This window comes from Glycine soja, chromosome 10 (assembly GCF_004193775.1).
Source record: "Glycine soja cultivar W05 chromosome 10, ASM419377v2, whole genome shotgun sequence".
NCBI classification, from domain to species: Eukaryota; Viridiplantae; Streptophyta; class Magnoliopsida; order Fabales; family Fabaceae; genus Glycine; species Glycine soja.
Genome location: NC_041011.1, coordinates 4,161,870 through 4,233,025, shown reverse-complemented (window position 1 = coordinate 4,233,025; position 71,156 = coordinate 4,161,870). Strand labels below are relative to the sequence as shown.

The following is a 71,156-nucleotide window of genomic DNA, read 5'->3' as shown; positions in this document are numbered from 1 at the left end:
GAATAAAATCGTTGACAATGTCATATATTCGTAAGTCGTAATTAATCATGCATGCGTAGAATGCTACAGGTGATGAACGTGGTTTTGGTTTTTGCATTTTGTTTTTGTGCTAGGGCGCAGATCTAATACTTGAATGGGTTGAATCATATACAGGGGTAATTAATTTGTTTTATTTCATCTCACATCTTTTTTCATCATATAATAATAATTCTTATTTTCTGTCGATCTCTCTCTCTCTCTTTTTGTCTGCATTTCCATATATACAGTTGAATCGTGAATAGATGTATCTAAACATTCTCTTAGATGTGAAATAATTATTTTCCTTTTCAAATAGGGTTTTCTCATGTATACCAGTTATCAAACTAATCTTTGCCCAACATATATAATAATTAACATGAGTTATATTACGTTTGTACGCACTTTTAATTATAACAATTTTTATATCTCATTTTTTTTTTTTTATCATCATGTTACTTAATAATCTTATCTCAGGTACATTTACAGACTTTACCCCTTACAACAAAATCTAGTTGGGACTAAATAATTTCCCAGTGATATGGGGGGTGGAACTATATAGTATTATTAGTATATGTAGCTTGAAAATACTACAGTGATTCCATTTAAGTATTGAACTGATCTAAAAGGAGGAGGAAAAAATGGAAACTCAACTAACTACTGGTCTTATAGCTACTGGTCTTATAGCTAGCTAGTCCCACTATTACAAATAAAGCTTTTTAAGTGGGTTCTGCATGTGATTTTATGACGGTTTTTAATGTCCAAAACAAGTCTTACAATTAATTTTATTTATTTTTCCTTCAAAACTAACTGGAAACATATAATACTGAATCTATCAATATCCATGTGAACACTGAACAGGTCGTGAAGATCCTCTTCTGATTGGTGCTAAAGACTAACACAAATTAATAACTTTATTCTTTTCGCCGCCATTCATATCCAACACGGATTTGGTTGTTCAGCTCTGATTATTCGGTTATTCCTGTCCATGTTACGTTTTGTTGTTATTTATTATTAAAAAAAATACTTGCATTGACATTTCTAGTATATTTTGTTTTGTCTGAAATGATATTGGTATAAATAGTACTTCTTGTAAAAAATAATTATTAATTTTGATCGGAACGGTGAATCCATACAAAATAAATATTTTTCTTATAACACACTTTATTTCATATCAAATCAGAATTTAAATTCTAAACCATTTAATTAAAAAACACAAATTATTATTATTTGTGTTAATTATTATTGATATTATTTACGAAAAATAAACACATTTATCCTCTACTTTGACATTTAAGGGAGTAAACATTCATTTTAATTTCTAAATTTATATAACATTGTTATCATAGTCTCAACATTTAAATAATAAGCAAATAAATTTCTAATTTTTTTGGGTAACAAAAATTAATAAGTTCCCACATTTTGTCCCCTATATTATAATTAATCATTTTGATTTTAAAAATTGAGTGATAAAATGCAGAAATTATTAAAGTGTGATGGCAAAATATGCAATAAAAGAAGTTGGGCGACAAAATGCAAACAATTTCAAAAGTTGAACGAAAAAATGTGCAAATTATTAGTTTCATAACTTACAAAAAAAATAGAATATTTTATAGGAATGAAATTGTTATTTAAGACTACAAAATTTATACATGACTTTTTCATGATAAATTTGAAAATGAAATATCTGTTAAATCAATGCCTTTTTTCTTATCTAGTGGTATTTTAAAGTGTCTTAATTTGTTATATCAATTTGGTCTTTCCATTGATTTTTGCACTAACTATATTAATTTTGCCTAACTGACAAACATCCATCTGACATAATATTTTTTACAGTTTATCATATGTGATCAAGTTAACCAAGTTAATGTGATAAACTAACGGAATAATTAATTTGGATCAATAAAGATATTTCAAGAGATTAAAAATAAAACTTTCAAGAGATTAAAAATAAAACTTTTAAATTTAAGAGACTAAAAAAGGTAAATAAGTAACAAATACTTTAGTTTAGCCTAATTGTCATAAGAATGGAAATGAAAAGTTTTGAATATCTAGGGTGTAGAACAAGATACCCAAAAAAGCTGAATAAAATGTTTTATTGTTTTTTTTTCATTTTAAAATTAAAAAGCTCAAAATTAAGAATATATTTTCATTTAATTATAAAAATCTATATATGGATGATATACAAAGGAAGAAGATGTTAGGTGCATGAATTAATTAATAAGGAGTTATTCTAGCTTGATCGGCGATATTGAATTTAAATGCTTGATGAAATCTAAAGTTTTGTAACTCATAATGCTTCTAATTTGCTCGAGAAAAATTGAATCAGTTTTAAAAAATAAATAATTAAATTAAATCTAAAAAATTAGAGAATCAAATTGAACCTTAAATTAAAGGATAAAAATCTAATTTAACCTTAAAAAAATATGAAGGAAGAAGTTTTGGTTTACGCTTGACTTTAAAGTTTAAACAAATGGATACTCAAGAGTTTAGATCGTAGACAAACTACATTAGTCGAACATGAATACTCTATTAATTATCTTAATTATTTACAACTTTAGCATTTATGGATTAATTTGACTTTGGATAATGGAAATTAGACATGCAAAACGTACGGTTGCATATATGTGTATTTTCTAGTTATTAAAATAGCGTGTTATGTAATTGTGCTTATTCAATAAAAACATTTTTTTTGGTTGCAGTGGCTGGGTAGTTATATAGGGGCTGTTACATGTGGCAGATTATACTAAGTTGGGTGGGAAGAGGATAGCTTATGTTCATTGGCAGGTTAGTTTTTTTGCTGAGATAGGTACTCCAGGAACGTTATATTATATCCTCTATTTGTACCCTTCTTTCTCATTATCAATACAATTAGCTGTTTAAAAAATAAAAACATTTTTTAATTTTCAGATATTTGATGGCTTTGACTGAAACTGGAATTCTAAATTTATCATATTACTTGATTAAAAAAAATGAAGCCCATTAAGTTTAAAGACCATTTAATATAGACGCCAAATAGTTATGCAAATTGCAAGCGATGGCGAGTGTAAATTAAAGGTCAATGGCAGAAGTATTACGCGCTTGTAATATAGTTGACAATGATAGTTAAATCTGAGAATTTCACTGTCCATGCATGCACTTATCCACGCAAGTCTTAATTTGATGATTACTCATTTTTTGTCTAGCCCTCGTATCATAAAACGGGCGTGTTTTAAAATTAATGAAACTTTTGGGTCATATAATAGTTGATCTTCATCTAGTATCGTCAAGCCTCCTTCCTGGAAATCACTTGATGTAACTTGTTTGAACAACTAACAAAAAAACATTAAAATTAAGAACTTGTTCTTGATAGGAACAATGACAATGAATCATTCTTAGGCGCCCCAAATATAAATGTTTATGCACCATTTATTGAGCTATAGCTAGTACTGTATTGTTAAACAATGTATAGCAAATTTTCGATTTTAAATTGCTAATTTGTATGACTACAAAAGAAATTAAAACTTTTACTTGTTAAAATTATCTTATTTGTTTAAGAGAAATCAAAGTATTAATAATATTATGAATATATATATATATCAATACCATGATGTATTATACTAATATTTGATGTATTATTAGTATAGTTCAATATTCTATATTAATAAAATTATTTGTTAGCATAATCTATGTGTAGACCTACAATATCTATACTAGTTACAATTTAATTTGTTAGGCAAACTGCGTATAATCTATGTGTAACTGATATTTTTTTTAGTACAAGTCAAAGTTTCTCAAATTGTGATTCTTCATATATATCCACACAAATATTATAAACCCTCCTTCACCCCACAATTTGGATAACTATATGAAACAGGTAATCACTTAATAGCAGTAGAAAATAAATGATAAAAAGGTATGAAAATGATTGATCACCAATATACGTCATGAGAAATAAGCATAAGATTTTTGGCATATGGGATCACAAGGTTTTTTTTATTTTATTTTTTATAATAAGCAATCCCATCCGTATCCAAAATTTTACAGATGCCGTATCAAAAAAATAGTAGACAATGCTATTTGGATAAAATATATTAATAACATGGTAACACGAGATTCAAATATGAAAATTAGGTATATAAGTAATATGAGAGATCACATTAACGATACCCTGATTACCATGTCTATGACTATGAAATTCCATTCATGCATTTTTCTTTACTGAATTTGAATTTTCCGTACGTGTGTTTTTACAGATTTCATATAAAATTAAATGCAAAAGTCAATAAAATTTGGGGAAAATGCAGAAGTCAAATTCTTTTTTTGTTTTGAATATAATCGTTCAATTGCCTTTTAAAAAAAATCAATTATTCCATATCAGATAGTAAAAATGAAGATGATCCAAGTGGTATAGAGAAGTTAATTACCATTACGAGGAATTAATGCATCTGCCTCATGTTTTTATTATATCTTTATTCTTTTTTTGGTAATTTAAGGGGAAAAATGTTTCTCACAAATATCTTCTTGCCATGATTTTTTTTAATCATAATATTAGTATGAAGTATACACTTATCTACCTTCTCTTAATAATAATTAATTATATTCAAGAAACAATTGCATTAGCCTTTAATTATTTAAATATTAAACATTTTATTATTATTTTAATGTAATAGTATTTTTTAAACACCTTTTATTTTATTTTATAATATGAAATAAAAATAAAAAATTAATAAAATTAAAATATAGTATTTCATCAACTTATTTTATAATAATTCCTACTATAATGCTAAATAAGAACTTGAATATTAAAAAGGTTTAGTTCAATTAATTAAGTAAAGTGTGTGTTTAAATATTCTAATATTATGTTCAATTTCCACATATTAAAAAACAACTTTAATATCTCAACCTTCGTTATACCTATAAATTTAAATTAATGGTAGTGCGTACTCAACTTGTAAAAGTAGATGCTTCCCCAGCTACACGGACAACTTGTTATTCGGCAAAGGTTTTGAAGTTGAAAATCAGATCATTTATTAAGTTATAGAAATTAAAACGAGAATTTAATTTATATCGTTTTATCAATAAATCTAAATTAATGATGTTGTGAACACCACTTGTACAAGTTGATGCTGCATGTTGCAGTTTACTCCCGACAATTTACCATCTTTTTATATTTCTAAATAAATAAATAATTTTTTAACATAAAGTTTCTTAAAATAATAAATATTTTTATGTTACGAAAACAATAGTGGAGTAGAAAAACAGTTTCAAGTTAATAACAAAATATTTTTCATATAATTTTCTTCACTCTCTTTCTCATCCATCCAAACAAGTGAATTTTTTTTCATTTTTTTCTTATTTTATCCATTCAAATAACACATTTTATTTATTATGTTTCTGTTTTAATTCTCATTTTTTTCACTCTTAGAACATCTGCAACCCAACAACTCATTAGTTACTTAAATGAGTTCACCTTGTATAGACAATTCCATTTTATTCTCTTCAATCTAATCACTTTATAAACACTCAATCTCTCTTAACTAATAAAATGGTATAATTTAGTTGATTAAACAAAAAACATGAGTTATTGTAATCCTTTGATATTGTCTTTGACTTCCATGGATAAAAAAAATGTCTCTAACTCAACACTTTTCTTTTGATTTGTTTGATTTAGAGAATAAAAATAAAGATGATAAAAATAAAAGTTTTATTTTAAATCAAAGTATAAAAGATGCGAGTCTCATTAAAAAGTATAAAATTTCTCTTTAATATTATTTTCATTTTCACTTTCAAACGTACTCTTGTGAGTGCTTAAATGGACTCTACCAAAAAGCTTGATCCTTACATTTATAAATAAAATGTTTTTATTTTAAAAAAGATTTTTTATAAGGAATAAGCGTCGTTGCTTAAATAAACAACTAATGCTTTTTCAGTTTTCAGCCATACGTGACTGCATTGGGGTGGGGAGTGTTCGATAAGCACCAAAACTTTGTTAAGCATTGTGCCAATTTAGGAACGCGATGCAGTAGCTCTTAGTGTCTGTTTTGGAAAAACATCAATTAAGATTTTTTTTTCAGGGAGTTTTTATTATATGAGTTTATGTTATAAGTGATAAAAATTCAATAACCTATTTGAGTTTGCATATATATGTTGATAAACGTTTGCACAATTTTGAAGTGTTTGGATGCATTGTTATATAAGTACTTATAAAATGTGGTCTCATTTTTAAAATAAAAAATAACAATCAAATCATGATTAACATAAATTAAAACTTTATAAAATAACGAATATATATATATATATATATATATATATATATATATATATATATATATATATATATATATTAAAAACAAAAATTACTAGTCACCATTTATCTATAAATAATGCAAACATGAAATAAACAAAGATACACATAGGTAAGCGTTGAATTATATGTATGTAAACTTTGAAAATTCGTCATAAAAATGTTTGAGACAGGAGATAAGTTAAAAACTTTTTTGTTTTGTAATATGAAAAACTGAAAGCTAAACGAAATAAAAAATGAATGAGATTTAATTCAATTGATTGAATAAGATGAGTAAGTCATTGTAAATTTTTAACATTATTTTTATTCTTATGGATAAAAAAAAAATACTATGAGTTTTATAATAAATGAAAACATTTTTTGAAAAAACTTTGGCTTCATTTAATAGTTGGAAGTGCTTGTGAAATGGCACATGGCGCTTCCCCCTTTGTACACTCCGTCAACTTGAAATGGCAGTGGCCTCCACATTCGAGAAAACAAAACGTCATCTTCTCCTTTACATCCATGCAACCAGATATCTTTTTCTCTCGAAACCATCTCCTAATTAATATTTTATTTTTCCAATCCCATTTCCATTCTCTCCATTTTAGGAGTTGTCCAGTGCTACTTGAGAGAAAGGAACTACTGTGAGCAAGAAAACCAAATTCGAGTCTAATTTAAGAACGGGGAGGAAATTTTAAGCTTATTTAGAGTGGTAATATCTAGTGGTGTGTTTGTGCTAATGTTGCTTCCAAATGGGGTTCCCAACTGATTTCCAAATACAAACTAACTTGAATGTTCCAAGCTTAAAATAGTCGATTAAATTGGGTTGCTTGACATTTCCTCTCTTGATTAACATTATATTGTGGTGCTCTGTTTTCTTGTTTGCTTTGTTGGCATTGTACCAAGAATTTGCCATTCATTGATTAATAATTGAGTGAATTTGTAATTGTGAAAATGTGCATGCGACTATGTTCCCTATTTGGGTTCATTTTGCACAACCTATGGGTCCATGTAACTGTAGTCTTTCTTGACTGTTTTTATTTGATTTGGATGATGCATGGTTGGAAATTGTACTGGGTTGTGATTAATGTTATGATTCTTATGAATGAAGCACCTGTTGAATACGTACAACGTCGTCTGTGACGTGTCTCTGTTGGGCTTATTGGGTCGTGCCTTAGTGCATAAATCACAACTCAAAAAGGATACGGCCATTTGATCATTCAATAGGTGATACGCTATAAAGCAAAAAAGCCGACAGCAACCATAATTTCTCGAAACAACTCTGGTTTTAACATATAGATAGACCTTGGAAACTGAATGCAGGTATGGAAACAACTCTGGTACTAAAAATTGGAATGCTGCCACAGTGGCTGCCATCAAAACCTTAAAATTTCAATACAAGTAACTGCCCTAAAAAATGCAACTTGAAACCAATTCTAACCTAAACTTTGATCGCATACTTTCTTAGTGGAAAGTACAGCTCCTTCTTTTTCTCACGTTCCGTCTTCAAAGACGCCTGCACAAACCAAGAGGGTGGTGGTAAGATATAGCACAATTGAAGAACACCAAACCAGGGATCCATGATCAACCAAATCCAAAACTATTCAAACTAAGACACTTATGCTGTGCTGTAGAACGTAGGTTCCTCTTAACAAGTGCCAAATCAATAAATACCACTTCTTTCATTAAAAATCATCAATGTTATCAATGGCGGATGGTGAAACATGGTGGAAGGCCAAAATTCCACCATATAAACATGTCATTGCGTCTTATGGCACCGCCATGGCGGGCCTCCCATCACAAATTGCCTTTGCGAATGACATAAAAATCCACCAAGCCATTCCGCTATTTAACAACACTGAAAATCATGGTTTAAATTTTTTATAAGAGATAAAGAACTATTAGAAAGATAATAATTCTGCTCGAGTTGGATAGTTCTACAGGAGAAAGACAATAATGCTTAAGTGGAATAGTAACCCTAGGAGCGAGTAAGGTGACAGACAATGTAGTTCATGTGGAATAGTGCCACCATGGGCAGAAGACAATTCTGCTCGAGTGAGATAGTGCCATTGTGGGCGAAAGACAATTCTACTCAAATGAGATAGTACCACTACGAGCGAAAGGCAATTCTGCATGAGTGGGATAGTACCACTTTGGGTGGTAAAAAATCCCGCTAAAAATATTTAAAACAACGCCATATATATAGTTAAACTGAAACAACTCGTGTTAGTTGATTCCCACGCTAGATAACAGTAATCACAATTTCATTTAGTTATAAACTTAAAATTGACAAAAAATTTAAATTACACCTCAAATTAATTAACAAAAAAAAAAAGAAGAAGCACAAAACAGAGTTCAAACCTGGTGTTTGGTAAGGCGTCTCCGAATGGCGCGGGTCTTTTTGGGACGTAGGTCAAGGGGCAAATACTTCTTCTTCTTGTAAGCCTCTCTCAGCGCCGCTTTCTGCTTTTGGGAAATAACCGTCAAAACCTGCGCTATCGAAAGCCTCACCACCTTGCTGCAAAAAAAATAAAAAAATACATACATACATACATATATATATATATATATATATATATATATATATATTCAAACGCCATTTCGTTTACAAAACGCGATTCCCGCATAACAATAATCACTACAATACATTTTGGAGAGCTTGTTGGGGGCGCCGCCGGTGACCTTGGCGACGCGGAGCAGGGCAAGCTCCGCCTTGAGATCCTTCAGCTGGTTCAGCAGCTCCGCCTTCGTCTTGTTCCTAAGCTCGTAAACCTTTATCCTCGCTTCAGTGTCGTCAAAATTTTAATTTCATTCAGATCACATGTAAAAAAAAAATGGAACAATTTTGAGTCTTCGTTAAAATGAATGTCTTTGTCTTAGTCTTACCCATTTTCTAGATCGACGCGCAGCTCTGCAACGACTCCGAAACCCTAAAATCGGAGACACAATATTAAGGACGATCCCTTATATATGATGATTAAGAAGTTCCTTATTTTTTTGTTTTGTTTTCAAATTGGGTTGGTTTTTTGTTTTGTGTATATGCAGGACTAGTGGCCCAGCATGAGTTGGGCCAGAAGTATCTTCTTTGGGCTTGACTTATGTATTGATTACTTACATTTTGAAGATGTTAACGTAAAAAGGAAAAAAAGCGATTTTGAAAGATTGATTTATCTTTTTTTTTTAAAAAAGATTGATTTAAAAGATAATTTTGTCCATATGAAAAATTAAATTATTTTGGAAATCTAAATACATTTTGTGATTTTGTGCTTCAAATGATATTGTTTAACAAGTAAGTTAATTTTTTTTCAAAATTAATTTCATTCACTCTTGTTAAAGTAAGGATGCTGAGTACTGTGCAAATCAAATCTCCTTAACACAAAAGTTGGGAGTAGGAGCAGGTAGAACACGTTCTTCTTATGCCTTGAATAGCTATAAGTTATATTCTTTCGGTTTTGCATTATATTCTCTTTAACCATATTTCTACAAGAATCCAATCATGCACTTTATTATTTATCTTTATTTTTTTTCTTAAATATATGAATATTATAATACTAATAATTCAATTTTCATATATAACTAATGAAAAAAAAATTACATCATTAATTAATTGAAATTCACTTTTTTATAGTATTATTGTAATTATTTTCTATATATTATTAGTGTAAAAAAGTTATACATAGAGTATTTTTTTTATCCATGATATTGATGTAAAATAATTTTACTGATAATTAATCTTAATTGAAAAATATAATTAATTATTTTTAGTGAAATTTTATTTTCAATCACATTTTTTTCATCTACAAAATTTAAATTCAAAATATTATTTATTACAACGGAATCAGTATCACTCGTACTAGAAATTTATTATATTGATAATAGAATATAGTTTTTAAAGATAATTATTATAATTTGATAAGAAAATAATTATTATAAAATTCACAACTTATCTTAAGATGATTAGAAGTTAGATGATACACAAAATCTTTACACCGTGAGCAAATCAAATTATATTTATTTTTAATAAAATTTTAAATTTTAGGAGGAAGTTAATTACTAATAACAGATTATAAATTCAAAAGTCACCACTCACCAATCATTCGGCTTAATTTAAAATAAAAAAAAAATTATGGTGAGAGAGTCATTCACGTAAGAAAGCAAAGATCGAGTGATATAGAAAAAGTAGGTTGAATTCCACGCTTTGTGTTTCCTTTCCCTTCCCCTATAACAATCAAAGTGCCCCGCGCGCGGTATCCAATTACCGACAATAACAACATTGGGTGGTAACAAAAACAAAATCCGCGGTTGTGCGTTTTTAACCTTAATTAATAACAACAGGATCATGAAACAGCTCCACAAGCAAACGAGTCTGAATCACCGGAGGGAGGAAGAGATGTTGGGGAGCAGCGAGAGCTCACCCTACTCCCCCAAATCCATCAAGCACACCAGATCTCTCCCCAGATCCATCAACTACCTCCTCCGCGAGCAGCGCCTCTTGTTCATCCTCGTCGGCATCCTCATCGGCTCCACCTTCTTCATCATCCAGCCCACTCTCTCCCGCATGGGCCCACCCGAGCCGGCCCACACATTCCTCCCTCGAACCGGGCTTGCCCGCTTCAGCGGCACAAGGCCTCGCACGGGCCGCGTTCCGGTCGGGATCGGCGGCAGGAGGCAGCGAATCGTCGTCACCGGCGGCGCGGGCTTCGTCGGGAGCCACCTCGTCGACAAACTCATCGCTCGCGGTGACGACGTCATCGTGATCGACAATTTCTTCACGGGAAGAAAAGAGAACCTGGTGCATCTGTTCGGGAACCCTAGGTTCGAGCTCATTCGCCACGACGTCGTTGAGCCGATTCTGTTGGAGGTTGATCAGATCTACCACCTCGCGTGTCCCGCGTCGCCGGTGCACTACAAATACAACCCCGTCAAGACCATCATATCCTTCCTCTCTATGTTCTAACTCTGACTCGCCGTGTTTTTAAGTTCCAGCTCTCTTTTTTCGTAATTTTTTATGTTTTGTGTTGAATTCTGTGATCCTTAATTGTTGGCTTACAAGACGAATGTGATGGGCACGCTTAACATGCTTGGCCTTGCGAAGAGAATTGGGGCTAGGTTTCTGCTTACTAGTACTAGTGAGGTTTACGGTGATCCGTTGGAGCATCCTCAGAAAGAGACTTACTGGGGAAATGTGAATCCAATTGGTGAGTGAGTGAATGAATGGACCATGCTTTTATGTTTTAACATAAATAACTTGTCTTTTCGTTGTTGGTTTGGTTTGTTGAGATTTTGGTTTGGTGATTTCAGGTGAGAGGAGCTGTTACGATGAAGGGAAAAGGACTGCGGAGACGTTGGCCATGGATTATCATCGGGGTGCTGGTGTTGAGGTAGGTTATGTGTTTGTTGAATTGAGCAGAGCTAGTTTGGATTTTTTGTCCTGATGTATTCTATGTTGTTGGATGATAAGTTTAGGGTAATGTTATGATAAATTTGATCGTTTCAATACTTGGTGATTTTATGCATGGTTCTTTGTCTTGTGTGATCTGTTGTTTAACTTGAGAACAGGATTACATGTCATTTTACAGATATCATTTTTATTTCCCTTCCTTATTTTTAATTGATTTTACTTGTCAAGTTGTTAAATTATCGTTAGATTTTTTTACATTTTCTTCTCCCTGGAAATTGAAGCATAATGTAGTTTTTGAGCTAGTCGATTTGGTCTGCTGCCCTTGGATTTACTGAACATATTAAGCTTTCACCTGTGTATCTGTTATGGTCAGTTGTCCATTTTTAATCTGAAGTGTAAAACACGGCCACATGCATGAGTGGCTGAATGCTGAAGATTCAGTATCCATCTATCTCTTATCAGTGAGAAGTTTTGACTGACTGAATGTTTGCAAAGATTCAGATCAGACATTTATAATTTTATATCTTGCTGCAAATAGCAACTTCCATGAGAGGAAAAAAAGTTCTTCCTATAGGATATGAGTTGGTTAATACATATTTCACTTCGCTAATGTTGGATTCTGTTTAAGTAAAGATCTGACTTTGATATTTACTACTTCATTTTTTTAACAGAATACCTATATGTTTTGGGTCATGTGTACTTTGATTAACCAGCTATTGTTTTTAATTTGTGTTGCTCCCCGACTTACCTATTTAGTTTATAACATTGAAAGCTGGTGCAATTAATTTTGAGGTTGCAGTGGTGTATCCTGAATGTTCTTTCAACTAGAGTGCCAATTTTAATTTTGGGTATAAGTATAATTAAGTCAGAGCAGTTAGGCAAGTTTGACAGGAAGATATGATGTTAGTTATGGCATCATTTTTACAATTTATAATAAACCAGGACAAAGCATAGTTATCAGTAGTGGCAAATAGGCAACACTACAGTGCCTTAGCTGAGTGAAGTTCCTGCTGCCTGCTGCAGGAAATTCATAGTTTAGCATTTTTGCAATGTACAAATAGTGGCCAAAATTGCGGCTGAATAGCAACCAAATTGTGTAGGATAACACCACTATTCCTAGTCCGCATCTAAACCTTTCACTTTTCTGCCCCCCACCCACCCATTTTTGCCCACCCCTTTTCTGGCCAAACTCACCTGTAACGGTGACATAAAAGTGATGTCTTTGTTTTTTCATGTAGTGTTTTTTTCACACTTCATAGTTCCTCACATTCCACCTGTCACAACCCACTTTTTTTCTATAAATTACATCATCTTCCTATTTCATTCGTGAGTGCTTATTTCTCTCATTGTTAATTATAGCTCAAGTTAATTGTAAATGTGTGTTAGACTACGATTTTTTTTAATTAATGTTATTCCTATGCTTTTTATTTCTCTCTCCACTACTTCACTTCTCTTGTCCCACACTTCTCTCTCTTCCCTTCCTATCTCTCTCCTATGTGCATAAATTGTTCTAAAACTTTGTCATACAAAGCCTTACTCTTTATTGTACAACGTGTGTATGGTATAGCTATAGCTAATAAGTTATGTATCTTGTAATTATAATTATAATCTTCAATATAGCAGTCATACCACCTTTTGCTGTCCTGCTATAGTGGTTTTGGGATCGGCTGATTTGTGCTGCTATTTGGAATTGATAACTATAGCACAAACATGTATTTGTTGTTAGCTTTTTAATTGTTTAGTTGTTACTTCTCTACAGTACTTTCCCAAGAATAGCTATGTAAGCAAGGAAAAGTTTAAACCAAAATAGACTCTGCTTTTTTTTTTTTTTTTGTGTGTGTGTGTGTGAATGCATACTAAAACAGACCTTTTTCATTTTTAGCCTATTGGTTGCCAGCATTGCATATTCCTTAATGAGATCTTTAAGATTGATCACTTGTTGTATATGTTGGATTTGAAAGACTTTTAATTCAATGTATGATTATATTATATGCATAACTAATTATTCATACAGAGAAAAACAAATAGTTAATCATAGATAAGTGGAATTTAAACTACTTATGGAAAATTCTGCAAATTACATGTTATTGAGACCGATTTGGTTTGATGGTTTATAGGTTCGTATTGCTCGAATTTTCAACACATATGGACCCCGCATGTGTTTGGATGATGGGCGTGTTGTTAGCAATTTTGTTGCACAGGTTTGACTTTCTTGTCCTTATTTAATTTGTCATTATTGTGGAGAGCAATTTGTGTTCTTATACTATTTATTTACATATGTTTCCAGGCTATTCGTAAACAACCATTGACTGTATATGGTGATGGGAAGCAAACAAGAAGTTTCCAATATGTCTCTGATTTGGTGTGTAGCTAATGTGTCTTATTATTATTATTACTATTATTATTGTTTTGAAACTGTATATTTCACTGAATCCTTCCTCTTGTTCTATAAACAAGTTTTAAATAATGATAGATATATTGAGTTTTTTTAATTTTATTTTGGGAGGGAGTTGGGGGGAATGGGTTATGAAAATTGTATCTTTAAAAAGTAACTCAAGGTTTTCTAAAACACTCGACTAGCTTGTCCAACCTAATTTTCATGAGATTTTTTTCTTGGATGAAATCCAATATCATTCAAATGAAAATGGACTTTTAGAGAGTTACTAAGAGTATATTTAAAGCTATAAGAGAACACAGCTGCTTTCGAAGGTTAAATGAAATTATTTGATCATTACTTGTAAGTCCACTGACCTATTGTGTGAAAGTATTTTTTGCTATTGATTTAGAATGGAAAGATTTTTTAATTGAACAAGTTCAAATTTAAGAATGAAGGATTTGTTATGTCTACAATTTGATATGAATCAGTGCAGAATTGTTAGAATGCAATATTGAACTATATTTCTTTTCCAATTCACAGGTTAATGTATTTCTTTTCCAATTCACAGGTTAATGGGCTGGTGGCTTTGATGGAAAGCGAACATGTGGGACCTTTCAACCTGGGTAACCCAGGGGAGTTTACCATGTTAGAGCTTGCTCAGGTATCTTACTCTTCTTCTCTACTCTCACTTTCATTTGTTCATTGTTTCTGTTTACAATTATGCCTTTTCCTTATTTCTGTCAGAATATGCTATGACATGTGTATTTTATTTTTATTCATTCCTTAATCAATAGCCTAACAGTAACATATAGCAAAGTAGTTGTGCCTTTTACAGTAAGGGCACACTTTTGGCGAGTGGAGTGAGATTGAAGTTACTTTCATTATGGATATCCTATCATTGTCATCTTTTCATAAACACACAGGTTGTCAAAGAAACAATTGATTCAAGTGCTACAATAGAATACAAACCAAATACTGCTGATGATCCACACATGAGGAAGCCAGATATTAGCAAAGCCAAGGAACTGCTGAACTGGGAGCCAAAAATCCCTCTGAGAGAAGGGTTGCCTCTCATGGTTAATGATTTCCGAAATCGAATTCTGAATGAAAACGAAGGAAAAGGGATGAAATAAGCATAATAGCAAACCCTGTATGTATATGGAGATGAGCTTGTCTCCTTCATTTTTTTGTTCTTATTTGCGGTCAGCATCAACAGAAAAATTCTGGCAACACGTCACTTTTGTAAGAAGATATACCTACTGCTGGCCTTTTTACATTTAATCATTTATGCTTGCTTAGCACACAATTGATGTATTTGTTAAATTTTGAAAGAATTATTTCAGTAGTTTTTCTTGTCCATTGTATCGATAAAAAGTTGTAGTATTTGATATTTTGGATTCTGGTATCTTGAGAATATATATTTTTTAGAATATTGTGAATCTCCTTATTTATTTATTTTGCTATTAATATTGCTTCATCTTGTAAAAACTGACTGACCAATTTATGTTTAGATGTTTAGAAACAATACTAAAAACTTATGCTAACAGTTTAATTTTTTTTAATCACAAGGGTTCATATTTCTGCTAGGACATATAACACGTGCCATGATGGAACGAATTGATTTTGAGTGTTTTCTTAACACGCACTGAGACCACTAAATTGGCAGTTTAAACTTACCTACTATTATTGTTTTAGATTGATAAACAAATAAATAGTTAACGAGTTACAAAAATTAGCATGATAAGTTCCGTGGTATGAAAAATCTTCTACATATGGAAATTATGAATATATGCAATAAATAGATTGTGAAGACCGAAAATTTAATATTTAATTATTAAAGATTGAAATTAGGTGGGAAAAGAATTATAATATATCAAATATAAAAGTCGTTCTAATATTTCTTACATAAGATATTCATTAATTGTTAAAAGCAACTTCAACCGGGGTACAGTTGCTTGTTTCTCTTGCATATACTGATCTCATATTTTTGCTTTAAGAACATTGTTTCCACAAGCAAATTGTTCTCTCTTGTCTTGTATGTCATTGTAAAATTAGATAAGCAATACGGTCACTCTCATCGTACCTAATAGGTTAGAGATGTTTATGAAACTGCATGTTCCTCTATATTTCATAGACGCAACTTAAATGAGATTTATATTCACACACACCTTTTGGATTTTAAGGTCTCTTTCTTTTAAGTCATAAATAGTTACAGGCTTACAACTATCAAATTTTCCGGTAAAACTTACACCTCATTCTAATTTTTTTTCATACTTCAAACCATTCATACAAGTTCTGTCCAAAAAGAGTTGACCTTTTTTTAATCCCATAGCTTAACAAGTTGCAAGAACCTACAAGTAAATTGTTACATCATACTGAGCATTCCACGCTAGTAGAATTTGAAAAGGAAGAAAAAAAATGTGGTGATTTCTACATTCATTTCCGATGGCTAATCGAGACCTGACCATAGGTTTGGGCACTTGAGTCACTTTGTTCTCCGGGACCATATTTGAAAATGAAATCCCACCCCATCGATCTTGGGAACAACATTCTCCACATAGCACTATCAGTGATATATACATACCACTGCTACTCTCGGGGTTCTACAAATTATCTCAGTATGATTATTCGCGTGTCAGAAAGCATATTGACTTTCCCATTTGCCATCAAAGCCATAATTTTATTGTTACATATAATTCAATGTATATAGAGTTGGAACTTAGTAATAGTACATTACATAATAAATTTCTATATTGGTGGAGTGAAATTATATATAAATCCCATTTTCCTACCCAAGGTCTTCCAAAAAGAATTCAAAGTTTCAGAATAATTTGTTATGAGTTAGAACTTACGGGGAAAAATTGCATATGTTAGCTTCTAAAATTGAGGCTTAGCCTTTTGGAACAGAGAATAAACACTGAACAGCTTCATCACAGGATAGAGGGAGAGGGAACCCTCTGCCTCTTGTACTTAATTAAAGGCTTAATTATGGGACTGAAACTGAAGAGAAAATGGTACAAGAAGGGGAAGGAGGAGAGAGTTTTCAGTAGTAGTGTAATAAATTGTGTAACTAACTGTAATCAATCAAGGAATTGCTCAAAAATAATAGATGGGGTAGGTGATGGAAGTAAGGAGGAAGAAAGCCATAAGAACCATATGATTCCATGCATTTTTGGAGGTAATGTTTTTTAGAGTTAAAAATGGATGAGAGAAAGAAAGAGGCTTTGCGTTGCCTCCATCCCCGGGAAAGCAAAACTTCAAATGGTTTTCGAATTGGCAGAATTTTTTTTCCCATTAGATAGAGTCTTAACGATACTTTACATACTGATATTATTGTCATTTGATGAGAATCATGAAACTGGCCAAATACAGGCTAAAGGCCCAAGTGGAGAAGGACGGAGGCCTAAGTGGAGAAGGACAAAGCCCCCAAGTGGAGAAGGATGAAGGCTCAAGTGGAGATGGATGAAGGCCCAGAGGTAGAGACACTATCAAGACAATTAATTGTTGCTGAAGGCCCAAGTTAAATATGTTTTTAGTTATAATTTTTATTTATTGTAGTTTTGGCCCAACCTATTTAGAAGGCCCATGTCTATTTTTATCTTTTTGTTCAGATACACTATAAGTATTGGTTTTTATTTTCAATAAAAAAAAACTTTTGGCATTTTCATAAAATTTGATGAGAGTTTCTCTCTGAGTTCCTTGTTGAACCAATCTCAGACTTATCAAGGTAATCCTTGTGGCGTCTACCCTGACTTATCTTCCTTCATCGGAAGTGGCGTCATCCAAATCTCTGTAACCTGTATCAAACGATTCGCTCCTACTCAGGTTCACATCATCTGGTATCAGAGCTTCGGCTCTTGATACAGGTTCTATCCTATCCTATCCTATCCTATTTTTTTTTCTTCGTAATTTGTCTAGGTTTGTGTTTTTGTCCTTGTTCTGTTATTTGCGTTCTTGTTCTTGTTCTTTTTCTTGTCACGTTCTTGTTCTTGTTTCTTGTGTCTTTCAAACTTTGTGTCAAAAAAAAAAAATTTGTTTGAGTTCTTGTTTCTTGTTCTTGTGCCTATCATATTGTATTCTGTCTTTTGTTCATAACTTTTGTTTCAGCCTATTCGAATTCTGTTTGGGGTAAAAATTGCCTAATTGCTGAATTGCTAAATTGTCAAATTTGCCTAATGATGATTGCCTATTGAACGAATTCTAATAGTTGGACGTCTGAAAAAAAAACAAAAAAAAAATAGAGAGAAAAAAAAAAGAAACGAAAAAAAAAGAAAGAAAGAAAGAGAAAGAAAGAAAGAAAAAAAAAGGAAACAGTTGCAAAAAAAAAAAAAAAGTGGGTGTTTGATCTTTGAAAACGAAATTGAGGCATTTAGAGGTGTTTTTTTTTGAAAGAAAATCGTGGAACAAATCCCCTTATCTAGATTCTCCTCTGAATTCTGAGCGTTTTGATATATAGTGGGCCTTAAACAGACAACCGTAGCAAAAGTTATGAGCATTTGAAGTTTAGTTGTCATATCTGTTATCTTATCTGTTATCCTATCTGTTATCTTATTTGTTATCATATCTGTTATCCAAATTAAATCTAATTTGTTATCCCAAATCTGATCTATTATCCAAATCAAATCAAATCAAAAAAATTTATCCAAATCAGATTTGTTATCCAAATCTAATCTGTTATCCAAATCAAATCCAATCTGCTATCCAAATCAAGTCCAAGTTGTTATCCCAAATCAAATCTGTTACTCTGATAATTCTATTGTCTTTCCTTTTATTTTATATTACCTTGTGTGTCTAATTCGGTCTATCCAGGAACTTAAGAGGGAGTGAGTGGTAAAAGGCAAGAGTGAAAACATCACACAAAAGCCTATATTGATAGCATCAAACACGAGTGAACTACCATTAAAGAGAGAAACACGTGAGTAGAGTGTGGTGAGGTCCTGATTTTTTTTAATTTACTGCAAAATTCTTTGTTCCTTAATCATGGCAAGAGCTGGTGACAATGGTGGTGTATATCATCAACTGGATGAATCTCAACGCTTATTTCTGGACGCGTGGACTACACAAATGCAACGTTTGTTGACCAAATCTTCCTTGTTTACTCTTAAACCTCTATCCCCTAGAGAAGTGTGTGATGACCAAATCAGAATGGGAGAAAAGAGAGAACAAGAGAAAGAAAATAGTGAGGCACCACAAAGGAATATGAAAAAGAAGAGTGATACACCCGAGGAAAAGAGTGATACACAAGAGAGAGAGAGTGATAATTCTAATCAGTTAACTATTTATGTTTCTCCTAGTGTTCAACCCTTATTGCAGGAATTTAAAGATGTCTTTCCCAAGGAGATTCCTCATGGACTGCCACCTTCAAGAAGCATAGAACATCAAGTTGATCTCCTTCTAGAAGCTTCATTGCCTAACAAGCCAACTTACAACAGCAAGCCCCAAGAGACTCAACATAAGGATGCACAGGTCAAAGTTGAGTATGAGAAAAGATTGTATGACCAAGTGAAAGTGCAAATTGCAAAGAAGAATGAAAGCAATGCCAAGCAAGCCAACAAGAAAAGGAAGGAAGTGGTACTTGAACCCGGTGATGATCCTGAACATTTGAGGACAAATGTTTTCCAAGAAGGAGGGAATGATGAGAATCATGAAACTGGCCAAATACAGGCTAAAGGCCCAAGTGGAGAAGGACGGAGGCCTAAGTGGAGAAGGACAAAGCCCCCAAGTGGAGAAGGATGAAGGCTCAAGTGGAGATGGATGAAGGCCCAGAGGCAGAGACACTATCAAGACAATTAATTGTTGCTGAAGGCCCAAGTTAAATATGTTTTTAGTTATAATTTTTATTTATTGTAGTTTTGGCCCAACCTATTTAGAAGGCCAATGTCTATTTTTATCTTTTTGTTCAGATACACTATAAGTATTGGTTTTTATTTTCAATAAAAAAAACTTTTGACATTTGATAAAATTGGGTGAGAGTTTCTCTCTAGGTTCCTGGTTGAACCAATTATCAGACTTATCAAGGTAATCCTTGTGGCGTCTACCCTGACTTATCTTCCTTCACCGGAAGTGGCGTCTACCCTGACTTATCTTCCTTCACCGGAAGTGGCGTCTACCCGGACTTATCTTCCTTCATTGGAAGTGGCGTCTACCCAGACTTATCTTCTTTCACCGGAAGTGGCGTCTATCCTGACTTATCTTCCTTCACTGGAAGTGGCGTCATCCAAAACCTCCGTAGCCTGTATCAAACGATCCGCCCCGTAAGATTCTCATCATCATTGAATTGACTTGCTTAAGTGTCTAATGTTAGATTCATGTTTTTTTTTCTGAATTGATTCACATGTTTTCTAAACCCATTTCAACCTTTTTTTTAAAAAAAGAATTTAATTAGAAATTACTTTTCTAATCATAAAGTATCATACATGATAAGATAATCCTTTTTTATAACAACCAATTCAAAAATAGACACTCTAATGTAGTTGGGTGTGATTTGTTTTAAAAGATACAACTGCATTTATAAGTTAAATTAAAATAGTCCAATGATTTATAATAGTTAAAAATAAAAAATGTTCATAATAAAGTAGATATCAAAGGATTTGATTTCTTTGTTGTCCCTTCCCAAGCTGTTTCTTTGTTGTCCATTTAAAACGTGTGTTAATACTTAATCTGTGATTCAATTTTAAAAATCATGAAAACGGTATCATTTCGAAGGGACAATACAGAGACAGCTTGGAAAGGGACAACAGATAATCCAAGTTAGATATTAAATCGAGATTTTTTTTTATAATAATAGTTATTGATAATTACTTTAAAAATTATATTTAAAGTAATTTTTAATTAATTATGAAATACTGAATGAAAATTAAGTTCTTTATAAAAACCTAGTGACCTTAACTACACGTAGGGAGAAGAAATACATATCTTTCAATTTTGACCACTCATTTTCATTTTGATATTGTACTAAAACTCTTAAAGAAAACCTATTGTGAAATGGGTCTCAATATTTTAAAATAATCAGTCTCTTATTCTTAATTAGGAAATATGTTGGATTAATCCAAAAAGAGACCTCATTGTGAGGTTTAATGTTATGATTTAGACAGAACTGCATACGTAACTAACTTTCCTTAATGATCCTCTGATAATTGTTCACAAGAGTCGATTTATTTTGGACTGTACTAAAAATTGTATGATAGGGTACATTCTGGGCCCTCGTACACTGAGTCCAACTGGTATACTGCAGTTGTTTTTGCCAATAATTTCTTCTTAAACGATAAATTGTCAATTCTGCGAAGTTAGCACATGAATTATTGCAAATTTCTAGCCGTTGCTCTGTTTTCATCTGACCAAGTTTACTATGTTATTGAAAGGATTTGTAGACAACTTGATGTCTAGTTCTTGGTAAGTATTTAATGATTGAATCCCAAAATTGCTAACATTTAAACCCGTAGGCCATACCCACAGAACACTGCTCAATTCGCAGTGCTATAGTTATTCGTGCCACCAATTTTATTTATTTACCGTGCATGGAGATTAATGTCCCTGAAACTTCACGTCAATCCGAAATGGCTCTGCACCCACCCACCCACCCACATACATGTGTCACACTAGCCACAAAATGATCAGCATTAGAAATTACTATCTTATTATGTTATGTAAGGGTAAAACCACAGCAATTTAGGCATCCATGAAAAACGATAAAATTAAATAAATGGACATTAGTACACGTATTCGACAATGTAATTAATTGATAACCTCATCTAACACAAAAATAGAGAAAATTTGGAATCCAAACTCCAAAATATACGCAACAGAACTGTATTTCTGCGAATAGTTGGAATCAAGGTCACATGTTTCCTAGTCTTACACGTTGCAGAGCATCACATTAGATTTGACTCTTATACAAGGGGAACATTTAAAAAAAAAATAACATTTGAAATAATGATATAATATAATTTCTTCCTAATCAGTATAAAAAATTAAAAGAAAAAAATATTTATTATAAAGATAATAGGAGAACATAAAAAATGTCACGGGAATACAATTTTGTGCATCCGAATTAAAATATTTTTTCTTTTAATTTCTTAACTAATATTCTAAAAACTAGTTATTATTTACCTAAAATATATGTTCATGTTTAACAAACCATGAATTTATAAAAAAAAAAAAATTAGTATTATTTAGATATTCTTTTCTTAAAAAAAAAATATCACTTAGTTCTTCGGAAGTTATATCTAGATTACAACTCTTCTGGCCAAATGAAAAATAGGTAAGTTCACGGTTCACAAAGACTTTTGAGTGAGTGTGATATTTTAATTCAGCGCACTTATTATACATCATTTTCATTCTTTAAAGCAATAGAGTTTTTGGTTGCATCTCATAAAGATCATCCAGTTTTGCTGTGTCTTAATACAAAATTGACACTGCTTCACTCTACACCCCCACCCTCTTCAAAGAATACCAAAACATCTATAAGGGTATATCCGTTAAGGACATTCTTTTCCTTACAAACTTGTCAAATTCTGCATTGATTAATTTTCATGGCATATGATTCTAATGCACGTGCAGCGTTCCTATTGCCATGCTAAAACTGTAGACATGAGCACCCTTAATGTGTAGATCTTATTTTTGGTATGTAATTTATGGTTGAGGTCCCCACGACAAACTGACTAACTGAGTATGCCAGTAATTAACTTAGGACTTTTAGAATATTAGATAGAACACTGTTCCAAACTGATATAACTTTTTTTTTTTTATGGTACATTCAAAATTCAAGCCTTTCTATCTACTTTAATACTGAAACAAAGAAACTAATGCTAGTTTCCAATTTCACCGTTGACTCCATCCTTCAATATCCCATCTCACATCTCACTCAAATAGTGTCTCCTATTTTCATGTTGTCATCTCTCTTTATATATAAAAACGGCCAATTTAGCTTTCTTTCTTTTTAATGAAAAAAGGGGGGCACGACTAACACACGAGGTATTATTTTAAACGTAGTTATCCCTTAAGGGGAGCCAAGGTATAATTTATGGACATGCTGAGATATATTTAAATATTGACTTCTCTTTGACAAATATTTTTTATACATTGGCCCCAAAATCAAATCTATTAACACATACTTAAATAAATTATTTATCAACTATATCACGCATTTTTATCACATGAGATTGGAGAGAGGTATAATATATTATCCTTTTTCTTTTCAATATTTTATTGAAGTGAAAATCTTACGTAATGTTTGAAGCTCCGTTTTCTAGAGTGAAAATAAATGGAAAAAAGTGAATTAAGATAAAGTGTAAAATTATGAGTATCATGTCATCTTATTGGAAGGGGTCTGAGTTCCAGTAAGCTTAAAAGCTGTTAGAGTAAACTAATTTTGTCTGCACAAGTTCTCTCTCTCCATCTCTCCCTCTCTATTAGCAGCAGATTCTCTAAACCACTAGTTCTCTCTAACCATTATCTAAAACATGAAACGCATAGACATGTTCTGTGCTTCTCAAGCCTCAACAGCCATATGTCTGAGCATGGAACAAGCCTCATGCTCCTCTTCCAACAGCATTCTACTAGGAGGCCGAACCATGGACCGCCACAACCCCATTATCAATGACTCAAGAAGGAGCACTTCCAAATCCCTCACTGCTCCATGTTCCTCTTCTCAGTCCCCCATCAACCCCAAGCCTTACCATGAGCTCCACAAGGCCAAGAAAAACTCTTCTTCAAAAAATGCAGCAAAGGGTCATGATAATCATCATCAGAAGAAAAGTACAGCAGAAAAACTCACTGAACATGTCACCAACACTTCTAAACCAGTTGATGGCATTGTTCGTAGGGGTTGGCTTAAACCACCTGCTAATTTAATCACTCCTCCTGGTTCAACTAGATCTTTGCTCAGTGACACTGCCTTATTGGATGGTTCGTCAGATTTTGATCCAGTTTTGGCTTTAACTACTACGGTTAATAACAAAACTTCTCAAGTTGGTCATCAAGATGAAGCTAATCCTGTTTCGAAACTTTCAAGCTCTTCTCATCCAAAATCTGGTTCCTCAGACCAGGTTAGTTTTCTCTCTCTGCCTTAGCCTCATGACTGTTAAGACTCCTCACACTTCAATTAGACATTAGTGTATCAGATGGAATATATAGGCAGATGATTTTAATTTATGGTATGGTTCATATGAAATTAAAATGTGAAACATGTGTTATGCAAATTGAATTAGTCTCTACAACTATTAAGTAACTAGAAAGTTTAGAAACATGTGTTTCTGAAATAACTAGGACTAATTTATAAATTGAAATGGAGCAAATTAACTTCAATATTTCAACATTTGGATCGAGTAATTTTTTTTAGCAGGTTGTAGTATTGAGGGTATCTTTGCATTGCAAAGGCTGTGAAGGGAAGGTGAGGAAACACCTCTCTAGAATGCAAGGTAAGTAACCTAGCCTTTGATATATAAAGTGAAACTTTTTACATTTTTTTAACACAAATATTAATTTGTTAATTTTGTTAGAAATATTAGTTGGGATTCAACCACCAAATGACATTTCAAAGACATTTCCCTAATTGGGGATCTTAACTTTTTTATTGCATGAGCAGGAGTTACTTCCTTCAACATAGATTTTGCGGCGAAGAAGGTGACAGTGGTTGGGGATGTGACTCCATTGAGTGTCTTGGCTAGCATATCAAAGGTGAAAAATGCACAGTTATGGCCAGCATCTGCCTCAGCAGTGGGATCTGGTACGGTTGAAACAAAGAGAAAAACTTTATCTAATTAAGAGGAAGGTAGAATATTGGTTTTGATGTACGCTTGAGTGTGAATCGGATGGTAATTTAATTGTTGTAAATGCAAATGCTAGCAAGATTAGCTGAGTCTTAACAAGTAGTAAAAAGTAGGTAGAATTTTGGAGAAAAATAATGAAATTTGCATTTTTTATAGTATAAATTTAACATTCTTTAGGAAATTTATTGTAATAAAATCTGAAGTGTGCGTCATGAAGTTGACATGTTAGTAACTTAATTAGTATTTGTGGAGTTGACATGTCAGGGTATAAATATTTTATTATCATGTTAGTTATTTTTAATTTTTTTATTGGTAAAAATTAAAGATAGATATTATGATTTTATAATAATATATATATTTTACTCAATTAATTGAGATAGATTGGTAGTCATTTTTAATTTTATGCATATTTGCATTCGTTTTTCCAACATTTCTCTAGCTACAACATAGTTACTCTTTTTTACTTTCTTTAGAGGTTGTTTGTGGTGGGGGGATGGCAATGAGTAATTATTTAATAAATGATTTTATTTTTAAACAGTTTGTGAATTTTTTTTATTTTTTACAAAAATGAATTGGAAAGTTAAACATAAGGAAGAGATAACATGTTGTTTGAAAGTTAATTAATATCCCTTGAGATGTATGTGCCAAGCTCTTTCTATTGACGTTATGTGTGCTCAAGAGCAACCTAATATGAAAACTTACAAGGTTTATGTGATTACTATCATGTATCTCCAAATTCAATCAAAAGTGAGAAATAATGAACCTAGACATTCTTACTAATAGATTTAGGGAGAGAAAAAATGTATAGTATTTTGATTGTTACCATGTAATGTTCAAGTACATTAAGAAAAGTCATTTGAATTTGAACCTTATTTAATTTTGATTTGATAATATATTAATATATGAGGAAAAAACTGGATCAATTCAATTTTTTGAATAATATATTAATGTTAACATTGTGTATTTTAAATTGTGACATTAAATAAGTACAAAACTATAATTAAAATATATTTTTCATATATTTCAAGATAAATATCGGTATTAAATACAATATCACGTTTAAAAAATGTTATCTATTAAATCAAGAATTTTTACATAAATGTTAAAAGAAATTATTTTTAAAAGAATATAAAACACTCCTAAGTTGTTTTAAAGAGATCAAGAAAAACTAATAAATAAATAAAAAAGAATAAAAAATTTACAAAACAAACCTTATTAAATAAATGAAAGTGGGTATTATTAATGTTATATTAAAAAAACTAAAGTAAAACTTATTAAAAGTATTAGTAAATATACTTATATTATTTGTTCCATCATACCTCATTTATGTTCATTTTCCCAATGTTTTTTTACTTTTTTTACTAGAGAAATGTTAGAAATATATTTTTTAGCATATTCTTTTAAATATACTTATATTATTAACTACTCCCTCGTTATAATTTTTGTATAAATTATTTTACATAAACAAAAAAATTAATAAATAAATAAAAGAAAATAATAATTTTACAAAATTAATCTTATTATCATTAATTTATTTTTTAAGTTTTTGTTGTTCTTCGTTAATGTTATAAGAAATATAAGTGAAAAGTATAATTAATATTACATTAAAAACCTAAAATGACAAATATTTTGGAATTTGATTTTTTTTTCTTACACGATTACAAAAATTGTAAAGTTAATCTCTTATTTAATAAATATCGCTCAAAATTTTGTAGCTTATAATAAATTTTAACCGATAGAAATTGTGGTAATATATAACACTTCTCTTTCACACTGTAATAAATTTAAAACAATAAACAGCTAGATCATCACACTTCACCGTCTCAATTTTTTTTCACATAAGAATATTCTTTTCAACAGTCATAGGAATGAATTCCCTTGAGTGACATTATCGTTGAATGAAATCCTAACTCCTCAATAATTTTTGTTGATATAATATGTTTCAATTATAAAGTGAAATTTTTTAAGAATAATGATCAGACTGTCCCATCTCAATATTTATTTTTTCAACATGGGGCTGATGAGAGGGGATCCTTTTCCATAACACCACCCTTCCGTGTTTTTTTTTTATATAATCTGGAGGTGTAATCTTTCTTTCACTAGTCAGCTTATTTTTTTATTTAAATAATATCTTTAGTTGTTATTTCATTTTCAAGGGGATGAGAATTAAATCAAGTGCGAAATCATTTGTATCAATAATTTTTTGTTCACTCCCTTTCAATTTTTTTTCTTTTGAATGTAATCATGATATAGGTATGATAATGGGCCTGAACTTGTGGAACTAATCCCAATTTTGATGAGAAAAACTTAAGTTGATTGTGGTCAGATTCGGAATTATTAATATCTACCCCAAACCCACTTCGCTAATAATTATTTTGTAAAAATATCATTACATATATATAATACACTAAAACATGAAATTATTGGATTGATTTTTATGTTAATGTTGATTGAATTTTATGTTATCATGTATAATCTAAAAATATGTTAAAATTGTTATTTAAAATTATATTTTTAATTCTATGAAAAATTATATTTCTTTATAGAATTTTATAAGCATATCAGGAATGGAAAAGAAAAAACCTAAAGATGGGGATAAATTACACTCCCGTTGAATAAATTTAGGGGAGAAGGACAGAAAAATAGAGAGTCGAAGAGGGGAGTGGAATAAGCAAAACTTGACCTCAACCTACCCCATTGTGATGCCTATCATCGAGATTACGGGTAAAAATTAAATATCAGCCCATCTTCGATCTCGGTCACGGTAGCATATATTCAGGTAGTTCGTCTAGCCAAATATTGTCAATTTCAGTTACAAACTGAGATTAACTTTAGGCACTTCCATCTTTAAAATCTTAAATTTGTAACATTGCTGAAAGAAATCAGAGATCACTCATATCAGACATAGATGTTCCGGAGTTTTAAACAGCTAAACCATTTTAAAATTATGACAAAAATTCTGGTGTGATAATAATAAGTTATTCTCTCAAGTACACCTTCATTATATCACATTTAATGTCAAGGTTAGTTTCACAGCTATGCTTGGTCAAATAAAAAAAAAAAATCCTCTGGGGTTAAAGCATGATAACTACTTGGAGAAAGAGTTTGTTGCCCTAGTAGTTCTACAAGGCTTCAAGCAGGATTATCTTCCGTACAAGAGAATAAAATACTTGTTATCTAAAAAGAAAAAACTTAAAAAAACCGGTTTATAACAAAAACTTATCAGTTCGGGCCAGTCTGAACAGCTTTCATACCAGTAAGTCAGTAACAGGCCTAGTTATGATATGCATCGACCTAGGAATCAATGGGATCACCGAATACTGCATAATGATTTCTACACCTATTGTATTTATCGAGCCAAAATAAGAGGAATTATTGGTTTGATAAGCGTTAGTAATACACACTTAAACATGTTCTTTTTTACATATTTTTTATTATTAGTAGAAGAATTTTACTAACTAGTATCTTAAAAATATTGGTTAATTTTTTTTTAAATTAATGTATAAATGATAAGAGACTACTTAAAAAATCACAAAAAACACAATTTTAAGTCTTGCAATAAAATATTTTATATTTTTAGTTCCTTTACTAATATCCTTAGGACACTTTTTAGCATTTGTCTTAGTTCAAATTGATATAAATTGATATACCAGAAAACACGGTTTCATGAGTTCCATTTGTTATTTAACAAATTTCACTTATGATTTTGTAATTTTTTATTCAATTTTAACCAAGGATTAAAAAACATTTGTTAGCTAGCTAACATTTCTCTTGTTGGTTTTTGCTTGGTTTGCCCGTGTGACTTACTACCAAAACGAAGCCTTTTAGTTTTGGTGGCTAGCTAAAGCTTAGAAATTAGAATATGAAGATAGTGATAGACCAGAGCGTATGTCCCTAGAAATTAATGACCCAAAGCAGAGTTGCTGGGTGATTTCTCTTTGTGAAAATCTAAGGGCAAGGGCAAGTAAATGACAAGTGAATGCTTGAGAAAGGTCTTGCAAGTGCCAAGTTGTAGTAGTACGAGTTGCTTGATGGTGACTTATGAATAGGTTGCACATGGATCAAGTAAGGCTAATGAGTTTGTATGGTTCCCTATAGACAAGGTTGACAATAACTTGTCAAGGATAAGTTTATGGATTATAAATAGTGTCGTATAAATAAAACTCTAGTATAAGACTTGCACACTATTTGTCATATATACGTTACATTGTTTCTTTTTTAAAATTTGGGTATCCCTTGACGGGATCTTAGAGCTAATTCATCAAGTTATTAGTTCTCTCAACAGATTATTTTCATACACAGACCTAGGAGCAAATCTTTTATTTTTTTTTTATGATTAGGAGCAAATCTTGATCCCTTGATGGAATTCTGCTCCTTTTGTGTGTTCTGTATGAAACTTCATAATTTTCCAGCACCTCCTCCTTATTAATATATTTTTGTATCATTGCCGATAAATAAAACATGTTTAATGAACAAAATTATCCGTCAATTAAGTCATACCATATTGATACTTTACATTGTTTTATTATTATAATATAGTAAATATCTCAATATCTGAATTAGCATGTGGAACACACAAGTTCATTATATCCATATTTCTCCTACGAGAAATTTTGATAGCAATTTTATTGAATATAACGATGTGCTCTCACATAATTAAACTACTGTATATAAAAAATTTACTATTCGGTAAAATATAAAACTTTTTACAAATATTCATCATCATTTGCATGAATTTTAAGCAAAAGTAATTTAGGTAGGAAGGATTATGAAAGCAAAAAGTTCAACAGCTGTCTTCTCACTAATAACCGCTGAGGGCCTCAGTGGTTCGGTGGTTCACGAGTTTGGACCACAAATAGCAGGAGACCTAACGGTAACAAAGGTCCATGGCTTTTGTCCACTACCTGTTTGCCTGTGTTGAGTCTCCATCCGTTGCTTTCATTGACTAAGCATGGCTATGTTTATCAGCCAAAAACAAAATACATATCCCCAGCAATATCATTGATGCTAAACCCTAGTCCAAAGGGCATTATGTACATCATGGTATCCAAAATTGATTAGGACTCCAATTTTTAATTCATTTGTTTCTCTATAGTTTTGATCTTTGTCTAAATCTTTTAACGCTTAGGTAAATTTTTTCATTCGGAGATTCTGGTAGGACATGGGTTACAATAGGATTGAAAATGAATCGAATTATTAGTAAATTGTTTAAACTATCACTTACTAAATTAGCTAACTTGGTAAATTTAAATTTGACTATTTAAATAATGAAGACTATTTAAATTTGACTCGAATATTTAAGCCTCGATAGACTTGATTATTTAAATAATCAAATTCAAATTTTGTAAGTTTGACATCAATAATTTATAAATAACTTATTTTTTTAACAAAGATAGTTTAGAATCTCAAGATGTGGCCAAACTTTATTACAAGTTCACCATTGTAGATTATTTGGAGGCCTTTTCATTTTGTTGTACCTTGGATAATATTTCAATTTTTCATCAGTCTTGTTCATTATTCCCATTTCTCACTAGTCGGATGATGTACTTGTTAAATAGAATGAAAAGTACATGCATGAAAGTCTTTGTTATCACGCTAAGGATCTTCACTTTATGATTCTAAATAATAGTATGGGGATTTAGAATAAAATCCCCGTAAACATTCTAGTAAAGCATCAGAGTTTGATTCAAGTAAGATCTTAATTTACAAAAAATAATGAGTAACACCAATTCTGATTTGGTTATCAAACAATAGAATTTAATCAACAAGACAACTTTGCAGACTTAAACAAACCTAGCTACTAGGGATAGACTAGTGAGGGAGGTTAAGATAACATGCATGAAGTCCTAACTTGGAATCTCATTGCTGACATCTATTCTTTTAATCCTGATTTCCGATGAGAAAAAAAGATTGGCACAAATTAATCTCATGCTACCTACAATTAATGAAAATATTCTTGATATCCCTTTCTTTTCTTGACATTACTTTAACGTTCCTTAATCTGTACAATATTAACTTATGGTAAAGTAATATACAATGTAAATTCTGTCAAAAATTAGAACCAATATATATAATGTAATGATATACAATTCTTCTTGATAATTTTTTTTCAAATTTGATTCATGACCTCATGTATATTAAGCCGACCCTGGAGGGTTGATATACTGTGCTATTGTATAAAACTAAAGGATTTTAAAAGGCAAAAATATGGCAAAAAAGATAAAGAAATCAAGTGAGTCTAAGTTGCCGAAAGATTATGACCTCTTTATTCATCTTTTGATGAAATTAACATTGTCCTATTCGATTTACATCACTGGGAAACTATCTAATTTCACCAAAGAAAAAAGAAAAGAAAGAGAGAAAAAAACTGGAAAACTATCTTAATGAGCTAATAATATGATCACGGGTACAAAATTTCTAAGTACCGATTATCTCTGACACTAAATCATCTAACAACATTCTCTCAACTTCCCTGCCTACGACATCAATGTCATCTCTCAAGTCCAGCCACTCTGATTCCATAACCAGCACCTTCCCCAGAGCATCACCCTTCACTTTTCCTTCTCTCACTAACATCCTCAGAAGGCCATCTCGAAACCCGTTCTTGTTCAAATTAGAACCAATAACATTTGCGGTCACTGGACCCACCCATGGTAGTGCATGAGTGCATTGCTCATTGATCTTGACAATTCCCAAATTAATACGGTCAAAAAGCAATCTCCTTTGAGACCTTGAGCAAGTAGTCCAATCACCATACCTCTTTTCAAGCTCATCAAAAACAGAAAGACTCACAGGGCATTCTAGGGAATGCCAAAGTTCCAAAATTGTATCTGGCTGAGCTCCATCGATGCCAGATTCAGACAAGACATCAATAATGTAGGAACACTCCCAGCTATCTTCAGTCCTACGTAATCCTTTGTCTTCTAGCATTCCAGTAGATGCTTCCCCACCATCTTCATCACTTACTACCATGGGCCCCTCCACATATTCATCAGATTCCAACTTCAGCAACTGGAGTTGCATTCGAAGCCCTGTCATCAATAGAAGGTTCTTAGAACAAGGAAACGGGAAAAGGGCACGAGTTGATCAACCCTTAAAACATCATTTCAAAACAATGTGATTCAAAGTATGAACGAACCATCAAAATCATTTGAGCTGGTGATTTATCGTGTCTAACTATTCAATTCAAATCACAACAATTAAGATAATTTATGTAAGCATCATTTCATCAGTTAAGCTTCAATAAGATAATTTATGTAAGCAGTAAGCTTCAAAACAGTGTGATTCAAAGTATGAACATCAAAATCATTTGAGCTGGTGATTTACCGTGTCTAACTATTCAATTCAAATCACAACAATTATCACATATAACATGGTTAGTAAGAGCTTGTTAAGCATACTACGAGCTAAAAGGCATTAACATGGTGGCCAAGAGATTGATGAGGTAATTATGCAGCCCTAAGATCACATTACCACGGTTAGAATTACTAGTGTAGCAGAAGCTAAAAGGCATTCACACTGCATTTTTCCCAAAAATACAACCATGATAATTGTTAAAAATAATAAATTTGCCAAAGACCCAAAACTTTTATGGAAGATATCTATTGATCTCCAAATTCTACATTATGTATAGCCAAATGGATGAAAGGATGTTATGTCAAGTATAAGAGCAAGCTAAAGGAAAAACTCAAAAAAGAATTCAGCTACTGGTCCAATCCCACGTGGACTTGGAAACATAAATCTGCATGTATTACTACGGTTTTCTTCTCAAAAAGGGCCTTATAATATTGCACCTCCAAAGTTAACCGCTGTTGTTCACTGCCATGGAAATTATGATAAAAAAACCTGGCAATATGGACTGAGTAATAAAAGAACTATACACAACATTAACATGGCAGGATAATGAAAATAAATGTCTGGCTCAGATACCTAGTAGCTCAGCACACAATTTCTAATTGAAGGAAATAAAAGATTGAGTAACTAAAGGAAACAAAATATGGATCCAGACATAGGATGCAGATTAAGCAACATTGACATTGCAAAATAATCACAAAATAAATGCCTTGTTCAGTTACCTTGTAGGTCATTGTTCAAACTTTCAAAACAATCAGAACAAGATGACACATCATCTGTAAAAGAAGACTCCAGGACTGAGACAGGACTGGGCTGATCAGCATCTTTACAGCAAGAAGCTTCAAGTCCAGGAACACGAACGGGAGGTTCATTGAGGACTGAACTTCCACCAGATGACCCAGCTGATAGATCCTGAAACATTACAACATATCAAGTAAGAAAAAACACAATGAAGTAAATTGTTTAATGTGATATAAGATTAACATCAAGAACCAAATCATTGATCTAATGGATACTGTGAGTAAATTGTTTAGTAAAATTAAGGTGACTACAGCACTATACCAATAGAAAAAGTTAGAAACTTAACCTGGTGTATTGAATTGTCTAGGTCTGCACTACTGTTGTCTTTTGTCAAAAGGTGAGAAGATGATTCAGGAAGCACCTTAGTAGAAGGTTCAGACCCAACTTTACTTTCACTTGTCACATCATCATCAACCGCATCTCTTACAATCTCAGATAAAGATTCACTAGCTAGAACCTCAAGCTTGGGAGAATCTTTGAGACTGATTTTCAATTTATTGGGAATTGATGAATGCAAAGACCTAGACTTCTTGTGACCAGATCTTCTCCTCTCACATCTGTGAGCTTCCTTTGGCACCATAAATCGCTCATCAAGAAGTGCTTCAGTGCGCATGAATCTTCTAGGACTTCCAAAAGCAGCAGATGAAGAAGGAAGGGATTTTGACCTCGACAGACTACCAATGCATCCGTCCTTCCAACCATCCCTGCTGCTGATACCCAATGGTTCAACCCACTTAGAAGGTTGACTATTGGGAGTAAATTTATCATGGAAACCTTCCCCACTAGCCATGCTGTATGAATTAGCAGCCTTCAATACCTTGTCAGGGACGGCAAGCATTTCAGCCAGTGTGTTGCTCCTGCTGATGCCTTGCAGCTCTTGAGACTTATGTGTCATTTTCCACCTCTCTGATAATCTCTTCTTTGCCTCTCTACTGACAGAAGATTCACTAGATCGGGATGATCGCCTGCTACGGTTGTTTAAGTCAATCGAATTTCCCAAAGTTGCAGTTGTTTCCTCAGACTCCTCAGGAGATTCATTCCCAGAAACACTACATGAACTATCATCCCCAGCATATCCTCTAATTCTAGAGGTGGAAAGCTTCATGCCACCACTGTGAAGACTAATTTTCATTTGCCTAGTGACTTCCTTTGCAATTTCTCTAGATTCAAAAGAATCCTGCCTCCAAGACATGGCACTTTCAGGCAAATTTGTCGGTTGACACAGTTCAGTGTCATTTTCACGCCCTGACAGAAAATTGTGTGAAGAACAAGGTGATGACACAATTCTGGTACCATTCTGCACTTTTCCAAGATTAGGTTTCAAGAGGACAATCTGCGAGGTGACTGCCTTTTGCTCATATGTACCCTTAAATAGAAGCTTTGATGATTTTGGTGAAATATGCATCACATGTCTTTTGTCAAGATCACAAGGATAACCATCATGATGCTTCTCATGAGATGATCTATTGTAGTTCAACCGTGTTTTCTCCCCATCTGACATCAAATTGAAGTCATGATCATACTTCTCAATATCCATAGCTTCTACATGACCATAATGTGATTGGATAGGAGCAGCTTGAAGATCATTTAGATGCTTTTTAAACAAAGAATCTGGCCGCTTAAAGTATTTTAGCAGAAGATCCTTGTTAGAGTCCAAAACCTCGAGTGTGTCACAGAAATCCTTTGAAGACTGTAAATCTTGATGAGTTGCAAGTCGTTTGGCATCCATGAACTTCTGTTCAATGAATGAAATTTCAGCATCAGTGCTCATCAAGTCTGCACACCCCTGTGATGGATACCTAGGGCTCTCTACCTTTGGAATCTCCGAGACCTCAAATACATCCTTAAATTCTTGCTGATCCTTTGAGCATCCCCTAGAAGATTGACCACTATATAGCACTCCTTTGCTGCGTGTTTTTTCTAATTGTGCTGTCTTCTGTTGGTTTACAGACAAACCCTTATTATGCTGCTTATTGGTAGGCTGCTGGAACGGCAGCCCATCAAGCCCCATTAATTTGGCGATCACACCAGGTGATCTTCTTTTGGATTCAGCTCTCGGTGACATCTCTTCAGCTAATAACTTCTTAATCGGAGTTCCAAACAGCTGCTTCGTAGATCTCCACCCGAATTTAGATGAGAACTGCAAAATTCAGCAGACATGATCATAAATGTCAGTGTTTCTTTTTCCTTTGTTTACAAATAACCATGTATAGATAAGAATGAAAGGCAACCCCACCACCGAATCAAGAAAGTCTCTTCATTCATAAATGCTATATAACCTAGATCATGACCAATTGTAGAAAGAAAAAACATATAGAAAAAGGAAAAACTAACTTACTGAATCCTTGTCTGCAACCCCACCACTGGATGAACCAGAATCAGGAGACAACAGATTCAGAGGCTGTCGCTGTCTATGAACCTCTTTGTTCCCTGGAAACGAGTTGTAGGACAATATTAGCATCAAATTAAGGTTCAGGAGCAGATACAAGAAAACGATAATTAAATAATGCTGAGAAAAAAAAAATTGGGAATTACTAGTATCAAAATCAAGGCAATGAAGCAACCGGGAAATTGTTAAAGAAACATGAACTGCTTATCACAAACGAAAGAAACGATTGAAAGAATAGAATCCCATCATGCTCCAGTTGAACCAAGAAGCATATAAAAGCAGAAGCAAAAAAAGGGGAATAAAAAACTCATCTTTTTGAAAGCCATCAATGGGTAGACACCGTAATGTGTGATCACAAAACATCATTCATAACCGCATAAAATCATTATGAAAACGAACGAAATCATACCGACTACACCGCAGGAAAAATTACAACGCAGATTAAAATTTAAAAAAAAATTGAAAAAAGAAAGTAGCATAAATTCCGGTCCTATTAATCATTATTTTTTTACCATGCCGCAGACTCAACCGGTGAGAGAAAAGGACATAGTTGTTGTTTTTTAGCAGAGATTCCTCTAGTTTCAATCTGTTTAAAATTTATCTCTAGTGGACTAATAAGTTAAAACCACAGTCTCAGAATTCAGAAGACTGATCCTTACGGAAAAGTAGTAAAAAAATATTTAATTTTGACAACTCAAATTTAAATAATTAATAAATACAAAAACTGATTTCCCCCATCAGTAAAAGCCAAAAATCAAATAGATAAAAAAAAAGTTGAGACATAATAAAAAAATTACACAAACTAAGACTCAAATTAACAAAAACAAATTTTAAAAGAAAAAAGACCAAGACTCTTTTTTAGCCAAAAAAGTAAGAAATGTAGTAGAAGTTCAAGTTTCAAATCGTTGTAACTAACAAACTAGCAAAAAAAAAAAACTTGCAATTAATATTTGTGGATAAAAAAAAGCACAAGAATCGGAAATTCTCCCGGCAGCTTAAAAAAAAAACAAAAAAAGGAAAGAGAGAGTGACCTTGACCTTGAGGAAGAGGTAGTTGGGGTTGGTGGGTGGAGCAGGGTGCTGCCTTGGACTTGCTGTGGCGCGATTTGTCCATCAGGAATCATGAACAACGACGAAGGAATGCGGATCGAGGAGGCGACAAAGCAAAACCCTAAAATAGTCGGAAAAAAATAGAAGAAAAAGGGAATGCAGATCCCAGGAGTGAAAGAGATTATTGATGGAATAGAAAGTGAGAGTATGGGGGATGAATAAATAAAGAAAAAGAAAAAAAATAATAAATAGAGAGAGAAAGAAAGGGGTGAGAGCATTAATGGAGGCCCGTTACTGGAGTTGAATTGAAGGAGGGAACGGAAGGAAGTGAAGTGGGAGAGAGAGTGGGGGTGTAGGGTGTTTTTGTTTTTGAACATTCAAATAGCGAAATGCTGACACAGGATACACACCCTCTGCGCGGGCAAGTGGGGGTGGCGTGATGCGTGTGAGTCCACCTTACTCACACGTGTGACGGACATTGGATACCACGTCCATATACTACTACCACTGCTTCTTCTTTTCTTTCTTTTCTTCCATTGCTGCTTAATTTCAGGGATGTACAGTGGAAAAAAAATGCAGCCCTACTTTACGCGTAATTATTAATTAATTAATTAAGTATTGACGACATTCTACATGGCCCTCTAATTAACGTAAAAGCTTCTCAAAATACTTTCATAAAAGAAGAATATGCACAAACTTTTTTAAAATTATATATATTTAATTTCTCTATTTTAAAATATGTTTGTGAACTAAATTTTAAAATCAATGACGAAAATAACGAAAACAAAATTTTATGAATGAAATACGGAATTAGGTATTAAATTTTGTAATGAATAATTTCATTTAATACCTTTTTAACATAAATATTCATACGAAAGTTAAAACATTTATTAAACATATATTAGATTAATTAAGTCTCATTAATATATTATATTTAAAATATAATGATTTTTTAAAAATATTAATATAACTATTCATATTCATGGCATGGATGATTACTTTGGCTTTGTTATTATGTTATATAAATACGAAATATTCTTTAATTTTGCTGATAATTTATTTGTGTAATGAATAAACTAGTTGATTATTTTTAAAGAAGTCTTGTCTTTTGATCATGTTTTGTCTTTTAACCATGTTTTATCCATCTCATCAATACCTTATTTTTCTAACGGATATTAATTCAAACGAAAAGTAATACATTTAATAAGCATATTATATTTAATAACCATAATAAATGTAGTATTATACATAATAATTCTAATAATAAATACAATAATTAATGATGCAATTAATAAATATATTAATTAATACACAATTATTATTTTTATTTAAAATATGTTTTATATTTTTTTCAAATATATAATTAAATGATGATAATGGCATACAAAGGCGGGAACTTTTATTCAAAATTATAGAAAATGATAATTTTTTTTAAAAAAAAATACATAAATAGATAAATCATACTTTGAAATACAACTTTGAAAGAAGAAATCTTATTTTAAAACATGACTTTCATTTTTATAAAATAAGTTAATTTTCAAATAAAAATTGAAAAAAAATAAAACATAGGAAAGTCGTGATTTGAATCAAGAATTTATAAATAAAAACAATATGTTTAGTAACCCAACTTCAACAAAAATAAAATAAAAAATTATGTTACTAAACACGAGTTCTTTAATTTAAATTGTAAAAAACTATTCATATAACAATTCACGTTTTGAAACATGATCTTTTAATACGTAGTCCTATTTCAAAACATAACTTACCCATATTTATAAAAGATTAAAAAATATTTAATATTTCTTAAAAAAAATGTCAAAAGATATAAACATTTGTTGATTTATTTAATTTACCTTTAAACTATTGATAGACCATGACTGCACATTCTCTAATTTCAATTTCGTGTTTGAAGTATATTAATATAATTACATTTTCAAACTATTTTTTTTTGGCAAAAATAATGAAAATAAATTTTATGTATATTATATTTTTAACATATATATTCATATGAAAAGTCAAAGCATTTATATATATATATATATATATATATATATATATATATATATATATATATATGGTTTATTTATTAATGTATTTTTAAAATTATATATATTGTATTAATAAATACTATATAATTTGTGACACGAAACACTATATTTAATAATATATAATTAAGAGATCTATTTATTTGCATATTAATATACATTACATTAATAACATTATATAGCCTATTAAATTATTAATACTTTTTTTCTCAAATACTTTTTCTAACCATCATGTTATATGTACAAAAAGGCTATAAATAGCAAAACATAGTTGAAATTAAAAATTAGTTAAAAACTAAAAAGTTATTCTATTATATTATAATTATTTGATAAAATTATCTATTGAAATAACTGAAAAATGTAAAGTGATAAAAAAATTATGATTTATTTTTAAAAAATAAGAAGGAAAATGAATAAATATATTAAAGATAAAAGTAGAAGAAAATACAAAAAACTAAAAACTAACATTTTAAAAAATATTATGTAACATTTCTAAAAATATTAGAAATTATTAAGAAATTATTAAAATTAATTTTTTTATTAATTTGAAAAGTTAAACAAGTTTTTCACCTATTTAAAAAAAATTAAAAACTAACTGAAATATCCTTTGAAACATACCTAAAAACACATCATGTTATGTTTATTCGATTTCTTTTTCTTTTTTCTTTTGTTTAATCGATTTCGTTAATAAGGAGAGAATCATCTGTACCTAATGTATACATTACAGAAAAAAAGTTATACACGTTAAATATTTTTCCATTGATATAATATTTGTTTGTCGAAAATTAAATATATTAATATAAATATTATGGGTTTATATTAATAATATACGAATAAATATTTTATTAAAATATATTGTTAATATAATTTGCCTCATTATTGGTATAAATCATAATATTTTTTAATAATTTAATTTTCATTAGTTATTAGTATAGAACTTTTTATATAGTGTAAACTAATTAAAAATTATGAATTATAAATTTTTTGAAGAATAATATAAATTCAACTATAAGCTTCATATCCAACTCAATACAATATTATTACCAGAATAGAATAGCAGACACGTACGGGAATACTAAAAGTCTAAAAGTTTGCAATTTAACCTTTAAATTACTGTCTTAAATTACAATAAGATAATTTTTAATGTGTTTCCATTACTACTGTGTTACTAAAATATCCATTTTTTATCCGACATCATCCATTGTTTTAAGCATGCAGCATGCTCCCCTTTTATGAATAAATAAATAAACGAGATATGGAAGGTGGCTAGAATACAAGACGTAAGTAGCCAAAAGAATCTTTTATAATTTTGAATGCAAGCAGCTTCTTAAACACATCATAGCCATATATGGCCAAAACCCTATGTTTTGTTTTCTTGTGTTGTGATTTGTGAGTTGACGCGCTCATTTGTTTTGTTTTCTGGAGACAGACTGATTTGTTTTTTGTCACAAGAATTTGTGAAAACGCTAGGACAGTTTAACTCTGTAAAACATTTCATTTCAGACCCTAGAAATGAAGTTTTTATTTTTAGTTTAAATTATCTGCTCTCAGTATAACAAGTGTAACTAATAAAAAATGGTTGACAAATTAATTATACATATTAATTAATAAATTTGTGATCAGATCATAATACTGTATACAAATAACTTATATAGTCTGTGCATATAGTTTTTAATTTTTATAAAATAAAACTTGTTTTAAGTGTCACTGTGTGTGCAAGGAACTTCATCGTGGAATATCGTGTTGTTGACAAAACTACTGACTTCTTACGTGTAAGATTGTCGAATTTAAGGAAGTGTAACGAAAAAGCAGACTAAATATAAACTGATTGAAAGCGAGATTCATGTTTTAAAAAAATAATTCACAATTTTGACACTAAACTAACGAAAGAAATTGAGTCTAATTAACAAAAAAAAATAGTTTAAGTACAAGGGGAAGTATGAAAAGACCGAATTAAACGGTGCAATAAGAAACTTAATAATTAAAATTAAACAAGAGAGACATACAGAAGAAAGAGAACAAAGAAATTAGTAACAAATGTGTTGCAATTGATGAATAAGACGGAAACTTTGAATCTCACTAAACAAATCTTAAAGTACAAATTTGTAAGAAGAGTTTATTGTATAGTTATTCTAATAAAAAAAAACTAAGCAAATCTTAAAGTACTGGAAACCACCAGAAAAATCGTAAGAGGAATTTATTGTAAATATGCATTAAATTTGTAAAAGACATTAATTACATTGAATTTTAATAGAAGTTACAGGAAAGTTTAAGAGGATGACTGAATTCAAATGCATTTAGTTACCATTTTTAATGTAAGATTTCGTGTGTATTTTGAAGTTGCCAATCCTGTGGGCATAACCATAAAAGTGATAGTCATAGACTAAAACTTTAAATGCTTAGGCACCTAATTTGCTGTGTTATCTGTCCTGAATAACTATACATTCAAATTTAAAACTCAAAACCTTATGCTTAAATAACTTCTGTGGACGGCTCTTTTAAATCATGATAATTATTGCTAACCTATGTGACTTACCCTATATAGCCAGCATTTTAAATTACTCTAGTAATTAAGAACTATTAATTGTCAACACCAGTTCTTCTCAAGGCTTGATCGACAAAGATTATTTCAGCTACCGGCAAAATCTTTTCTATTATAAAGCAGTGATGGCCACGGATGTGATTTTTTTCTATTACTTTTCAAGTTATTTCTGTGTTTCTCATTTAAAATAATGTCGTATAATAATTATATTAATATTTAATTGTGATTTAAATATTATTTTTAAAAGGATAATTTGAAAAGAAACAGAAGTAAAGTTGGATGGTCACAGATTTTACCAACAACCAACAATATTGTTTTGACGTTTTTTTTTTTAACCAAAGTTGGCCGAATTATTAATAATGCTTGCCGAAGTTTTCTATCAATGGCGTTTGGCCAACTCATTAGTATTTTTTTATTTTCCACCAATCATTTTACATTGCACCCAACACTTGTCAATATGAAAGTCACAACGATTTACATTAAAAATAAAAAATAAAAACTACGGTAACAATAATTTTTATATAATTATTGGTCCGGCCGGAACAAGGCACATATATACAAATATACAGTGTTCCTTACTTACGTGTTTGACCTGAAATTGAAAAACGTGTATTGACATGAATGATAATATGGGTGTATAAGTAGGGTTTTTTTTAAAGCAAATATATATTATTATCGTGAGTACAAAATAAATTATAATAGCACTTGTTAAATTAAGTTGAACTAAATTACATGATTTTTTATCCGTACACTATTTATGTTTGAGTTTTAACTTAAGTACTTAACTGTATTTTTAGGATTCAGAATTTAAAATTATTTAATTAGAAATTATACACAAACCTTCCGCAACTTATATGATGACATATATAACGTTGTTTTGCTCCTCTTATTAACATAAACATATCTCCTGAGTCCTGACTTCTTATATTTTTTTTATCAGTTCTGGTCTGATTTCTTATATTGTTATATGAAGTGAGAGAGCCCAATATCTAATGTAAGAAAAAAAAAAAAAAGAGAGATGTCATATGTAATTATATATTAAAGTTGAAGATATTTGTATAATTTTTCCTAAAAGATGTAAACTGTAAGCAAACTCGAAAGTAGAAAATATATAAGCAGAGTACTAAATTCCTCAATTTTACTTAACTTTGTGTGGTATCAATACAAAATAAAGCATAATAGGACAAATCATTACAAACATGATCTTGCTTAGCTTGACCAAAAGGAAACTAACAGCAGACAATGCATCTCTACAAGGCCAATATATTGACACTAGGACAAACCATATAATTTAATCCTATATTAAAAAAAATCTACTTTTTACGTTAGCTAGCTCCACAATGGCATAATAGTATGGTCTTCCATGCAAAAGAAGTCATATGATAAACTCAAATGGAGACAAAGTGAAGTAATTTTAGTAGGGCCACAAACAAAAATCTAATTGAGGACTGCATAGTTTGATACTATTTTTCAGATGTATATATGCAAATTTAATATGCATAAAATATATGTAGGAAGGATATTAAGGATTCAGAATCGTTAAGAGTAAAACCAAAACATTTGAGTGATATGATGTTCAATTTAACCTCAAAATGAGAATCAGGAACCCCTTTTTATGTGTGTGTTTGTTTTTTAAAACAAGAAAGCTGTTTTAAGAAACAGAAATCACACTATACAGGGCGTTGTTTTACAAGGACCCTACTACCTATGATTACTTATTCTTACTTTTCATACTCACTTTGTAACAATTCTTTCTCACTAGATACAATTACTAAGTATTAATTAATTCGCACTAAATACCTTAGTAAAATAAACAGAAAAGGGACATAACCATTAAATTCTAAAATAATACAATTACTTTTATTTCCAATCAGTCAGTTTTATGTTGTTGGATATATTATTGCAAGTTAGTTATAACCATATGCAAGTGTCTCCATCATTTCGATTTTTTTTTTTTTTGTTAAACTTCATATATATAAAATCACCTATAGCTTTAGATGAAAATTATACATATACAACTATATTCTAACTTTTAATGTTGGAAGAGAAACAAACTAGCTACAAGCTAGGGAGCATACAGGCATATATAGTGATGATGAATATTTAAATTGAACGCACCAAAGTCAAAAAGGTAAAGAAAGAGCTCGGCAGCTGGTGCAGGCCTCTACATATACTTCTTTTTCTTTTACTTTTATCTTATCTTCGTTTGATTTCTCTCATGAGTTCACGTACCAAGAGGAAAAGCATTTAGCATTTCTCTCTCTCTCTCTCTCTCTCTCTCTCTCTCTCTCTCTCTCTCTCTCTCTCTCTCTCTATATATATATATATATATATATATATATATATATTGCATTATTGCATAATGACAGGACTATATAGCGCGGCCTTTTCTCCAATGCAATTTTTTGACTTATTAAACGGGTTGGAATCATTGCACAAATATTACAAGGACAAGTTAAAACGTGGTGGTTAACAAATTTTGGGGCCAAACTAGGGTTTGCCCGAATGACTTGAGAGACCATATAATTTAGCATGTGTAGTGTGCGATAGCTCTGCCTTGCTTCCTTTTTTATGGTTGGGGCATCTTTGGTTTCAGTGTCCTCTCGATGGATCCAAAGGAAAAGACACCATAACAATAAAGATAATTTTGTCCCCAACGCCTTGAGATTAAAGTTGCCCAAAGCATTCTATGGAATCACAATGATATTTGACCTTCTATGTGTTCTTCTTCTTTAATCAAATGGCTCTTCTTATGGAAGCGTGTGAAAGCAAAGAAGCCTTCAGCACCCACCAACCATCAAATCATGAATCATAAATTATCTATAAAGAGTATATGGACGCTTGTTATGATGAAAACTCAAAAGAAAACAAATTTAAAAAAAAATCTAATTTAATTAATTGAATAAAATATATGAGTGTTGGATTTAAATTTTTTGGTACAGATAAAAAACTTTTAAACATCCAAAATGTTATTTAACATTTATTAATAGATAAATAAAAGTGTCTAGAAAAAGAGAGAAATAAAAGAAAAAATAATATAAATATAATATGATATGATAGAAAAATAGACAGAGAGAATATAAAAGTGTTGATGAAATATTTTAAAAAAATAGTGTCTAAAAAATATTATTCTTATTAAAATTCTTAAATTGTTTCTTTTTTTTATCATATTATATATGTCTATATTTCTTTCTTTTATCTATTTTCCCTCTCTTAGGATATTTTTTATTTATATTACACAGTTTTTCTGTCTGTATTAGATATTTTAAAATGATATTTGACAGATTTTGGAATAAGTAAACCAATCAATATTGGCTGACTCTGATAGTTGTTGGCTCAAATCCAAACCGGTTGATCCATCTGACATAGTGTTATTCACAAGCAAATTTAGACAGAAGATGAAGGACTGGAGAAAATCACAGCGTGATTGGCTACTGGATCTAAGGGATTAAGATGCATGCATGATCGATGGATGAAATATTTTTCAATTGAAATGGTTTAAAAAGAAATTAAACGAATAAAAACCCTAAAGCGATTTTCCTAAATGTGATGTAGGCCCAAACAGTTATGACTTTTGAATATGGGGTAAGAAACTTTTTGACGAGTATTATACAATCATAATTCGGAAAGTAAGGCAATACACTTGGCTATTACCCATGGCGACACCAAATCACCAATATTAGAAACTTTAAAGTTTATTCATTAACCTTGTGAAGTTGTGATCATTTTATCCCTAAACGGATTTAGTCTCGTATTGGAAAAAAAATACGGGGATGTAAAAGTTTTAAAATTGAAAACTAAAACTTCAAATATGGGTGTCTTGAATCTATGTCACATCTTGATTTGTACGAAAACCACTTAGAGTTCAGTTAAACATCTTAATCACTTCCAGAAAACACATTACCTAAGCGGCCCATAAAATAGGGTTGCCTAAAACACTTTGAAATCATGTTTAGTGCTACGCATATATATATGTCAAACCCATAAAATGTAAAATGTAAATGAGAGTCGATAATTAGAACAATCCTCCAATAAGCTGCACTTCCTTATTCTTCCTTCTATGGTGTGAGTGTGTTAGGTTAATTAGGTACCTCTTTCATAGGCAACTTTATCGATTTTGATTATGCGTAATTTTGCCATTCTTTTGTAGAACATCACCGACTGTTCGTACTGCCGCTCATAACTTTGATAAGTACTTCTAAAGAACATAAGGGTTTGTGTGCCAGGATTGATTCAAGACGTAGTACATAATTTTCAAAATATAAGTGATGATCGACTAAGTGAGAATATATAGAATTACAACGAGTCAAAATATCTTTTATTATGAAATATCATTTAAATTTTATGCTATTTTATTAATCAATGATGAAGTGGTTCAAGATTGTTAGGTTACGATACCTAAATTAATTAATTTTGGTTATGATTTGGATTGAGTTATTACAATCTGAGTTAATAAGTTATTTGAATTTTACATATATAAATAAATGTTTGGTAACTCTCGATTAATGAGTTTGGTGTGTAGTTCCTAGGTTTATTTTTATCATTATTTCCTAGTCTTTAGTTGTTTTCACGTCGATATTCAAGTTCTATTTATATTAATTATGGATGACAAACAAAACAAATGGATATTATTTAGGTTTTGAATTAATTATGATTATTGAAATTATAAAATATTGTGAACAAGAACAAGTATGACTTATGAGTTTTTTTTTATCATGTCAGTTATTAATTTTTAATTTTTTTTAATGAGGAGAATCAAATCCGTCATCTCTCATTTTTTTTTCTTTAATACTAGAACAATCTTGTAATATAACTTATGAATTATGATGCCAGTGCCGCCACAATGATAAACCATTATATATACTAGCTTTACATTTAAAACTCAGATATGATTTTCAATAAGCAAAATTTATTACACCCCATGTACAATTATAAGAAAAACTCACAACCCTGACTAGTTCGAATTAATACATGTAATAAAATCACAAAAATGTACAACTAGCAAGATTATTCTGCATGGGCCAAGTGGTGGGTGTTGTGATGTATGTCCCATGCAATATCGCTACCCGTTTCGACACTGGTTACTGAGAGAAGAGGGTCAATTTGAGTGTGTTTTTCTATGTTGCACTTGTGTTGGTTGTCGGGTTGTCCCGCAAAGAGAGGGGGGGGTGCAGCTAGGTAGTGGTTGTTATCTGGTGTCTTTGTTAGAGAAATGGCTAAATTAAGGAGGAGATTATTAGTGATCATTTTAATTCACATTGTTTTAAATGGGGAAATTTATTATGAAGTGATTTTGGATTGATTTCAAGTGGATATATATATATATATATATATATATATACTTATAGCAAATAATCAAAAGTGTTGCTTTCTTAGATCTCCAAAACAGATGGAGTTATAGGTGATGATGGTCGATCCATCTCTTCCAAAATGGTACTATTTCTACTCTACTTAATTTGGCACTTGTCATAATTAGCATTTAAATTTGCAAGTTATCAGTAGTTGTTTTCTATATATATGAAGAAAGTGTTTTGCTCTTAATTGGAGTTTTGGATGTTGGGAAATTTGTTATTCATTGTACACACTCTACATGCCTATTTCTAGGAGTGAAAAAGGGTATTGTTGAGTTATATACTATAAAGGATGTGTTCTCATATCTCATACCTACTATATGATTAATGTAATCTTATAAGGTTTTAGATATTTTTATCTTACAAGTTAATTTTATAAAATTAAATTAGACTTTATAAGATTAAATTAGACTCTAAACCTAAATTCTAATACCATAATAAGAATCAAAGATTTAAAAAAATCATTATCTGAATTGGTGACGAATTATAATAACATTCTCCTTTATATACAACTCACCCAATATATTTTATTCAATTAACAATAATAACTAACTTCAACAAAAATAACTAACGTCTACTTAATGTATAACAGGAAATAACTATCAACTGAATTATATCTAACAATTTCCGTGGTTCACCCGGGGGGGCGGGGCAAATATAATTTCTGAAACATTAAGCTGTTTAGTTTATTATTATTATTTTTCATGGTTTTACCGTTAGTCAAATTGAAATGTAAATAATTTCTGAGGAGAAAAATTACGTGAACTCAATATATTCAAGATTCAAATATCAATTAGACAATTACTCTGATAAAAATGTATAAAAGAATATCTTAGAAATTGAAAATTTTGTTTACCTGGTTCAAATGTCACGCTTGGTATTGAAAAAGGGAAAAGGGGTGTGACGATCTTGTGCCATCCTACGAGGGGACAAAAGCTCAATATTTGATTGCTCAAAGGGAAAAAAAGACCAAAAATTGCAAAAGCTAGGTTTGATTTTTTATTTCCTCCGCTAAGCTTCCATTCCTTTTTTCCATTTGGTAAAACTCAATGAATTTGATTATATTTAGACGGATAAGACCAAAGGCTTCAAAGAAATCAAGATGGGAGCGTTTAAATGTGATTACAAACTAAAAACAATGGCTCCTAGACAGGATGAAGTGACTAAGATTCATCCTACTCTTGCAAATTTAGTAGGCCAGTAGCAGGTCAAATCAAATAGGAGGAGATGAATGATGGTACACAATATACGTTTGTTTATTTTATTTATTAATGACATTTAGAGGAAGGAAATTTTTTTACATTTTGTATTTTAATATTTGCGTCCACTAAAATTTGAAACAAATAAGTAAATAATGGTTGAGTAAACACAAATCAACCACCTATTGAATGTTACGGTTCAACTTATCATTATTGAATGGTAGTGTTCCTCCGACATGAATCCAAGAAGATTATTCTGCAAGCTTGATGCATTAGATATATTATTGTACAGTGTGTTATTATTGAATGTTATTGTTCCCCCGTGACAAATCACTAGATGCTACGGCTCATGTGTTACAAATCCAACAAGGCTATTGTTCCCGATTAGGCATAACGTGAGGTGTATATATAGAATGGTTTGCTTATGTAAGTGTGTCACGCCTAAGCATTTGTAATCGTGCTTGAACCCCATGAAAAGCTTACAGAAATTCACAGTTCGGAAAATGATTTTTTCAGTTTTCAGACACCAATTTTATCCCTAGTTAGATCGATTGAAGATTTGAAAGTTATACCATTGGAGTCATCTACATGAATTCTACGGAATTGAACTGTTGTTCAAACCATAATCGGCCAAAAATGACCCCTTGAAAAGCTTAAATGACTTCATTAAGTTAAAAAAAATGATTTTTTTCCAATTTTCGAATACGGTTTTGAAGCCTTCTTAGACCAATTCAAGACCTCAAAATTATACCATTGGATTTATCTGCACGAATACTATAACAATAAATGAATATTCAAACCAAAAAACCTCAAACACGAGCAAAATCACACACAAAGTAACCCCACGAAAACCTTAAACCCTTAAACTTAAAATAAATTCACTGCCTCATTTCATTTTTAAAGAACCAAAATCAATGTTTTAAAAATGCAAACCAAAACAAAATTGGGAAAAGATTTGGGGCAAATTAATAATTTTTTTTATTTATTAAAAAAAACGAAAAAACAGAAGAAAAAGAAAACCAAAATCCAAAAACCCCATTGAGATTTCCCAAAAGGTTTGGGTGATAGAAATGTATTTAATTTTTCAAATGGTGGTATTTGGGTAAAAAAAATGGCAAAACAATCGAGTGGCACACAATTACAAATTATCAGAAAATCAAGCATATGATAATAGGACTACTTCTAAAACCTTGATTCCATGGAAGTTATCATCAATTCTGCCACTCTTTCATTTACAAATTATCAGGCAAGCAGGCATATGATTAAACTAAAAAGCTCTTAATTCCATGGAAGTTGTCATTAGTTCATCATTGTTATCGAACTACCAGTTTACCATACAACACAAATATAAAGCATACAAACATTATTACTATTATATATTGTTGAGCAAATTACATTCACTTCCACCTCCTTAAGTGTAAGACTTATTACTTTCGCACCTATTTATTCATGGATCCCTACCCAGACACCCCTTAAGTTTTCAATTTCATTACACAGGCACCCCTCACAGTCAATTCCATTAATTTTACGACAACAACATGTGTCATGCACATGTGATTTAATGAAATTTTTGTTTCAAAATACCCTTATCTTCTTCATAGACATTTGCTTTAATTTCAACAATAGTTACAAGAACACAAGGAACAATTAAATCGGTTTCAGAAATTTCATAAAACTACAAAAGAAAGCTCTTTCAAGAACACTTCAACACTACTAAACAAGCATAAAAAACATAACTTTCAACACTAACAATCCTTAGCAGTTTCTCTCTAGGGTAGTAACATAAAACAATATTCAACAGAACCTCATCAAAACAAAACAAAATAACTATCTTATAAATTATCAGCATCAGAATCATTACAAAATCAGTAAAAAGAGGAGAGTTTGAGAATCAAATTTAACAAAATATAAATAAATTTCAGATCCGTCTCAGAACACACACTTGCCGCTGTCACCACTTCGGCACCGCCACGCCGTAACCGCACAAGGCACCTCCTCGCCTCTTCAAAGGGAATTTTTCGGGTCAAATCTTCGCTAATCGTTAGTCAACTTCATCTTCTTGCGTTATGCGTTAGCGTTGAAGGCTGCACTTGAAGCAGCGGACGACAACGCAGATGTTGTTTGCGTCGATAGAGATGATTGCGCGGCGTGCCGATGGTGCGTTGGTGATTTGATTGGTGACGATGGTGATGCGGTTGTGAGGTTGGCGGCGCCGATCGGGTGCCGCGCCGGTGGTTAGGGGTGGTTCAGGGTGGTGGTGCTGGTGTTTGAGTTGGGATGGGATGGTTTAGCGGCAAAGAGAAAGACAAAGGAGGTGGACGTCCAGGGTTCCCGTGGAGAAGTTTTTTTTTTTTTTTAAATAGTCATTCGTATCTATAAATAAATTGGTTCTCAAAGAGATCTAAATTTAAATTTTTGTCTCCAAAGTGAAAAAATATTATTTATCCATTAACAAAAGAGTTAACATGACACATTCAAGAATTAATTTGTAAGTATTATACACAATAACGAAATGATTATTTAATCAAAATATAATTTAATTTTAATTTTTCTTTGTTTAGATCGTAACAAACATAACATTCCAATAAACACTCAAGCATAAATTAGAACAAACATAATAGAAATTTAGAGCAACATATTATTTTTATTAATCAATATTATGTTTGTTATAATTTATGTTTGTTTTCTTATTTTTAAGTATTTATTGTAATGTTATGCTTGTACAGATAAAAAAAGAGAAAAATGAAAATTAAATTATATTTTGGATAAATAGTCATTTTTATCTCTGAAGGTGTAGAATGCTCAACAAATTTATCCTTAGATGTACATCGGACGAAAGTTAATAGATAAATAAATTTGTCGTACATTTTTTTACTTTTTGAGACTAAAATTTGAATTTTAATCTTTTGAACATGATTTTATCAACATAAGAGACAAAAATGATTATTTATCTTTTTTTTTCATCTTTACCTAACTTTACTATCAGCACAACACCCGTTTTTTTTATAAAGAAACACACCCCTTTTAAGAAGGGTTATTTAAGCCCTTCACTAAAAATAGTTAACACCGCTAGGGGTGCAAAAAAATGCATTTTAACGAAGGAAATGCAAATGTAATAAATCTTAGACTCAGGAGAAGCCATTTCGCCTTTTAGGGGTAAATAAATTATTTAAACAGACTAAATACACCAACAATTAAATAGACTAAACACACCACCAATGATTTTGCAAACAATAAGTACTGTGTGTAATAACATTTAAAATAGAAGATGGCACAAAAAGAATCTATCCTTGCTACCTAAGCAAAATTCACCAGGTACACTCATTCATATGACACCAAATTAGGTCCTTGTTCTCGCAGTCTTACATCCATTACTCCCAAATAATGCAGAACATGCACTATAAATTTTATTCATACTTACATATTCATTTGGAAATTTTAAGAAAGTTGCTTTGTAAGTATAGACTATAGCTAGCCGGCAAAAATCCTTAACTGGTGCCCTTTTACAAACTAATTCCTTAAATGGGGTTCTTCTAAAACTTTTTCCCAGCAGGTGCCCTTTTGGTACGTGAACGCCATGCATGACGCCACCACCACTAGCGCTTCCGCGAAGGAGCTGTCACGTGGAGAGGGACGCGCTAGTAGCAGCAGCGGCTTGGTTTTCTACTTACGTGGAGTGGGACGCGCAAGGTCCACTGGCGCGTTGTGCATAGAGGCCAGAAACGCCAGTCAAACTGGCGTTTTACGTTTGCAGCAAGCACAGTAGCTTTGGCAGAGCAGGAGCAGAGCAGGAGCAGCTTTTGCAGGAGCAGGGAGGAAGCGCAAATGGTGTTGGCGTTTTAGGGGTTTGGAAGCGCAAATGATGTTGGCGTTTTAGGGTAGAAAATGGCGCAAATGGGGTTGGCGTTTTAGGGTCTTTAAATACAGCCCTCCTTCACCATTTTTTTCAGCTGTTTTGGCTGCTGCAGTTGCTTTCCTTGTTGCTTTCGTGGGTTTGATAATTTCTGGGATATCAATTTTTTTTGTAAGTTATTTTGTTAGGTGGTTTTGGAAGATCACATATTTTTTGTAAGTTATTTTGTTAGGTGGTTTTCGAAATTTATGTAGTATCACACATTTTTTGTAAGTTATTTTGTTAGGTTGGAATAAAGATTTATCTTGAAGTATTTTTTATAAAAAAATAAATTAGTTTGTTATATTTAATAAGCTTGTTAGTGTGTGTTTAAATGTCTAAAATAAAAGAAAAATTATGTAATAATGTTTATTTGAAGAAAATTTTATCAGTGAAAATAAAATATTTTGAATATGAATTTTGTAGTATTTTTTTAATTAGATTAGGTTGGTGTTAATGATTTATTAGTGTGTTAATAATTGATGAACGTTTCAACTTTCATTTAAAAAAATTTGTAGATCATATTTATTTGAAGAAATTATTTTGAGTACGAAATTTATTTTAATATGAAGTTGTAGTATTTTTTTAATTAGATTAGGTTCATTTTTTTGTGTGTTAAAAATTGTTAAGCGTTGAAGTTGAAAGTGTTAATTGATGATGTATTGTTGTTTCATGTATCATATTTAATTTAATATATTTGTAGTAATTTTGTAATTACCTATTTTCATTTTGAAGTTATTATTGTTAAGATTAATTATTTTTACTACTAAAACGCCAGTTTGACTGGCGTTTCTGGCCTCCATGCACAACGCGCTAGTGGACCTTGTGCGTCCCACTCCACGTAAGCAGAAGGCCAAGCCGCTGCTGCTACTAGCGCGTCCCTCTCCACGTGGCAGCTCCTTCGCGGAAGCGCCAGTGGTGATGGCGCCATGCATGACGTTCACGTACCAAAAGACCACCTGCTGGAGAAAAAGTTTAAGAAGAACCCCATTTTGGAAATTAGTTTGTTCCATGACAAAGTAACATACTGAAATCTGAAAAGATTCTGAAGAGAATTGAAAATGACAATGCTTCAAGTAGAAGCACAAATATAACATTATACTACAGAAGCAACAAAGCCAAAAAGAAAGGTAAAATGCTTGAAAACAGAAAAATAACAGCTGATGACTTCTTATAAAATTGCTCATTAACTTGCGTAAGACCCTAAGACTTGTCAACCTCTAATGATTTATAAGATAAGCATAGCATAGTCCAAGACATAGCCAAATTTAATCACCCGAGACAAGTAATGCTATCATATGATACCTGCCTGCTTGCCACCTTAGACCGTACTTTAATTGACTTGAACTGAAGACCATACTCTATGAAGTTTACATAATAAAAGAAGATAGACCGTACTTTTTCTAAATTTTTAATTTTTAATTAAGGAATTTGTTATAACACACTTATTTATTAATGTTTTATGAAAAGTAAGCTATTTTTTTTACAAAATATTAACAAGTTATAATTATAATTATCTTAAATATACTCAAAGTGTATCTTATTAGCATACTCCTTCTATAAAATAAGTGGATATATATATTAACAAATGCATATAGTTTTTGTCAATATATACCTACTTTTTTTCTTAAAAGTAGTGAGTTAACAAGGGTTCGTTTATTTAAATTTATTTGTTAAAAGTATTTTTTTAATAAAATAAGTATATTTTTTTATTTTTTATTTAATTTTGTAAGTGTTTGTTTAAATTGTTTTTGTTAAATTAAGTTGCTTATTAAAAATCACTTTATAAAAACATTTTTTTAGAAACACTTTTAATTTTAATTAAACGGGTAAGTTAGTAAAGTATATCTATAAATTTCTTCAAATATATCTAAGGAATAACTTTTGAACTTACTCCTTCTAAGTAAATGTGAGTTAATATTTGTTTTAAAAAACTAATAACACTCCATGTTAGCTATTGGTTCTTTTTCGAGTGCTTAGAGTTAGTACATATAATAGCTCTCAAATTTTTTACAAGTTAGTTTTTTATATTAGGTTGTTTCTTAAAAAAATATTATTAAGTAATCATTTTCAAATTAGTTTTATATTATTTAAGTATTACTTATCATTTTATATTTTAATAAAATATTATTACTACTTTAAAAGTTATAAATAATTAGAGTTTATAATCAAATGATTTTATCAACATCAATGAGTCAAACTCTACAAAAACTATATATAAGATTGATAACTTAAATTTTGTAATACATAAAAAAAAAAGCTTATCTTTTTATCAATATTTTTCTATAATAGGTTCTACTGTGTTGCCTTCAATCCTAGTGGACAAATACAAACATACTTTATATGTAAATCCTAGGAAAGCAAATTAGATATCAAGTTACACTAAAGGTTTATCATAATTTGTTTTTTAAGTTGTACCCTTTGTTACAACAAATATTTTTCTTCTTCATTTTTTCAAATTTTTGAAAGTAAATTATTTTTCAATGGTTGTTGGCTACTATTGTCCTAAAAGATAATTTAATGAGCTACAAAATTTATTCAAATTGACTTGGTTTTTGGAATATGATTAATAAGAATTTTTGTAAGAAAGATATAATTAACATAAATACTAATTTTTATTATAAATTTAATTCATTAATTTTTTGGTGTAATATGAAATTGTTTATTATCATTTGTAATTTAGGGACTTTAAAAATAAGTTTAATATCTTCTATGTAAATATGTTCTTTGTTATATGTTTTTAAATTATTTTAGAAAATATATAAATATTTTGTATGAAATATTAATCTTATATATTTTATTGTTTTTGGCCCCAATCATTAAATCCTGAGTCCACCCTTAATTATACTCCATAATGTCCAATATTAAACTTCTAGATGGACATTTGTTGGCAACTTCATCATAATACTATTGGGGTGTCTTTCTATCCTAACACATTTTGTACATAAAGAAAATAATTCAAAGTAATTTTGTTTTTGTGTACCTAGAATATTCTCTACCCAAATCTCTAACTATATGACTACATGCTTAAAGAAAAAATAAACAGTCAATATTAGTTCATAATTTATTTTATATTAACATTTTAAAATTAATTTTAATTTTACATTTCAAAAAGTCAACTTTGATAATCAACTAAGGGTATAGATTTACTAGAAGAATGCTGAAAAGTAAAAATAAATTATTTAACACATTTTATTATTCGTTAAAATTTATTAAAATTATAAAATTAGGAAAAAATCATTAAATAAACATTAAAATCCATAAAAATTTATAATTTTCAATGAATTTTAATCAACAATAAAAATGTTTGAAATAATGTGCTAAAATATACTGTTAACATTTATCTTGAATAATAATATATATAAAATATCTTATTAATATTTATTTTTGCTGTCTATATTTATTATTTCTGTTTTTTTCTTATTACATTATATTTTTAGACTTCAATTATATTTATATTTTCTCTTTTTTTTAATCTCTAGGTACCAATTTTTTCCTATTAAATAGAATGATGAAGATCTATGTTATTCATCTATTAAGCATGTTCAACGCGTAAAAAAAAAAAAACCCAAAATCGGCAACTTTTTTTATTAACATTTTTCAAATAATTTTTAATTTTACATGTCAAAAAGCCAACTTTGGAAAAAACTCAAAATTGGCAACTTTTTTTATTAACATTTTTCAAATAATTTTTAATTTTACATGTCAAAAAGCCAACTTTGGGAATGAATCAACGGTATAATTGTATGTACAAAAAAAAAAAAAAATCAACGGTATAAAATATTGGAAAGAAGTGTGGCATATACCTTTAGTTAAAAAAAAAAAAGATATTGGGAAGAAGTTTGAATTTTAGGTCGCAAGCGTTGGAGAGTGTTAATCTCGTAACGGCTATCCGTGCCTAGATATAACTCTCAAGTAGCCGTTGGCAAAGCAACGCGACACTTCATTTCATTCACCCCTCTTCAATTTTCAAACTCCCTTCAAAACCAAATACAAGGAAAACAAAACCAACCTTAAAGGAGGATCTCCTTTCCACCCTCTCTTTTTCTCAGATTCTCCGATCAAGTATGTTCTCACCTTAATTTCCCATGTTCCTGTCGAATACGATACCATTATTAGGATCTGTTCTGTTTTGAACTTTTAAATTGTTATACCTTTGGTTTTTTTTAAAAAAATTGTGGGGTTCATTTGATGTTCGCAGAGGTTGTAATTTTGTAAAAGTCGAAAATGATGCCATTGACGCCTGATCAGTCTAACAAGAAAGTTGGGTCGAGTATGTCGGCTTCTCCGTCGCCGTTCCTGACGCCTCGCCCGGAACGGCGTCGTCCCGATTCAAGGGGTTCCGATTGGGGCTCCAACCGTCAGGACAAGGATAAAGAGACCAACGTCCAAGTTTTGCTTCGATGCAGGTCCTTCTTCTTCTTCTTTCAATTTCAGTCATGGTTTTAAATTGTGGCCCGCAACCACAATTGCGGTGGCAGCGTCAAGGTATTTTGACACTCCGCAATTGCATCTTGATCGCAATTGCGGCCCTATTTTCCCGCAATTGTCCACAGTGTAAAAGTTTTCTGGCTCACACCAACGCGATCGCAACTGCAATTTAAAACCATTATTTTCACTCCGTGACCATGAGCTATGAGATAGATCCATCTTAATAGTTATTTTTATTATGAATAATATCAGGCCACTAAGCGATGATGAGCTCAGATCGAACGTTCCCAGGGTGGTGACATGTTATGAAAACAAAAGGGAAGTCTCAGTTATGCAGACTCTAGCTAACAAGCAAGTAGATAGAGTTTTCACCTTTGACAAGGTATGGTATAATTTACATTTACAAGTATTTAGATTGGCTAATATCTGGTTTAATTATTTATTTGGTTCCAATCTCCTCATAATCTTTACGTTTTAGTCCTTACACCTAAAAGACAGACTCGGTTTTAGTTTCTGTCATCCAAAATTGGGTAGAATAAAATTGATTAAAAAGTGTGTGTAGAGAGACTAAAATGAATTAAAAAGTGTATGTGTAGAAACTAAAACAAGTTAGTACGAGGATCAAATGAGTAATTAAATCTTAATATCTTGTAATGATCTTTTAGTTAACATTGTTTTTAATTTACATTTCTTAAGGTATTCGGACCTAAATCACAGCAAAGATCAATATACGAACAAGCCATTGCCCCAATTGTTAATGAAGTTCTAGATGGTTTCAATTGCACTGTTTTCGCATATGGCCAGACAGGGACTGGTAAAACTTATACAATGGAGGGTGGAATGAGAAATAAGGTATACACATTTTGCCTGCTGAGGCTGGTAAAACTTATATGTCTTTGGTTCACAGAAAGTGTCATTAAATGACATGGTTAGTTAATATACAGGGTGGTGATTTACCTGCTGAGGCTGGTGTCATTCCAAGAGCAGTGCGTCAAATATTTGATATTTTGGAAGCACAAAATGCTGATTATAGCATAAAAGTGACATTCCTTGAGCTTTATAACGAAGAGATAACTGATTTGTTGTCCCCCGAAGACAATTCTAGGCCTACAGACGAAAAACAAAAGAAACCTATAACCCTTATGGAAGATGGAAAGGGTAGTGTATTTGTGAGAGGCCTTGAAGAAGAATCAGTATACAGTTTGAATGAAATTTATACTCTGTTGGAACGAGGAGCATCAAAAAGGCGCACTGCAGAAACGTTGCTTAACAAGAGAAGCAGGTCCCTTTTCCTTTTATTGAAGTTGCAGAAGAAATTCATGTTTGTAGGAAGCTATTTTTTGCTTATTGAATGTTATTTTGGTGCAGTCGTTCGCATTCAGTCTTCACCATTACTGTGTATGTGAAAGAAACAGTGATTGGTGATGAGGAGTTAATTAAATGTGGCAAGCTCAATCTTGTTGATTTGGCAGGATCCGAAAATATATTGCGTTCGGGAGCACGTGAGGTAAAAGCAAAATCTCTCCACTTGACTCTATTTTTGGTGACTAATTGTGTTTGATAGTTTGTCATTTGGCCAGAAAAATATACTGTACTGCAATCAAATAGAAAATTATATATATCCTGTTAAACTAAATGGGTGGTTAAATGATGATTTGACCAGCAAAATAAACTGCATTGTAATGAAACAGCTGATAGCTGACTAGAGATATCATCTTACTTTGAATGTACAATTAATTACTTTAACTTTAAAATGATTATGACTTAGATTAATTATACTTGTAAGATTAGCAGTGGCTAGTTTTAGTTTTAGTTTTAAAATGATTATGACTTAGATTTTATGGCTTGTTTTTCTCCTGATTTTCCATGGTACTTTTTCTTTTGTGTGGATAACAATATGCAAAGACTATGACCTATTTTGGTGGACTTACATAAGTTGTTTTTCAACTGATTGTTCATGGTACCCATTTGTCTTTCTTTTTTGTGGATTTTTATTATATGAAGCCTGCCTGGGATCTATTTTTGGATTGACATTAAATTTGCACCCATGCTATTATATTATGCATGCATTTACAATCATGATATAATCAGTGAATCATTCCGAGTAATAAAATTGTAGGGGCGTGCTAGAGAAGCAGGGGAGATAAACAAGAGCTTACTCACCTTGGGACGTGTCATAAATGCGCTTGTGGAACATTCTCCTCATGTGCCTTACAGGTTCATGCTAACATCATGTTCAATTATCATTGTTTATTTAGAATTTGAAAGACATGCACCTTAAGATTCATGCCAATCGGTTGTGTTGTTTCAGAGACAGTAAGCTTACAAGGATTTTGCGAGACTCCTTAGGAGGGAAAACAAAGACATGCATAATTGCTACTATTTCCCCATCTGCTTATTGTATGGAAGAAACACTTAGTACACTAGACTATGCTAGTCGTGCAAAAAGCATAAAGAATAAGCCTGAGGTCAGTTACCATTGCTATAGTCCCTTACAAGTTAAAATTCTTCTAAAAGCAGTGTTTTTAGCTTTGTGATTTTTTTTAATAGGCAAACCAAAAGGTTTCAAAGGCTGTTTTGTTGAAGGACTTGTACATGGAAATTGATAGGATGAAAGAAGGTACATTTCACCAACCACTATTTTATTAAGTTTTGGAATGTAGAGAAGATTTTGTATCTCATCTTTGTCTAAGTGAATATTGAATGCAGATATTCAAGCAGCAAGGGAGAAGAATGGTGTCTATATTTCTCATGAAAGATTTGCCAAGGAAGAAGCTGAAAAGAAGGTCATATATTTGTTTTTATAGCCAAATAATGTAACAATAATACTATTGGGAAGTTTGCAAATTATCACATCATCTGGGGAAAACAAAAACCACTATTTCAAAATTTTCTGTTAGCAATATTCATATCACTGAGCATGCTTATGTATGTCTCAAGTCTTTTCCTCCTATTCTGCTATATCTTTCGTGATACTTGTTTCAATTTCCCTAGTCTAATGTTTCTTGCAACCTCTTCATTCAGTCAAGGAATGAGAAGATAGAGCAATTAGAGAATGACCTCAGTCTTAGTGAGAAGGTATTCCCAGTCATTTCTTTGTTTGTAATTTCTCTTATCGTGTATGATGGGAACTTTGTTGATAAATTATTTCTTCCCATCTATTTTGCAGCAAGTGGCCAGCTTCCGTGAACTCTATTTAACAGAGCAAGAACAGAAACTGGAATTAGAAAGTGAGCTTAAGGATTGCAAGGTGCATTGTCTAAGTAACTAGAACCTTTTCCTTCATAATTTATCCTTCAAAAATATTGTCTCTCAAATTAAATTCCTCTTTCAGGTGAATTTGGAAAAAACCAGCAACACCTTGCATGGCCTCCAAGAGAATTACAAGCTATTAGTTTCAACCTTGAAGGAGAAGGAACACACCATTTCCAAGCTACTGAAATCAGGTAAATTAATTGATGGTTTGTGCTGGCAGATTTATGCTGTTATTCAATTCACTGTAATTTGCTTTTATTTTGTGTAAATAGCTGGCAGATTTATGCTATTTTTATCCAATTCACTATGTGATTTTCTTTGCTTTGGTTTGTGTCTAAACAGAAAATGCCTTGATTGAGCGTGCAAAGGAAATGTGTACTGATCTGCAGAATGCATCGGATGATATTAATTTACTGTCCTCAAAGTTGGGTATGTTTCTTGTTCTAGTTTTAAAGAAATCTGCTTCATGAGACGTGAAAATGAATTTGTTTTCGAAACCGATATGTTTCTGAAAAGATCTATCAATAGAAAGTTAGAAAGTAGTAAGTATGAATATAATTACTGAAATTTCTTTGGCTGTTTTTTATTATTCCCTTTCCTGCATTAAATTGCAAGTTTTCAACAGTAAAATAGGGGGGGTATCAATTATTTTTCATCTGATGTATTATTATTATTCTTGCAGATCACAAAGAAAGACTGGAGGCAGAAAATCAAAAAACAATTTTGAATTTTGGGTCTCTCTTAAATGGGAGCTTAAAGGACTTGCACACAACCATTACGGGATGTGTTTCTCAACAACAGAAACAACTTAGAAGCATGGAAGACCATGTCAGCTCCTATCTTGCCAGTAAAAATGATGTAAGACAAAGGAAGAAATCTTGTTTCAGTTACAAGTTATGTTTGCCACACGTTTCCACCCATAACTGATTTTATGATAATCTTTTTTCAGGCTGCACAAACTCTAGAATCAAGGATCAACAAAATGACAGGAATTTACACTTCAGGGGTAGAGACCCTGAAGGAGCTAGCTAATACATTGCACATGAAAGCTTCATCTGATATGGAACAAATACAATCTAAAGTTTCATCGCAAACATTGGCTGTTGAAAATGTAACAAAGCAAGATATTTTAGTTGTTTCTTTGTTAATTTCACTGTAGGCATTGACTAAATTGTCATTATGTTGTGTGCCCCAACAGTTTCTTGCCACTGCTGTTCATGAAGCCAAGGATGTAATATGCAACATCCAGAATTCTATTGACGAGCAAAAGCAGCTGCTAGCATTCTCCCTTCAACAACAAGAAGAAGTACGTTTGATTTGTAAACTATTTTTTTGTTTTGTTTTTGCATAAGACTTAGAGCTATAGTTTAATCATGAAATTATAAACTTCGCGTATCAATGCAGGGATTTCAACAAAGTCTGACTTCAGCACGAGTAGTTTCAGAGGCAGCCGTAAACTTCTTTGATGACATTCATCTCCGTTCTTCTAGAGTCATGACAATTCTTGAAGAAAGTCAAAATGAGAGGTTCCAGCAGTTAACTAACTTTGAGAAGAAGTTCAAGGTATGAAAATATTGAACTACTTATACCCTAATCTCTAAAGTCTGTTACTCTGAGATGAGGAGAAAATTAACTCATTTTATTCAATAATCAATCAGCCAATAAATAGACAAGATACATCTAAACTGCAAAGAAACTGCAAAGCTACAAACTAGGGAAAATAAGTGCAACAACCTCCTAAAACGACGTGCAGAGTGCTGCAACAACCTCCTAAAAACTTGGTAACTTGGTAAACTTAGTTAATATCTAAAACTAATCAAATAAAACAATTACATAACTGCCATCTAATTAATTTATTTCAACAGCCTCCCTTAAACTTAATGTTTCAAACATAAGTTTAATGAACTCAAATCTAAAACACATTCAAGTCCCTTACACCTTCTTCCATTGTGCATACTCCAAGCAAGGCTCTAAGTTTCTGGAATGATGCTAATTTGAGAGGCTTGGTGAACAAATCAGCTACTTGATCTTCACTTCTGCAGTGAATAAGCTCAACAATTTTCTCCTTTGTTAGTTCACGCAAGAAATAGTATCTCACGTCAATATGCTTGCTCCTTCCATGTAGCATTGGATTTTTTAAGAGTTTGATAGATGAGTTGTTGTCACAAAAGACTTGTGTAGCTTCTAATTGTTTGAACTGCAATTCCTCCAAAATTCTTCTTAGCCATATATTGCCTGACAAGCGCAAGCAGTTGCAGCAACAAATTCAGCTTCTGTGCTAGACGACGAAGTGACTATCGGTTGCTTCTTGGAGGACCATGTAATAGCACCTGTTCCAAACATGAATGCATAACCCGAAGTGCTTCTCCTATCATCTTGATCTCTTGCAAAATCACTATCAGTAAATCCCAACAAATTTGACTTTGTATCCTTCTTGTAAAACAGCCCGAAATCTCTTGTTCCTTGCAAGTAACGAAGGATTCTTTTGGCAGCCAACAAATGTTCTTCTGTAGGATACTCCATGTACCTGCTAACTAAGCTCACAGAATACATTATGTCTGGTCTTGTTGCAGTTAGATACATCAAACTGCCAACAATTTGTTTGAAAAATGTGTTGCCAACCTTTTTCCCTTCATGATCTTTGTGCAACTTGCAACCAAATGCTGCTGCTGGGTGCATGTGGAATCTGTCCAAGATTTCTCCCACATATTTCTTTTGGGAAATAAAAATACCAGCATTTGATTGTACCACTTCTATGCCAAGAAAATAATGCATCATTCCAAGATCAGACATTTCAAACTCATTCATCATAGACTTCTTAAATTCTTTAAACATGGCATCACAATTTCCAGTAAAAATAAGGTCATCAACATATAAGCAAACGATGAGAATTTTCCCTTCATCCCTAGTTTTAATAAAAAGTGTATGCTCATAAGGGCATTTTGAAAAACCAGATTGAATGAAATAAGATTCAATTCGACTATACCAAGCCCGAGGGGCTTGTTTTAGTCCATAAAGGGTTTTCTTCAATTTGTAAACTTTTTCCTCAGTTCCAATCTTAACATAACCAGGGGGTTGACATGGGGTTGATCAACATATACCTGTTCTTCCAAGTATCCTTGCAAGAATGCGGATTTGACATCGAGCTGGAAAATTTGCCATGATTGTTGTGCCGCCAACACAACCACCAATCTAATTGTGTCATGTCTTGCAACCGGGGAAAACACTTCTTTGTAATCAGTCCCATATTGTTGCTTGTATCCCTTAGCAACCAAACGAGCCTTGTACTTGTCAACTTCACCGTTCTCATTCAACTTTGTTTTGAAGACCCATTTCACACCAATTGTTTTTTGTCCTCTTGGAAGATCACACAGCTCCCATGTGTCATTTCTTTCAATAGCATCAATCTCATCGTTCATGGCTTTGCGCCATTTTTCTTCTTTGACAGCACTCTCAAAAGTTGTAGGATCGCAATCTGCAAACAAAGCAAAGTGAGTAATTGGATTTTGAATTCCAGTTACTTCTTCTAACATGGGAATGAGATTGAGCTGCTATAGGAGTTGAATTTGTGGAGTTTTTGGGCATGTAGGGTACTGATATTTGCTCGTGTTCAGTATCGTTGTCGTAAATGACTTGACTAGGCTGCTGCCTTTCCCATTCCCAAGTGTTTTCTTCATCAAAAACAACATCCCTGCTGATCACAATCTTCTTTGTTAATGCTTTTGAGACCTCACTTACACCAAGGAAGACACATTTTTCAGCCTTGTCATCCAGTTTCTTTCTTTTTACCAAGCGTTTTCTACATTTAAAAGCTTCAAAGCAAGTGTTGAAAATGAAGCAGGAAAGTCTATAACTCTTTGCACAGATCGAGGTGGTGAATATTGCTCCAAAGAATTTCAATTTTTTTGTGCAGAACATGGTATTCGAAGAGAGCTTACAACTGCATATACACCACAACAAACTGGTGTCTCAGAGAGAAAAAACAGGACCATTTTCAACATGGTGAGAAGCTTGCTAGCAAGAGGAAATGTCCCAAAATCATTTTGGCCGGAAGCAGTAAATTGGAGCATTCATGTTTTGAATAGAAGTCCAACCTTTTCTGTTCAAAATATGACACCAGAAGAAGCTTGGAAAGGGAGGAGGCCAGCGGTAGATCATTTCAGAATCTTTGGATGCATAGCATATGCTCTGATACCACTGTTACTCTGAGATGAGGAGAAAATTAACTCATTTTATTCAATAATCAATCAGCTAATAAATAGGTAAGATACATCTAAACTGCAAAGAAACTGCAATGTGCATAGTGCTGCAACAACGTGCAGAGTGCTGCAACAACCTCCTAAAAACTTGGTAAACTTAGTTAATATCTAAAACTAATCAAATAAAACAAATACATAACTGTCAGCTAATTAATTAATTTCAACAAAGTCAGCCTCATGATTGATTTTTTTCCTTTAACCTGAAACAGGAAGAGGTTGAGATAGAGGAGGGGCAGGCCTTAGAGAAAATTGCAGCAATTCTGGCAGCCTTGACATCAAAGAGAACTGCGATGGTCAGTCAAGTGCATTGTTCTGTTTCATTTCCTTGCTGGTGTTGTACATATTGTATCACTGACTTAAAAAAAAATATGTATTTTAGGTCTCAGGGGCATCAAGACATATGCAGGACACTAGCATGCAACAGTCTAAAAGATTGCGGCTAGAGATGCTCAACATGCAGGAAGTTTCAAAAGATGGTACTAAGGAAGTTAATGAGTATGTAGAGAATGTGAAAAGTCATTATGTGGAACAAATATTCTCAGCCAGTGATATTAAAGCTAACATGGAGAATTGCCTCTCGGAGTGGTGAGTTTTTGTTCTGTTCTTAAACTACATATATCTTTCTAGGAATCTATGAAGAATCTATCACAAAATTATTTAATATTGATTTAAAATTGACTTTGCTTATATATTTTTATAATGATATGCAGCTTAAAGACAGTGGACAATTCTAGGAAGCAGTGGGAAAGTGCCAACTTGTCCCTCTGTAATCTCCAGAAGAACAATCTTACAGAGATACAATCCTTAGTGAAGTAAGTTTTGCTAGTTTGTCACACAGACTTGTTCTTAATGAATGAGCTATAGTGTTTTATACTTTTATTAATGTGTAACAGGGAAAACATCTTGACAAATCATACTCTGAATCAACAAATTGGGTCTGCGTCGTTATCTATGGATTCAGATTATGATGCCATAACACGCAACCTGCTGGAAGATGTTAATGGTAAGTAAATTTCTTGCATTATTCTCATTCGTTTTTGTCTCTCATTGGACTGAGTACAAATTGCATTTCCAGGTGCACTGAGGCTGGACCATGAGAATAAGTTGGCAATTGATTCCATGATTACAAGACGGTTGGAGCAACTTAACTCGTTACAAGATAAGCATGGTGAAGATGTATCAAATATCAATATTCAAGCAGAAAAAAGCCTGGTTAAAGATTACTTGGTACATATTTTCTTGTTAAAGAATTATTTCAAATATTACATTTTTTCTTTGTGAAATTTTTTGCATGGCTATTTTTTAGTTTTATTCTTGTGAATTAGACACAAGTTTTAAAGCTTGTTCTGCTTCTTTTTTTTATGAAAAGGTTGACCAGAATGCAAGATCTCAGAAAAGAATTATACCAGTTCCCAGCCCAGCATCCATTGAGGATATGAGGACACTGATCACAGAAAATAATAAGTCCACAGAAAACCCATTGAAATTGATCCAAACAGAAAGCAAAATCCCACGTCTGGCTGCATCTCCAAATAGAACTCCTTTCGCGGACGTGAATTCAGTCAATTGACAATTACATTAGTTTGGGTATGAGTATGAAACTCCACAAAGCTGCTCATCACTTGATGAGCACCTTACGTTTTCCTTCCTATTGTAAAATAACTACTATATGAGAGTTTTCTACTTAATTGAGGAGTGTTTCTGCACGCAAATCTGTTTTTGTTGTTTGTATTTCTCCATTTCTCTATAATCCTCAACGCACATGATTTTTCTTTCTCATCTTATATTTTAGAAAAATCTACTATTTAAATTTTCTAAGCACGCAAAAACTGTTTACAAGTTATCATCACAGTTTTACACTGCTGCCCGCAATAATTGCAGTAAAGATTTATCGTGTGCCGCGTCACATTATTTTTACTACTTTTCAAAATCTGCTGCTCCTCTTTCCCCCATGACTTGGTGTGAAGAAACTTCACTTCCGCATGCGTTCATAGTCTCTCTCTATCTGCCTTTTCAAGTCACAACCATTAAAAGCATGTTCCAACGTGATCCTTTATTCTAGAAATTTGTGCTGATTTTTATATATGCATGTGAACTATGAGGGAGTTGGGGATAATGTTTCAACTTTCAACACAGAGACACATAGGATCTCTCTGGCGGCTCAACTTAACTAGTTAACTAGAACACAAAGAAAAACATGTTTTTGTCACGCATTTTGATCAAATCCGTTTTCTTATACACCAAGTAAAACATTATTGTTATATTTCTTGGACACCAAATTGGTATCACCGCAGTCCGTGTTGAATGAAGACTGAAGATTCCTCACCCACGTAATATACATGCACTTTCACACACAACACACTTCAGATCCGAAGTAACTTCCCCTTTTCTTCATCAACTTTAAACTAAAAACTGTGTTGGAATATTCTGACTAAAAAAAATGGAAGCTTCATGGAACTGTTGTGTATATGATGGGTATATATCCTATTAGCTTTAGTGCTAACGGACCTTTCACTCGGTCGCTCAACCGTGCAGAAAGTGACCACGCGGCTGAAACTGTGAACTGGTATTTGGCGTGCCTGATTGTGGTCCATAAAAAACAAACAAGCACAATATATATTTTTCTCCTCAAAATATCACAAAACTTAGTTGTATTTTTTTATTATTAAAATTTAATATATTTTATGTTCAATAAATATTAAATTTTTATCCGCGTGAAGCTGCACAGAGGCATATATATATATATATATATATATACTAAAATTGAATTTCAACATATTTTAAGCACAAGCAATGAACAAAAAATCTCAAAGGAAACAAAATTTTAAAAAAATGCAAATATTTAAGCCAAATATATTTTTGTTCTCAAAATACTGTTATTTTTATAAAAATCTAATATATTTTAAGTTCTTATATTTCAACGAAAACACATGTTTTAAAATTAAAACCAAATTAAATTCAATAAATATTTTTTTTTATCCGCGTGAGACTGCTGGACAGAAAAAAAATAGTAGTATTAAATTAAAGTTTTATAAAGATCAAAATTGATTTTTAAGATATTTTAGCCAGCAAATAGCTAAGGCAGGTAAATACCAAAGAAGACAACAAGAGGCTGCAAAATGAAATCAGCAATTACGCAAGCACCGAGGGTATCAACGTAAATTGCAAAAAAAAGTCAAAAAGTCAAAAAGTCAAAGTTATTATTATTGTAGTACAACAAGTACGATATAATAATATGTTATGGTGAGCAAAATAGACTTTCCTTGGGTAGGAAGTTAAACAAGAAGCAGTGTCCACTCTCCACGTTACGTACCTTTTTGACTTCCTCCACAAGTGCTTATAAATACATTGTGTTGGGTTGAAGTGTTCCTCACCAACCCATCTCATTCACAACACAAACACATTCAACAACATGGTAGCAATTCTCAAGAGACAGGGAGAAAACGAATCCGAAGAAACCATCATAGGCTTGGCAAAAAGTCTCATGCAACTCTCGCGTGTCCAACAACAAAGCAATAAGCCTCTTCTCAATACCTTTTCTCCAACGGAGTTCGAGTGCAAAACCTGTAACCGCAAGTTTTCATCTTTTCAAGCTCTTGGTGGCCACAGGGCTAGCCACAAGAAGCCCAAGTTCGAAGCTGAAGAACTCAAAGAAGAAGCCAAGAAGACTAAACCCAAAATGCACGAGTGTTCAATTTGTGGCATGGAATTCTCTCTGGGCCAGGCACTGGGGGGTCACATGAGAAAACACAGAGGTGCCATTAGTGAGAACGACAATAATAATAATGAAGCGTTGTCTTCTATAAAGCAAGCAATTGCAAAAGCTCCGGTTTTGAAACGATCGAATAGCAAGAGGGTCATGTGCTTGGAGATGGACCTGAATTTGACGCCTTTGGAGAATGACTTGAAGTTGTTGTTCGGAAACAAGGCTCCTAGAGTCGATCTTTCTTTGTAGAGGATTAATGGATTATTCCTGTATCTTTCGATTCATTATTTGTGTAAAAATTTAGTGTTATTTGACTTCTTAATTTCAGTTCTTCGTGTAGGACGATTTATTTTGAAATTGATTTCGTTGTATAGTTTGATTGATTAATTAATTAGGAATATTGATGGTTGATCGGAGTTTCGTATTTCTAACTTCTAATGAAACCTGAGAAGAAAAGTGAAAGATAAACTATAGCGTTACTTTTCGTGTTTTGTTTTTGTTATTATTGAACGCGTACGCAAATTTCGGGTAATAACGTGTAGATCATTGCGTAAGCAATTCTATGACGTTTCATCCCAGCCTCGCGTAAAGTAATCCCAGATTCCTCCTTTTTTTTAAGTGTAAATACTGATTTTTATTCAATCAAAAAAGAATCAGATACATTTTTGGAGATTTAGAACTTAATTTCTCCTTATTACTACCCCAGTTTTAGTGATTTAGAACTTTTCTTAAAATATAAAAATTGTTTATTTCTCCCGGAGATATACAGTACTTTTTGATTCACCTCCAAAAATTGATTTTAAGTTGATATAATTTTAGGTAATTTTGGTGTAGTGAAACATTTTGGAGTACCTCTTTACTTCAAAATCAATTTTAATTAAAATCAAATATATTCAAACTAAAAATATCTCATGTAATTCAACAGTACTATTATGTCGGTTCACTGAAAGTACTATATATATAAAATAAACCACACTTTCTGTTACGGGGCTATTGTGAGATAGTACTGCTCATTCTTCACAGGTTTGGAGTGGTTTGGACTGAAAATCAATGTTTATGATGATTTTAAGAGTATTAGAAATAAAAATAAAATTAAAATATTGCCACATTAAATTTCAAATTCAAAACATTTAAATACAAGATTAATTAATTTAATTACAAATTCTCTAAAACATATTCAAATCCAATAATAATATGGAGATTGACTTGAAATATAATGTGATGATTTATCCACCAATCTATCATCCTTTTCTGTTTATAACCGCGAACCTCTATCATCCAAACTTCCAGTTTCAACCAATTCTCAAAACCAAAAGAATATCCTGGGAAGTAAACCAATGCTAGTCATGGAAAATTCAAGTGAAGATTCATCAAAATCTCATGGAAACAGGTGATATAGGGCATGAAAATCGTTTAGGCCATCTATTACGCGATTTCGCAATCTCTGCTTTGTCTTCTTGTTCACTCTTGATTCCACCAACGCTTCTCTCGTCACCATTTCCAAGAGGCCCAACAAGACTCCCGATTGGATCGTCGCCATCAAAGTCCTCTTGCTTGTTCACAGGCTTTTGCTCGACGCCCACCCTGCCTTCCAGGACGAGATCATGCACTCCACGCACCTCGGCACCTCGAGGATTCTCAACATGTCTAACTTCAGAGACAACATGCATTCCAACTCATCGAATCAAGTGGGTTTCGTTAAGGTTTACTCGTTGTATCTCGATGCGAAGGTTGATTTTGTGGCTTATAGGAGAAAATTAAGCGACGGTGTTGTTGAATCTGTGGGGTTTAGGGATAAGTTTGGTTCTGCTGAGAGAGAGAGGAATGAGGTTACTCTTGTGAGGGAAATGGGAGCTGAGAGAGTTTTGAAGAGGTTGAACCGTTTGCTGCGGATGCTTGATTGTGTCTTGGGTTGTAGGCCCAGTGGTGCTGCCAAGAACAATAGCTTGGTGCTGGTTGCGCTTTACCAGGTTGTGAGGGATAGTTTTAAGCTTTATGCAGAGGTGTGTGATGTTTTAGGTGTGTTGTTGGATCGGTTTTCACCGAGATGGAGTATGAGCATTGTGTTGTTGGATCAGTGTGTGAAGGCTTTTTTCAATTCAGTCCAAAGACTTGTCGCATGGATTTGCTTACATGGATAAAGACTTGCCACATAAACATATGACTAACAGTGGAAATTGGATTTTAATGATAGAGACTTGGTTGCATAACGAATGTAAAGATAAAAAAATAGAGACTAATTTATAAAATGGATTAAAAGTCAAAAACCAAAATACCTATTCACTCAATTTGAAAGATAAGAAAGAAAAAGAATATGTAATCAATTTTTGTTTATTTAATTAAGCACAGTAAGAGTGAGCAGACGTATTAAATATTGTTCTAATTGAACCCTCTTGAGCTTACCAAAAAAGAATCATCAATCCATCATGAATCCATTTAGTTCCAAAATGTCAACGCAGCACCAGCACATACGTCTTGAACAGAGACCAAAGTTATTCATTCAAGCATGGTATGGAACAGAACACCATTACTAAATTATGTACTTAATTCCTTAGCTTGTTCCCAAGTTACGAGCTCTTTTCTTCGAATTGCATCCATGCTTTCCACAATTTTAAAACCATAGGCCCCGCAAGAATATTTCGTACCCATTAATTAATTCGAAGTTTCAAGGAACATAGATCAGTAGCCACGTGTTCACTTTTATGGTAACCCATTACTTCTCACGTTTACTTCACTTGTTGTGTCCACCACGTCTACCCAAAATCCTATCTCCATCAAAGCAATCCACAAAAGAAAAAAAGAAAAAGATAATCAAAGTCAAAGTCCTCGAGTCTTCTCTCTCTCTATATATATATACCAATTCCCACGCTCTCGGATCTCATCTCACACAACACATTACACATTACACAGTTCACAATCCCAACACCACCCATTTGGGAGAATCAGAATCTAACGAGTCAATACTCAATGGCCATGAAGAGACATAGAGAGAATGAAGGAACAACATTAGAAAGCTGGGGCATGCAAAATTGTTCAATTTCAATCACACCCGACACAACAAGTGTTTCAAGTTCCACCACTTCCCCTGAAGAAGTATTTGAGTGCAAAACGTGCAACCGCAAGTTCAACTCTTTTCAAGCACTGGGTGGCCACAGGGCTAGTCACAACAAGAGGGTGGAGATGGAAGGTGAAGAACAACAACTCAAACTCAAAAACAAGGGCAAAATCTATGGGTTGGGAAAACAAAGTGAGCCCAAAATTCATAATTGCTTCATTTGTGGTCAGGGTTTTTCTCTGGGCCAGGCCTTGGGAGGACACATGAGAAGACACAGAGATGCAACCAACGATGTTTTCTCGTCCATAAACCAGGTTGTTGCTAAAGTTTCAGTTCTCAAGAGATCGTGTAATGACAAGGTTTTCTGCTTGGACCTCAACTTAAGTCCTCTCGAGAATGACTTGAAGTTATTGCTGTTCGGGAAAGTGTCACCCAAAGTTAATCCTTCTTCCTTCTGATCATTTTTTGTTTTGTTCTTTCCTTTGACACAATTAATCATTCTTTGAATTATTTTATTATGCAAATGGTGGATTCTTTTTTTTGCTTAGTTTGTCCTGTTAGCGTTTTTATTTTGGTTCCTGGGAGTTCAATTCGTCAGTTGAATATACGAGTGAGTTAACCAGAGCTAATTAGTAAATCGAGTTGCATTAGTCAATTCAGTGTCATTGTAATGTAATGTGTGTCTGTGATTAACATTGTGTTTGATAAAAAATGAATGAAAATGTAAGAAATAAAAAGAGAAGATAATGAAAAGTGAGATGGTTTAGTATAAATGTATAAATGAAAGAAAGTTGAAAACTGATCAAATATTTAAATTAAAGTGATTAAATAAATAAAAAAATTAAAAATAAATCTTTATGACATTTCAATTTTATCTTTCATTCTAAATTTAGACAGCTTTCTCGGTTACACATAATTTTAAGTGTCCTTAGAGATATTCTATGACTAATACTGTGTTTGATAAAAATAAATGAAAATGAGTGAAAGTGTAAAGAATAA

At 32.0% G+C, this 71,156-nt stretch overlaps 7 protein-coding genes and 1 long non-coding RNA gene across 12 annotated transcripts; 5 read left to right on the top strand and 3 right to left on the bottom strand.

Annotated features, from left to right (window-relative positions):
* Positions 1–7,521: 7,521 nt before the first annotated feature.
* On the bottom strand, positions 7,522–9,279 carry LOC114370055 (60S ribosomal protein L35). Its single transcript, XM_028327346.1, has 4 exons — positions 9,170–9,279; positions 8,931–9,066; positions 8,645–8,801; positions 7,522–7,799 (listed from the first exon to the last, which is right to left on the bottom strand). Exons 1-4 carry the CDS (start codon positions 9,171–9,173, stop codon positions 7,725–7,727), a joined length of 372 nt encoding a protein of 123 aa, XP_028183147.1. The 5' UTR covers positions 9,174–9,279; the 3' UTR covers positions 7,522–7,724.
* Positions 9,280–10,474: 1,195 nt separating this feature from the next.
* LOC114371904 (UDP-glucuronic acid decarboxylase 1-like) lies at positions 10,475–15,493 on the top strand. Its single transcript, XM_028329223.1, has 7 exons — positions 10,475–11,216; positions 11,334–11,481; positions 11,585–11,664; positions 13,802–13,885; positions 13,972–14,046; positions 14,630–14,722; positions 14,985–15,493. Exons 1-7 carry the CDS (start codon positions 10,623–10,625, stop codon positions 15,192–15,194), a joined length of 1,284 nt encoding a protein of 427 aa, XP_028185024.1. The 5' UTR covers positions 10,475–10,622; the 3' UTR covers positions 15,195–15,493.
* A 7,900-nt stretch (positions 15,494–23,393) lies between these two features.
* LOC114370589 (protein SODIUM POTASSIUM ROOT DEFECTIVE 2-like) lies at positions 23,394–25,046 on the top strand. Of its 2 annotated transcripts, none has more exons than XM_028327988.1 (3): positions 23,394–24,107; positions 24,401–24,479; positions 24,647–25,046. In XM_028327988.1, the coding sequence occupies exons 1-3, from the start codon at positions 23,523–23,525 to the stop codon at positions 24,823–24,825; spliced, it is 843 nt and encodes a 280-aa protein (XP_028183789.1). In that variant the 5' UTR covers positions 23,394–23,522; the 3' UTR covers positions 24,826–25,046. The 2 variants fall into 2 exon arrangements, with proteins under 2 accessions (XP_028183789.1, XP_028183790.1); XM_028327989.1 differs by having other exon boundaries at positions 23,395–24,107; positions 24,404–24,479.
* Positions 25,047–31,069: 6,023 nt separating this feature from the next.
* Positions 31,070–36,958, bottom strand: LOC114371200. Of its 4 annotated transcripts, none has more exons than XM_028328639.1 (5): positions 36,411–36,958; positions 35,323–35,414; positions 33,271–35,124; positions 32,906–33,095; positions 31,070–31,861 (listed from the first exon to the last, which is right to left on the bottom strand). In XM_028328639.1, exons 1-5 carry the CDS (start codon positions 36,484–36,486, stop codon positions 31,248–31,250), a joined length of 2,826 nt encoding a protein of 941 aa, XP_028184440.1. In that variant the 5' UTR covers positions 36,487–36,958; the 3' UTR covers positions 31,070–31,247. The 4 variants fall into 4 exon arrangements, with proteins under 4 accessions (XP_028184440.1, XP_028184439.1, XP_028184443.1 ...); XM_028328638.1 differs by having other exon boundaries at positions 36,405–36,956; XM_028328642.1 differs by lacking the exon at positions 36,411–36,958 and adding an exon at positions 35,886–35,969.
* Positions 36,959–45,845: 8,887 nt separating this feature from the next.
* LOC114369545 lies at positions 45,846–47,529 on the bottom strand. The gene is made up of 2 exons (XR_003657657.1): positions 47,217–47,529; positions 45,846–46,225 (listed from the first exon to the last, which is right to left on the bottom strand). It is a non-coding gene; the product is annotated as an uncharacterized LOC114369545 (long non-coding RNA).
* Positions 47,530–55,363: 7,834 nt separating this feature from the next.
* Positions 55,364–65,172, top strand: LOC114369227 (kinesin-like protein KIN-5B). Its single transcript, XM_028326421.1, has 24 exons — positions 55,364–55,516; positions 55,653–55,860; positions 56,135–56,264; positions 56,579–56,734; positions 56,827–57,164; positions 57,251–57,389; positions 58,002–58,099; positions 58,194–58,350; positions 58,433–58,502; positions 58,592–58,668; positions 58,907–58,960; positions 59,052–59,132; positions 59,217–59,328; positions 59,480–59,566; positions 59,820–59,995; positions 60,087–60,248; positions 60,336–60,443; positions 60,542–60,700; positions 63,606–63,689; positions 63,776–63,981; positions 64,107–64,208; positions 64,290–64,399; positions 64,472–64,623; positions 64,766–65,172. Exons 2-24 carry the CDS (start codon positions 55,679–55,681, stop codon positions 64,964–64,966), a joined length of 3,141 nt encoding a protein of 1,046 aa, XP_028182222.1. The 5' UTR covers positions 55,364–55,516; positions 55,653–55,678; the 3' UTR covers positions 64,967–65,172.
* Positions 65,173–66,747: 1,575 nt separating this feature from the next.
* On the top strand, positions 66,748–67,511 carry LOC114370311 (zinc finger protein ZAT11-like). The gene has a single exon (XM_028327620.1). It carries the CDS (start codon positions 66,809–66,811, stop codon positions 67,349–67,351), a length of 543 nt encoding a protein of 180 aa, XP_028183421.1. The 5' UTR covers positions 66,748–66,808; the 3' UTR covers positions 67,352–67,511.
* Positions 67,512–69,975: 2,464 nt separating this feature from the next.
* On the top strand, positions 69,976–70,704 carry LOC114370942 (zinc finger protein ZAT11-like). Its single transcript, XM_028328347.1, has one exon. It carries the CDS (start codon positions 70,070–70,072, stop codon positions 70,613–70,615), a length of 546 nt encoding a protein of 181 aa, XP_028184148.1. The 5' UTR covers positions 69,976–70,069; the 3' UTR covers positions 70,616–70,704.
* The last annotated feature ends 452 nt before the right edge of the window (positions 70,705–71,156 follow it).

What these genes read in the sequence shown, in the direction of transcription:
- LOC114371200 (XM_028328638.1), bottom strand. Translation starts at nt 36,486, where the DNA reads ATGGACAAATCGCGCCACAGCAAGTCCAAGGCAGCACCCTGCTCCACC. An exon ending in ACCTCTTCCTCAAGGTCAAG is followed by an intron (nt 35,415 to 36,404) that starts GTCACTCTCTCT and finishes ACTCGTTTCCAG; the next exon opens with GGAACAAAGAGGTTCATAGA. An exon ending in TTTGAACAATGACCTACAAG is followed by an intron (nt 31,862 to 32,905) that starts GTAACTGAACAA and finishes TATTGATGACAG; the next exon opens with GGCTTCGAATGCAACTCCAG.
- LOC114370942 (XM_028328347.1), top strand. Translation starts at nt 70,070, where the DNA reads ATGGCCATGAAGAGACATAGAGAGAATGAAGGAACAACATTAGAAAGC.
- LOC114371904 (XM_028329223.1), top strand. Translation starts at nt 10,623, where the DNA reads ATGAAACAGCTCCACAAGCAAACGAGTCTGAATCACCGGAGGGAGGAA. An exon ending in ACAACCCCGTCAAGACCATC is followed by an intron (nt 11,217 to 11,333) that starts ATATCCTTCCTC and finishes TTGTTGGCTTAC; the next exon opens with AAGACGAATGTGATGGGCAC. An exon ending in TTAGCAATTTTGTTGCACAG is followed by an intron (nt 13,886 to 13,971) that starts GTTTGACTTTCT and finishes ATATGTTTCCAG; the next exon opens with GCTATTCGTAAACAACCATT.
- LOC114369227 (XM_028326421.1), top strand. Translation starts at nt 55,679, where the DNA reads ATGATGCCATTGACGCCTGATCAGTCTAACAAGAAAGTTGGGTCGAGT. An exon ending in CCTGCTGGAAGATGTTAATG is followed by an intron (nt 64,400 to 64,471) that starts GTAAGTAAATTT and finishes TTGCATTTCCAG; the next exon opens with GTGCACTGAGGCTGGACCAT. An exon ending in GCCTGGTTAAAGATTACTTG is followed by an intron (nt 64,624 to 64,765) that starts GTACATATTTTC and finishes TTTTATGAAAAG; the next exon opens with GTTGACCAGAATGCAAGATC.
- LOC114370589 (XM_028327988.1), top strand. Translation starts at nt 23,523, where the DNA reads ATGAAACGCATAGACATGTTCTGTGCTTCTCAAGCCTCAACAGCCATA. An exon ending in AATCTGGTTCCTCAGACCAG is followed by an intron (nt 24,108 to 24,400) that starts GTTAGTTTTCTC and finishes AATTTTTTTTAG; the next exon opens with CAGGTTGTAGTATTGAGGGT. An exon ending in ACACCTCTCTAGAATGCAAG is followed by an intron (nt 24,480 to 24,646) that starts GTAAGTAACCTA and finishes TTGCATGAGCAG; the next exon opens with GAGTTACTTCCTTCAACATA.
- LOC114370055 (XM_028327346.1), bottom strand. An exon ending in CCCAACAAGCTCTCCAAAAT is followed by an intron (nt 8,802 to 8,930) that starts GTATTGTAGTGA and finishes TTTTTTTTGCAG; the next exon opens with CAAGGTGGTGAGGCTTTCGA. An exon ending in GACGCCTTACCAAACACCAG is followed by an intron (nt 7,800 to 8,644) that starts GTTTGAACTCTG and finishes TGGTTTGTGCAG; the next exon opens with GCGTCTTTGAAGACGGAACG.
- LOC114370311 (XM_028327620.1), top strand. Translation starts at nt 66,809, where the DNA reads ATGGTAGCAATTCTCAAGAGACAGGGAGAAAACGAATCCGAAGAAACC.